Below are 65,236 nucleotides of genomic sequence, written 5' to 3'. Positions count from 1 at the left end.
CACCAAACATGTTAGGCCTCTCACAAACTAACTAAACATAGTATATACCTGAAACTGTAAATATATATTTGTGTCGAGTGAACGTACATAAAAAAATCGAGCATACCAAATGTACCTTGCCCGTGAAAATTGAAAAGTCATCTTACTTTTTGAACACACCTCGTTCATGATGTTTTAACAAATATCTGATAAGCGATTTTCGGAACATTTCTTAAATACTGTGAAATAGATCAATTAAGGTGACAAACGTATCACCTTTAATTATGATAGGTTTAAAAAAATTAAAGTGCTAAGTTAATCTTCAGTCTCGTGTTATTGTTAGGGATGTGATTTTTGTAGAGAAAAAAACATAGCTATTCATTTTCTAGTGCTCTACATAGGTCTCACCCCTTGTCTGTACTGATCTATTTTTTGATCGAGGTTGGAGAATTGGATAACTTAATTCGGGTAGATATTTTTTGTTTCACCATTATTTTAGATGTCTTGTCGCTTCTTTCCTTAGAATATATTTACTTTGATTATAAATAACTATGCAACCTACATGAAATCAATTTTTTAATTGAGATCTAACAAGTTAAATTACTGGGTGTTTGAAAAGTCTTGGAATGTTATTAAATTGATAATGTAAGAGGCCTTATAGGTATTATTTGAAAACATTAAATAAATAAAAATAAGTACATGAATAAACATAATTTATATCAATTAATGAAGCCATTATTAAAACATCTTACCTAAATAATAATAAAGAAATACATTATTAACTATATTGAAATCAAAATATTATTTTTCATTTATCATAAACTGAATTTAGGTAGGACAAATTCATAAATTGTTAGTAACTAAATAAAGGACGATCTGAACATTTCTTCATCAATAAAGTATTTTTGTCCCTAATATTTTCGATCCCTACATTTTTTGTGGCTGCATTTTTTCATCTGGTAATTTTTCCCCGAGGAGATTTTGTCGCATGACATGTTCGCCGCCTTTTTATATTTTTCTATTATCGGTTCGAGCTTTGCTGTTGTATCTCGGTCAGATTAATTATATAGTTAGTAGAAGAAGAAAAAAGGAATAATGATAAAGAAGTAATAATCTGGAATCTTGTGCTGTTTATATTATATGTAAGGAAAAGGGGTAAGGAATCACGGATCTGGGATGCTGATACTATTTCGGAAAGACTCATTGACTTATGGCACGTTAATGAATTATAGTTGTTCCTTAGTTGAGGCTTGAAGAAAAGGAACGAAATTCCATCAATAGAAAGAAAGTAATATTTATTCATGAGTCATAGCTCTTGTCCGAAGATGGGGGTTAGTCTCATATTTCTCTACCGTATCTACTTTTACTGTCAACGAGATTCAATAGCTCACGAAGGTGCATCTCTTTTCCTGAATTCATCTCACTTGGCCTTTGTCTGGAGCACTAATTACATGGAGAGTGCACGTCTTGTCAGAAAATTCATAGGTTGACATAAACAATCATCTTTAGTATATCTAGATTGCATTGAAAACTGTTTCATCTGTTAAATGATTATAAGAAATAGTCTAATTAATTATAAGGCTAAACGACTTTTTATTTGCCAATCTATCTCATTTTCATGAACAACATTCTTTTGCCAAGAAAAATCCATATATTCGTCTCCTTGCCTCTTCATTCGTTAAACGGAGTTTGACTGGCTCTCATCCTCATTTAATATTCTAGATGATGATCGTAAAGAAGGTCACCCTCGGAGTATAGTTTTTAGTGATCAAAGACTGACTCACGAATAAATGTAAGAGCTCATATCGTTTTGTATCTTAATCTTTTAAGTCTCACATGAATATAATATAGACTTTAAACATTTCATGAATTACTTCTTGACCTAAGAGTCATATTAAAGTTGATTAACTCAAGGAACGTTCGATAAAGTCTTAAATAAATAATATTTGTTTCCTCCATTTAAGGATTTGTGTAAGGATTATATAAATAAACAGTACAAGATTAGAGATTAATTCTTCATCCTTATTCCTTTTTTCTTCTTCTCCTAACTACATAATTAATCTGATCGAGATACAACATTAAAGTTCGAACCGATATTATAAAATATAAAAAGGCGGCGAAGATGTAATGCGACAATATTTCCCGGAGGAAAAATTACCAGCAGAAAAAATTTAGGCGCAAAAAATGTTGGATTGAAAATGTTAGGGAGTAAATTACCTAGAACCCAGAAAAATAAATCTATTATTTATTTAGGAGTCCAATCAGACATCGAGGGTAATTCCAAAAGTTCGTGCAAAGTCTGACAGATGATACTATTGGCACGTATAAAGGTTATGTTTAATTAGTAGCATCTCTTGGATAAAAACACAGAACTAAAATCCATTCAGAATTTATTCTCAATCAAATAACCTGTAAGGCTCCTAGTTACAGTTATATTTCTTCATTCCCCCCCTGATATTTTATGACATTAAAAGCCTTATTTTTTTGTTAATGTAAATATCCCCTGCTTTCACCCTTGCTTAGGTAAATTCCAGTGTCAGGTTCATGAAACTTTTTTTCTTCTTCTATACCTCCTAGGTATTCCTTGTGGTGTCGTCGATGTCATACTGTTTGTTCGATCACTTTTTGATTCAAAATTCATTCCCTTATTCTTATCCCCAGATTCCCTTAATGGGTCGTCAAGTTTCTTAAGAAAACGCAAGTTCCTTTCAGTCAAGCGTCGAGAACCATCGACCATTATTGTATATTGGTCATGCCTGCCAACTTTTACTACTTTACCCGACCTATCCCATCTAGTTGGCCGAGGTCCATACTGGTTATAGATCATCACACGATCATGTATTCTCAAGGGTTCCCTTCTCTTAGATCCAAATCGAAGGTGCAGAGTCCCTGTAATGTTTAATAAGCTTCTTTTTAATCTCCTGAGGTGTTTCATAAAGTAATGTTTAATCAACACATGAAATTCTTTTTCGTGTATTTTTTTTAAACCACTCAACTTCCTCGATTCAAACGAATGTCAAACAAAATTAAATTGACCAATCAGGCTGAAAGTTAATGTTTGTTCTTCTAAGTGATGATACTAACTCAACATAACCTTGATACGCACCAATAGTCTCATCTTTTCGACTTTGAACAGACTGTTCAAACGACCCTCTTATCGTTTCAAAACTAATTAATACACTTCTTAACATGTGTTAAAAAATTTGTATCCTATAAATTGTATCGTATTTGTGGTATGATAACAGAGAGATCCCATTAAATTTATATGGATGTAAATGACTTATTACCAGAGTTTGGCAAGTTAATGTAACTTAACTTAACTTAGATAAGTTATTAAGTTAATTTAAGTTCTAATTTCAATTTAACTAGTTAATTCGAAATTACCAAAATTAACTTTTTACTTAACTAGTTAATTCGAAATTACCAAAATTAACTTTTTACTTAACTTGTTCATTTTTTAAATTGCATTATCTTAATTTTAACTAAAGTTTACGTAAAGTTAAATTTATTTTGTTTTATTATGAGTTGAAATACTAAAAAAACTGTCTCAAAGTAACCGTTAGTTCTTCTATGATTTAGTTAAGCACTGTGTCGACACTGTCTGTTTTATTAAGCTTGTCAACATTCTACATCAAATCGATAATAAGGATTTTTTCTTAATATCTTATAAAATGTCGTTTTTATATCATCTGCGATATTTTTATAATTTTACAAATAGTTTAAAATTAGATAGAAAAACAAAAATCTAAAATTTAAGCTGTCTTTGACTTTAACTTAAATTTGTATTTATTTTTCTTGGTCGTTCAATTGGAAGTGGATAAAATTTCAGGCAGAAAACCCCACAAAATAATCTTTATTTTAAACCCTTGATAAATCTCTCAATGTAGTAACTTAAATAGTAATTTTTTCATTATCGAAATTAATTTAAACTTAACCAAGGTTGGGTGAGTTGACTTAACGTAATTTACCCTGAAGTAAATTTACATTATCTTAACTAGCTAAAAAAAAATAAACTCGAAATTAACTTATTATTTTTTTATCATCATACTTAATTAGTTAATTTTCAAAGAAATCGAAATTAGCTTTAATTCATCTCTTTATAAAATAATATTTAACTTCTTAACTATCTTAACTAGTTAAAAAGATAAGTTAAGTTGCCCATCCCTGCTTATTACTAAGGGTGATAATTTTGGTAAGAATAGAAAAGCGTGCGAGGAGAAGAGAAGAAATACTTATGGCATCATTGATTAAATAATATAAATCTTCTTCTATCAATCAAGAACGTTATCATTCCCGCCTTTATTATTCAATATTAATATAATATTAAAGGGTGATAGTCGATAGAGAACTGAATAAAATGCCTAAAATAACTTCGCTTTCTGCCTGGATTTCTGAAAATGGAGGCCCAGGAATTTGAAAACTACTTACAGGATGAGAAACAGATGGTTTGTCGGATTTGTCGATATAAATGTGCCTTTAATCTCCTGTCTAAATTATACGCCACTCATTATCCTCATCTCATATCAAGAGCATGGATATTCATCTAAAAAAAATCAAGTTAATGATGAATACATAAAATCAGACTTTAACTCTGATCTCACAAATGCTTATTGTATGTTATATAACCTTATCCATTGCTAATCATCTACGTTAAAAAAATTTATGAAGAAATACCTATCCCTTCCTGAGGAACCATCATTAAATTAATGGAGGATGTTGGTACTAATTTCATTTATAGAAATACATATAAAAATGTTTTGAGTCATCCACACCTAATAACGATCAAGTTATCAGTAAAAAGTATAAAATATTTACTAATTTCGAAATGGAACTCTGAATTTTGGACTATCTAACAGTAAGTATTCAATTTTTTTTAAATCTAACCCTAAAATATAATTCTATTTTTGCTAAACATATCCAGAATTATGATACACAACTAGTTTCTTCGCTTAAAGACTTGGGTATGATCATTAGGTTTTCCAATATTACATAGTCAATAAATATTACTTTTTTTTATCGCTTAAGGCTTAGCTATGGTTGATAGGCTCCAAGAAATGGTGTTCAGAAAACTCATAAAAGGTAAAAACAACTGCTTAAATGGTCACAACAACGGGGGTAGTTACATTGGGTGTAGCATTATAATTAGCAATTGTGTATATCCTTCATGATAATAGTATGTTGTTATATAAGCATAAATAACGAGGAAAATATCTTTTTTGATGCTCTTAATAAGGAGTAATATCGCCGGACATTACTACATAATTAGTTGCTCTAAATCTTTAAGATGGATTTATTTCTAACATTTTTTTTATTAGTACATATATTTATTGTCTAATTTTATGATTTTGACATTTACTTTACCGATGAGATCTAACTAATTATTATTAATAGAGATATATCTATCCTGTGCACAAGTGTATATAGCAACTTCCACATGAAGAACAAGGGTGATTATCTTTTTGATTAAACTCCACGTCTCGCTTGTGTTTTGCAACCTAAAGTTATGACATATTTAACTTGATTCCAATGTCAGAACAAGAAAATATTATTTGGATCAATCTATTATTTCAATATTCTCTATATATAATTTATTGTTATTAGTTATATGATTCCAATTGTTTAATTTTGTATATTTAACATAAATGTATGATGGTATATTTTTTATTATGTAGATTATATTTAATTAAAGCCTTCTTTTTTAAACTTTGAACTTCAAATATATTTCAAATACTCTACTTTGTCGTTTCATTAGCTATTATTCTGAGAAGAAGGTTAATAATGAATTACAATTTCATGGAGGGTGACGTTATAAATCTACTGTAACGGATAAAAAACGTCTAAGTCAATTATACGTAGTATATCTTCATTAAACATTTTGCTAATAAATACTTTCGTTATACCCTCAAAAATCATAATAAAGCAGGCAGATGATAATCACTTCAGTATTTTAAACAATGATACCATATGTAATTTTCCCCCCCCTTCTCCTTGCACGCTTTTTTCTCTACAATATTATCAACTTTGCTTATTACTTAGATGGATAAATCTTTCTTACTGCTTGCCGTACATACTTAAAATAAAATTTTACAAATATAAGGCAAAGAACACGGTCACACAACAGTGTATTTGTGCTACTACAGCAGATTTATAAAACCTAGTTTACATAAAATTTTTGTTCAATAATGTTTTCTTATTTTTTTACATTTCATAAATTTTAAAATACGAAGGTTCGTTTTCCTCATTAATTGCATTATGTCTCATATGATATAGCATCACACCAATAGATGAGATGGTGTGCACTTTGCAGTTCTTCCATACAGACATTATGTATTTCCACTTGCTCAGTTTGGCTAGAAAAGGGCCATGTCCAATGTAGGCTTGTATAATGAGTCTCAATTTTTCTCTTCCAAGCTTGATACACTCGACTTCGGCTAATTAAGCATAGTATGCGTATGCTTCATACTTTGATCCTTTTTATATCGATCACACCAATATTGATAGAAGAAGTCATGAATTACATTCTTTATGTGGCTTCGAGGCGTCCCAATAGTAAACTGGTTTTGGCTCTCAGTACCCCTCTTTTCCGATTAGTGTATGTATTCTATCACAATGGAACCGATGCCCACGACGTTTTGGAAGATTACCAAATCCATCCATGTATCATGTAAGAAATTTATCGTTCTCTACCTTGATTTCGTTGCCTGTTTCATAATTTATATGTCTGGAGGTGCAATATCCAAACTGCCTCCATTCCTGCGGTTCGTGTCGATCGAAATGTATGATTCATTGCCGAGAGTACTTTCCTTTGAATGGGGTTTAATATTTGCCTTGCACTTTTCTTTGTAGTGATTGTATGTCCCCATCCTAGACACCCATAGGAGATGGTAGGTCTGATCATTGCTTCATTCAACCAGTTAACCTTGTCTGAGGTCAGTCTCCATTTTTTTCATGTGATTACCTTTGCCATATTCCATATCTGAGAACACTTGGAGGCTTTTTTTTCAAATACTCTGTCTAGGTGAGTCCTTGATCAAAAGTCACACCTAGGTACATCATATGTGTGGCATATTCCATCACATTGCCAGCCATTTCTAATTGTGGAAAGTATTTTTATCTAAGTTTATAAGCTTTCGAAAAGAGTATAGAGCTTGATTCTGATAGGTTAAAGGTAAGCCCATTTCCCCCCCCCCCTTCAATAACAGTATTGATTGCCCTTTGCATTGCATTGACAAGGTTGTGGTGATGTTTTCCACTAATTAAAAGGAGGATGTCGTAAGCGAAGCCAACGACCTTGATTGCTCTTTTTTTACATTTATTAAGTAAACTATCCATAATCATACTTCAAATGACCGGAGTTAGAACACCCCCTTCTCGGCTCCCACGGGTTGGATTGACACAAATTTCTTCGTCATTAAGCTTGGCTGTAACTGTACGGGTACTTAGTAAATTTTTGTACCTGGATCTGATATACTCTGGAATACCGAGTTTTTCCATTGCTGCATCGGCTGTTATCGCTCTGAAGGATTTGGCCAGGCTGTAATCTTTTTTAAATAGTTTTTTGGCAGAAAACTTACTTTCATTTCTCTACAACATCTTGGTGTATAACCAGAGATAAAGTTCTCTGATATAGGCGACGATGCTCTCCCCAAGTTGTTGCAGTACAACTGGTTTCAGTTAATCAGGTCCTGAGCTTTTGTATGAGCCAAAGGAGTTCAAGGATTCCCTGACCTTGTTGCTATCCAAAAAGAATAGGTTAAAATCATTTACTTTTATGGATGTTCCAGAAGACGTACTGAGTCTACATTGTGAGAAATTAGTTTCCATGAGTATTTTTAGTGATTCGGCAGGTGATTGCACTTAACCCTAATCAGTTTTAAGTAGATTAATAGAGTTGTACTTCGCTATTTGAAATCTTATAAGTTGAGCAATATCTTTTGGACCTTCCGCTTTGTTGAAGAAATTCCTCTATGATTATCTCTGCTCTTTCTAAGTTGCATTGCTTTCGAGCTTTGTAAATCAAAAACACACACATAAACTGTTTCTGGTAAAAACTGAGGACTTTGAGTAACGATTAATAGATTAATTAGGCCTAGCATGCATTATATATCCTCACATCTACTCAAAATGTTCAGGGCTATATTTTTAATTTTTATATCAGGAAAAAAAAGTTCCCTGAAGAAGTCTGAGACAAACAGTATCTTTCAAGAATCTGCTGCTGAAGTATTGGAGGACGAAACAGCCACAGCAGAGGAAGTAAAGCAAAAAGGACTTTAATTGTTAATGCTTAGGTAAATGAAAATATTACTACATAAGTATATACGCTTATGAAAGTTTCCTACCTTAGAGAATCGTCAATAAAATTTGTGTTTAGATTTTATACAAATTATATCTTTTATAGCTACGGTGGAAAAGGAAACTGGATGATGGAAGATTTGCGTTATCATCAGTTCATGAAAGGCAGCAGCGACGTCTAATACGACAATCAAGCCATAGTCTCTTGCTCCAACCAAAAATACTGCAAAGTATCACTTCTTACGAATCCATCTGCAGGTCATTGAATAGTAAACATTGATGGGCATTGAACTAAGTCAGCTTGATTGGGGCTAGAAACTATCCAATAACAGATACGACCATATCATGAGGGATTTTCACGCGGCTCCAGATAATATTCTTCGCTTTTTTGTCTGAGAAAAAAAAACTCAATTCATCCTCCTTTAGGACCTCCTGGTGAATTTTAGAATTGAACTACTCCAAAACATGGAGACCACGTAGACTAATTTTCTAGTAGGTATCATCCGACAGTGGGAAGTAAATCCATACAGTACTTGTAGGGATCAATTGACTAGCAGAGTTTGAGTTATTCTCTAAAATTACTCTTGATATGGTCTAAAAGCTCATCCGGTCCCTTGAAGGAAAAGTTTCTGAGCTGTCAAAGCCGACCATTATCGGAAGAGTCCAATAAATTCATCTTATCACCTCATATAATTTATTACTAAAATAACTTAACTATAGTTAATAGTTATTTATTAATACTAGAATTAGAATATATTCGGTATTCTACTTTCTACACTCGTGACTCAAATCTAGCTATATTTATTAATACACGAATACATACTAGTTTATAGTTAGAGCTGTTATTACAGAAATAATGCCCCTGGTGGATAAAAAAAGTAAATTCCAACCAAGACATTTTCCACCTGTTTATTGTTTTCGTGCTCGTTTCTCAATTTGGTTAAAAGCTTTAATTAAATAATAATTAACAGTTGTCAACTACAAAATATAGAAGGCATGCTACCATATGTTGCTTTTTTCAAATTTTTCCTTTCCCTTTTGTCATTGTGGGTTGAGAGAAGATAAAATATGTAATATATTCTTATAGTTCTTTATTTTCGGACTTCTTCCCTTGTCCTTGTTCTATCCTTCACTCCCTCATCTATACATATATATCTATAATCCTAAAGTACTCCGCTAGGGGTAACCTACATATATGTACAACATCCCCCTTTTTTTAAATAAACATTTTTTTTTTTTTTTTTTTTTTTTTTAATACAAGTATAAACAATCTATCCTTTCTCCTTTCTTCCTTCAAAACTCCACCTTTCGTACGTACTTGTGCCGGAGTTCGGTCTGGTACTTATATGATGTCCCCTCTCTCCAAGTTTATTTTTCGAACCATTCGATGATGTTCATTATGATAATTTTCACTAGCCTTTCGTTGCTGTTCCTCAACTTTTCTCAGTTCCTCATCATCTGGCTTCCTTATAATCCTTGGTACCTTTGTTCTGACCTCCCTATTAAAGAGGAGCTGAGCAGATAATTTTCCATTTTGCAATGGAGCCGACCTGTACGCCAGTAACGCGTCTTCTACATCTCGACTTTTTTTCAAAAAGTTCTTTACGGTTTGCAAGCCTCTTTCAGCTAATCCATTCTGGTGTGGCTGTTTTGGACATGAGAAAATCTGATTGAATCCCCACTCCTTCACAAAATCCGAAAACTCCCGACTCGTAAAACATGGCCCATTGTCTGAAACCAACGTCTCAGGAATACCATGTCTAGCAAATACTGAATTCTTATGTGGGCTTTTGACTCTTAAGCTCTTCCATTTCGATGTATCTACTGTAATAGTCCACTACTATAAGATAGACTTTTCTTTTAAACATAAATAAATCAGAAGCAACAAGTTTCCATGGTCCTGATGGCAACTCATTAAAACTGTTTGATATCTATATCAACTGTTTTAAAGATATTAGATATTCTCACTATCTCAAGATCCTTCTCACTACCAGAGGAGCTAGAAACGGTATCATTGTGTTCATAGCCCCATTTGGAGTCAAGGTATTCAATATATATACAACAAAAAAGCTATTATGTGTACAAGTAAGACTGTTTCTGTTTGTCTTTGTTATTAATCCATTATTTATATCATTAATACTATTTACAGTACATGGTAAAATTTAAATATAATTTAAACGCTGCTCTATAAAAATGAATTAACCCTTTTATGAAGCATCGAGTATTTATGCAGCAAGTTCTATTTATTTTTATTTTTTGCTCTAGAGGCTAAAGTACTCATAACTAAGTAGAAATAGAATTTGTGTAAGAGCAAAATATATGATATTACTGAATTAAGACCATTGTTGATATCAACTGCATTTTATATGATTTGGGGGAGAAAATGAACTACTTCTATAGAGAAGAGCACTGCTACCCCATCTTTACTCATTGGTAAATTGGTAAAGAGGGAATATCTGTAAAGAAAAAACTAATAAGTATCCCAATTAGAAAAGGAAAAAAGGGATTGTCGTATCTGTTCTCTCTTCTTTATTGTTCATTATTTAATAAGTAATGGTGTGTTAATTTCTACCTCTAAAAGAAGAATTATCGCGTATCTTTGCTGTAAATTAATTAAAAAATACAAAATAAAATAAGTATATATATGAATTTAAATATAATTATAATATTTCCCTATACTAAAGCTATTTTAAATGTAGAAAAAAAACAACAACATATACCTGAATTAAATTCAACCATTACCTCAACCTCGATCAAAAAATAGAATAATAATAACTAGAGATGAGACCTATGTAGCGTAAGTTAAAGAAAGTAATGACGATTTTTTCTCGACGAAAATCCCATGCGTAGAAAGTTCTGCTCTTTATAGAGTAATTCATTTTGTCTATTCATTTTTTGACAAGGTAAATAAATCTATATACTATTCGAAACATTAACAACATTAATACACGTCTCTTATTCGTCATATTATTTAAACCATAACTCCAATTCTAAATCATACAAGTGGCAGCGGATTTTAACATATGTCTTAATTCAGTATTACCATAACTCACGCTCCTGCTTTCTCCCCCCACTCATAAAAAAAATCATCTGTAGTCATCACATCACATCATATTATTTTTTTTTCTCACACCCTAATTATTATTATATTCATTCTTGAGGAGAAAACAACTATTATAAGGGAGATTGCAGTTTGTGGAAACAAGAAAAGTCCGCGTTAAATGAAGTCCGCCTTGTACTAAAACCCGTAAATTGGAAGAAATTACTTTTGAATATATACTTCTTACTATTTTTCCTTTTTTACCTATTATTATTGTTAAGAAATAAAAACATTTTATTCGTCATAAATTATTTAAAATAATGTATACCAGACAAAATACTTCTAAAATAATTGTTAAATTTAATCTTAATGGGGTGTTTACTTTATTTTTAATCAGGTCATCTGTATATGATATCCCTTTCATATTGCGTTTTTTTTATATTATGATAATAAATAATAAAAAACAAAATATGGACAACAAGAATGATTGTAGCTGTTGATGAGTTTGTCCACATTATCCCTATATTTCATATAATTAAGGGTGATAATTTTAGTAAGAATAGAAAAGCGTGCGAGGAGAAGAGAAGAAATACTAATGGCATCATTGATTAAATAATATATATCTTCTTCTATCAATCAAGAACGTTATCACTCCCGCCTTTATTATTCAATATTAATATAATATTAGATGATGATAGTCGATAGAGAACTGAATGAAATGCCTAAAATAACGTCACCTTCTGTCTGGATTTATGAAAATGGAGGACCAGGAATTTGGAAACTACTTACAGGATGAGAAACAGATGGCTTGTCAGATTTGTCGATATAAATGTGTCTTTAGTGCCCTGTCAAGAATTATACGCCACTCATTATCAGTGCCGTATGTCAGGAAGATTTTTCGGTCCGCTTTACAAGGGTGAACGTGGGATATTTAAACAGGGCAAATGCTACAGCATAGATAAAATCTTGCAAGAATATCGTCCAATAGACTGTCTGACCATTATTTTCTTCAGACAAACATTGGGAAAAATAAAATGAAAAGGAAAAACTCTAGACAGAAAGTCAATGCCGACCTATTCATAAAGGAAGGAGTATAATGGAGTATAAAATGAACGGTGCAAGAATGAGAGAAAATTTTTGAACTATACAATTAAGTCAAACAATTTAAACCTCCTTAAATATTTTTAAAATAATAACGGATGAAGATAATGAACGAAATTATAATATACCATGAAACGGTTACATCGACAGAAAATAAATTATGTTCACAAGTCTTGATGTTCTTAACTCGCATGTATACGTGGTGATGTGTTTGAAAAAAATGAAGAAAAAAATGCATGTTTTCTTTATCATGATTAGAAGAAGAAGTTTTTCCTCTCTTTCCTTGACGCAAAGGTGTCAATCAAACTGCCCATGTCTTCATGGAACACCTTGTCCACCATCACCCTGTCCATGTTCAAGAGGGTGAGGGAGGAGAGCCTCTCCTGGTCCATGGTGGTCCTCATGTGGTTCTTGAGCCTTCTGAGACAGGAGAATGACCGCTCCGCCTCACAGCTGCTGATGGGCATTGAAGCCAGGATAACGATCACCTTGTATAGCTCCGGCATCAGGCGGAACACTCCCGAGCTTATTAACTCCGCAGCAATTTGTGACGAAACCATGTCTTCTATGTCAATATCTGCCTAGAGAAACATAAATTTTAAACATATAATGCAAAATGAAACATTATAATATTAACCTTGAATTGCTGGAAGATTGCATGGTCTGACTGGAGCTGCTCGAGTTCAAGTCTGTAGTGCTTGGCGACATGCTCAATGACACAAGTCTCCACTTCACTGTCATTGACGATTGCAATGAGATCCATTGTTATGTTTGTATCGTCAATGGCAAATCTGCTCTCAAGCTCTAATACAATCTTATTGATTGCAACATCGAAATGTGTTTCACCGAAGTAGGATTCAGTTGTTCCTTTCCACTTTATTCTCCTTGGAATCTTCGCCTCCTTGAATCCCAAATCAATTGAGTCCTCCTGGTCAAATACTGATTTCATCTCAGACGACTTCAACTCAGCAAGTTTCCAGATTGATTCAAAGATTTTCTCATTCTTAACATCTTCAAGAGTCCTAATCACTAGTTTGACGTGTTTCCGGGCCTTTGTTAGGTCAACCTTTCTGCCTTGAAGTTCATCTGACAAGCTAGATGTGTGTCTGAGGAGTGTCTTCAACAGTTCAATGCCGAAAACAAATTCGTGACTAAAGATGCTGTTGAGCAGAGAAGTGACAATGACCATCCCTAGAGATACAGCGTGTACAGCATCGTAGCAGAGACTCCAGCGGGTAGCAGACTGGTTCTTCAGGGTCATCACCTTGGCATGCTCCTCATCTTTACTTGTTATCTTCACCGACTTGTAGATTGCTGACCTCTTTGGTGACCCTTCAATGAAGTTGTATAAAATTTGTACTGTCCCCATTGTATTTCTCAACAGGGTTATATCTGAGAGAAGATCCTTGACTACAAGATTGAGGAGATGGGCGTAGCAGTGGATGTAGACACATAGTGGGGCTGCTTCCTTCCACCTGGTGGCAAGGCCCTTCTGAATGCCGGATATGTTGGAGGCACCGTCCGCGGCCAGGGAGACAGTGCGGGCGGGGTGAAGGCCGAGATCCTTGACAGCCTCGTGAAGCTTCTCAAACAAATATTTGCCGTCAGTCTGGGTAACTTTTACAAACTTGAGGAAGCTCTCTTTCTTGATGCCTTCACTCGTCAGATATCCCAGTGACAGACTGAACTGCTCCTTGTTTGACATATCTGATGTCTCATCAACAATCACAGAGAACCAGTAGTAATCATCGCCGGCACAAGTCTTGACATCTTCAATTATATTTTCAGTCACTTTGGATGCTATAATCTCTATCAGCTCATTTTGGATGTCAGGTGAAGTCCATTTGGCAAAACCTGCCCCAGCCGAACCAAATTTTTTGACTTCGGCCTCCATTTTATCTTTGAGAATATGATTGTCGTGTGAACGCAGGGACAAAAGCTCCAAGAAGTTTCCTCGATTGTTTTCATTAGATTCCGTCAACTTCGCCCCTAAAAGCCAATCCTTGCTTTGCGAGGAACCCAACAGTTAGGAAAAGATACCTCAAATAAGCTCGCCACTTCACCACTTCCTCAGCATGTTGAGACTGAACATGGCCGAGAACCGAGGTTTTCTTTCTCTTTGATGTGAGGAAATTGATCCACTTTTCCATCGACAGTTTGTGTTTTTTGTTGTTAGAATGAACTTTCAACGAGGAACTGTTTTTCCATGTTTTGAACTCAAATTTCCCAAGGTTGGAAATGGAAAATTTGGAACAGGCGAAACACTTGGCTAACTTTTCAACCTCGTCATATTCTAGCCACGGGAACTTACGGAACCAATCATATTGAAAGTCTCTGGAGTATTTGTCATCTATCTGAGGACTGTATGTTTGTAACTTGGGCTGTAGAGGATGATCTCTCTCGACTTTAGGCACAGTTTCCCGCTCAGTCTCCACTCTGGTTCTGGTCTGGATGTCCTTCCACTTTGGCTCCCGCCCGGTAAGTATCGGTTACCCAGCTGGCTCGTGAAAACGACAGGGTACTCTGGGCCTCCGTCCACAAACTCCATCTCCTCAGTCTTGCTCTTCTCACCTCCCTGGACATTGTTGCTAGTCTCAGAGTCCTCTGCAGAGGGAATATTGTTGTTGTTGACTACAAAGAGCTGCTCGGGAGAGAAGATTGGTCCGATATCGAGATTAGGAAGTCTTATTCCATGAGAAATCCGTCCGCTGGGGTAATTTGATGAGTCGCCATTATTTTCTGTGTCTGCAGTAACTTTCTCTTCAGCAGAAACGGACTTTTCAGATCTTGGTTCAGGCAGTAAGGCCTCAACTGGAGCAGGGTCATTGGGACAGGAGGAGGCAGTGACTGAGGATGAGGATGTAGCAGAGGAAGTTTTCTTAACAGCAAAGTTCAATGTTTTCTGCTTCTTATGATCAATTTTCACTTGACACTTGCAGCTGGGGTCATTCTTATGGAGTTTAACTTTGTGATCATTAAATTTGTCCTTCTGTATTTCCTTCTGACAGATAGAACAAATCACCAACTCTCTGTTAAAATACGTTTTCCGCTTCCCGTGATACATTTCTGATAATTAATAAATTACTGCAACAATCCACTCTAAAAAGTACATAACTATTATTTATGTCCCATTTAAGCAGTAATAATTTAATTTATCTTGTATTCAATGAAAGAAATTCTCACGCTCTTAAATATTTCAAGAGTACTCCATACGAAAAATGTTGTGTGCGTCTTCTTTTTTTTTTTTTGGCTGTAAAGTACTTCACATTTGCAACCAGTAACGTTAAACGTAATATCGAACTCAAATATCCACTCAATGTGAAGTACTTTAAATCTATACGAAAAATGTTGTGTGCGTGTTTGTTTTTTATTTTTGGCTGTAAAGTACTCTTGAAATAATTGCAGTAATTTATTAATTATCAGAAATGTATCACGGGAAGCGGAAAACGCGTTTTATATTCAAAGGTTCAATCATTTATATTTATAAAATGACAGGCAATATTTGAAAGAGATATTACGGTAAATTACAGGATTTGAATTCAAATTTATGCGATGAATTGAGATACCCGAGAGTATTAACTGTAGTTTAAAACCTCCGTTTTATCTATCTGACTTAATTTGGCCCCAATATTGTCTTAGAGATATAATTTATTAATTTACTAATTCTATAAATGTGCCGGTGAATTTTGGCTACTTTCAGTACAATTTGTGGAGCCTCCAAAGGATTAATCAGAATCATTTTTTCATTTAAATGAACTATAATTTGTTGGAAAATGTATTCCATGTTCAATTTTGAGAAAAATTATCTAGCTTCCTTTTGGGTGGACGTGCTACAAATATGTAATTTTATTATAATGACTCATTACTATTATGAGTTGGTCATAAGTTACATATATATAATAGATTTTAATAATTAATTATGACATAATTCATCTATATTTACATACCTATATGATTGGTGGACGGTTGAGTAAGGTGTTTTTTTTTTGGTCCGCTGAAGCGGACAAAGCGCAATACTGACGTACGGCCCTGCTCATTATCCTCATCTCATATCAAGAGCATGGATATTCATCTAAAAAAGCAAGTTAATGATGAATACATCAAGTCAAACTTTAACTCTGATCTCACAAAGATGCTTATTGCATGTAATATAACCTTATACATTGCTAATCATCTACGTTCAAAAAATTTATGGAGAAATACACGGGTAAACCTATCCCTTTCTGAGGAACCATCATTAAATTAATGGAGGATGTTGGTACTAATGTCATTTATAGAAATACATATAAAAATGTTTTGAGTCATCCACACCTAATAACGATCAAGTTATCAGTAAAAAGTATAAAATATTTACTAATTTCGAAATGGAACTCTGAATTTTGGACTATCTAACAGTAAGTATTCAATTTTTTTTTAAATCTAACCCTAAAATATAATTCTATTTTTGCTAAACATATCCAGAATTATGATACACAACTCATTAAATGGTCACAACAACGGGGGTCGTAGCTTTTGATGGTTTGCAACTAGTTTGTTTGAGACTAGTTTCCGCACTTAAAGACTTGGGTATGACCATTAGGTTTTACAATGCATCAGTTAAATATTACTTTTTTATCACTTAAGGCTTAGCTATGGTTGATGGGCTCCAAGAAATGGTGTTCAGAAAACTCATAAAAGGTAAAAACAACTGCTTAAATGGTCACAACAACGGGGGTAGTTACATTGGGTGTAGCATTATAATTAGCAATTGTGTATATCCTTCATGATAATAGTATGTTGTTATATAAGCATAAATAATGAGGAAAATATCTTTTTTGATGCTCTTAATAAGGAGTAATATCGCCGGACATTACTACATAATTAGTTGCTCTAAATCTTTAAGATGGATTTATTTCTAACATTTTTTTTTATTAGTACATATATTTATTGTCTAATTTTATGATTTTGACATTTACTTTATTATTAATAATTAGTTAGATCTCATCGGTAGAGATATATCTATCCTGTGCACAAGTGTATATAGCAACTTCCACATGAAGAAGAAGGGTGATTATCTTTTTGATTAAACTCCACGTCTCGCTTGTGTTTTGCAACCTAAAGTTATGACACATTTAACTGGATTCCGATGTCAGAACAAGAAAATATTATTTGGATCAATCTATTATTTCGATATTCTGTATATATAATTTATTGTTATTAGTTATATGATTCCAATTGTTTAATTTTGTATATTTAACATAAATGTATGATGGTATATTTTTATTATGTAGATTATATTTAATTAAAGCCTTCTTTTTTAAACTTTGAACTTCAAATATATTTCCAAATACTCTACTTTGTCGTTTCATTAGTTATTATTCTGAGAAGAAGGTTAATAATGAATTACAATTTCATGGAGGGTGACGTTATAAATCTACTGTAACGGATAAAAAACGTCTAAGTCAATTATACGTAGTATATCTTCATTAAACATTTTGCTAATAAATACTTACGTTATACCCTCAAAAATCATAATAAAGCAGGCAGATGATAATCACATCAGTATTTTAAACAATTATACCATACGTATTTTTTTCCCCCTTCTCCTTGCACGCGTTTTTCTCTACAATATTATCAACTTTACATATAATTAAGGGTGATAATTTTGGTAAGAATGGAAAAGCGTGCGAGGAGAAAAGAAGAATTACTTATGGCATGATTGATTAAATAATATACATCTTCTTCTATCAATCATGAACGTTATCATTCCCGCTTTTATAATTCAATATTAATATAATATGAGATGGTGATAGTCGATAGAGAACTGAATAAAATCCCCAAAATGACGTCGCCTTCTGTCTGGATTTATGAAAATGGAGGCCCAGGAATTTGGAAAATACTTACCGGATGAGAAACAGATGGTTTGTCGGATTTGTCGATATAAATGTGCCTTTAGTCCCCTGTCTAGAATTACACGCCACTCATTATCCTCATCTCATAACAAGAGTATGGATATTCATCTATAAAATCAATTTGACGATGAATACATCAAGTCAGACTTTAACTCCGATCTAACAACGATGCTTATTGCATGTAATATAACCTTATCCATTGCTAATCATCTACGTTCAAAAAATTTATGGAGAAATACAAGGGTAAACATATCCCTTCCCGAGGAACCATCATTAAATTAATGGAGGACGTTGGTACTGATGTCATATATAGAAATACATATAAAAATGTTTTGAGTCATCCACACCAAATGACGATCAAGTTATCAGTAAAAAGTATTTACGAATATCGAAATGAAACTCTGAATTTTGTACTATCTCACAGTAAGTATTCAATTTTTTTTTTTAAATCTAACCGTAAAATATGATTCTATTTAAGCTAAACATATCAAAAATTATGATACAAAACTCATTAAAGGGCAAAAACAACTGCTTAAATGGTCACAACAACGGGGGTAGTAGCTTTGGATGGTTTGCAACAAGTTTGTCTGAGACTACTTACTTCGTTTTAAGACTTGGGTATGATAATTAGGTTTTCCAATATTACATAGTCATTAAATATTACTTTTTTATCACTTAAGGCTTAGCTATGGTTGATGGGCTCCAAGAAATGGTGTTCAGAAAACTCATAAAAGGCAAAAACAACTGTTTAAATGGTCACAACAACGAGGGTAGTTACATTGGGTGTTGCATTATAATTAACAATTGTGTATATCCTTCATGATAATAGTATGTTATTATATAAGCATACCTAAATAACGGGGGGAAATCTTTTTTTGATGCTCTTAATAGGGAGTAATATCGCCGGACATTACTACATAATTAGCTTTTGCTCTAAATCTTTACGATGAATTTATTTCTAACATTTTTTTATTAATATATTTATTGTCTAATTTTATGATTTTGACATTTACTTTATTATTAATAATTAGTTAGATCTCATCGGTAGAGATATATCTATCCTGTGCACAATTGTATATGGCAACTTCCACATGAAGAAGAGGGGTAATTAACTTTTTGATTAAACTTCACGTCTCGCTTGTGTATTGCAACCTAAAGTTATGACATATTGAACTGAATTCCGATGTTAAAACAAGAAAAAATTATCTGGATCAATCTATTATTTCAATATTCTGTATTTATAATTTATTATTATTAATAGTTATATGATTTTAATTGTTTAATTTTGTATATTTAACTTAAATGTTTAATGGTTTATTTTTTAGTATGTAGATTATATTTAATTAAAGCCTTCTTTTATAAACTTTGAGCTTCAAATATATTTCAAATACTCTACTTTGTCGTTTCATTAGCTATTATTCTGAGAATAAGGTTCATAATAAATTACAATTTCATGGAGCGTGACGTTTTCAAATCTACTGTAACGGATAAAAAACGTCGAAGTCAATTATACGTAGTATATCTTCATTAAACATTTTGCTAATAAATACATTCGTTATACCCTCAAAAATCATAATAAAGTAGGCGGATGATAATCACATCAGTATTTTAAACAATGATACCATATGTCTTTTTCTCCCCCATTTGCACGCGTTTTCTCTACAATATTATCAACTATACATATAATATAATTATATAATTTGAATAGGTGGGAAAAAAATTTCAAAAATACATATTTATTCATAGAAAGTTATATTTTTTTTGAAAAAAATTATATTAATTTTGAAATTTTTTGAAAAAAATTAAATTAATTTTGAAATTTTTTGAAAAAAATTTCAAATATTTAATTTTCTAGTAAATGCATTTGTAGGGAGGGCTTCTTTTTTTTTCTTCATAACTTATAAAAGTAATAGTCAAATACCAGTAATAAATAATAATTCATAAAAATCAGAATGGCAAAATTAACATTAATTTCCCGATGTTGATCTCCATTCTAGGCAAAATTACTGGGCACCATCATATGCAATACTGCACTATACGGGGAGTCAGAAAAAATCACAAGACGGTGTTTGAAATCGGGTTATGCGGGGACCTCCTTTATTTGTATTGATTTACTACGGGTGAGTATGCTCATGAAAAACAGAGAGTAACACTGAGGATTTCTTTGGGAGTTATCTTGTATATTATTAAAGTAAAATTTGTCTTTGAGCCGACACCTATTTACTCCGTACAAGTGTTGTATCAGTCCTTATTTAGGGCTGAAGACTGCAGTCCTGTTAAGTTCAGTCCTGCACATCAGTCCAAAAACTCATTAAGTTCGCTCCTTGATGACGTCAATCAAATTTATTTCTTCTTTTTTAGATCAGTTCTAGTACTAACAATCAGAAGGACCGAGAGTCCTACGGACTGGTCCTTAGGAATGTCGATCATTGGGACCGGTCCTTGAAATTTTTTTATAAAGATATCGATGGTTAATTAATCCTAATAAGATATATAAAATAAGTATTAAGATTATTGCACATAACTTGCAATTTTTTATTTTTTTTTCATTATAATACAATAAAATACGAACATACTTAGTTATATTATTTATTCTAATATATAACAGAATAATTTAAAAATGAAAAACACGCTCATAGACGTCACGAGGGATAGATTTTACCTGCTTTAAGGACACACAAGTGGGACTGATTAGAACTAGACTGGACCGCGGTCTCCTAAATAAGGACCTACACCACCCCCGGCACTACCACTAGTATCAAATAAAATAAAATTGAATAAGAACATCAAGGGACACAAAAGAATGTATTTCTAATGATAAGTAAGTACAATTAATGTACAAGAATAATGTAGATCAAAGAAAATAATAAACGAACTTGACAGGGCTTCCGTTGTTATACTAAAAGAAAAACATGATATTATCACAGATTCTTCTCAAGCGAAATACAATTATTGATGATATTTTTTTACAATGAGAGAGATGACACTATTAAGTTTCTTTCTTCTTGCTTCTTTTAATGTAGGTTATTTATAACAAAAGTAGATCTGGCCTCGGAATTAAAGGGTAATAAAGGAAAATGCTCAATATTTCAAAAAGAAAAAACAAGCCATATCTAGTTTTTTTTTTTTTTTTTTTTTTGGGGGTTTAAAGTCCGATAAAATCCTTGTTAATATATTCATCGGTATGCTTCAATAGAAGCAATATTTTGTTATACTATTTAAAATATGAACTCTTTTTTATTTATATTACTTTTAACTTATTTTTTAAATAGAATATTCCAATAACCAACGACATCAATTTCAGGGTACAGAGACAATTGAAATTTTTATATTAAAAAAACCGCTAAAAATGGATACACAAAAATGTTTACCAATTCCTTGCAATATTGTCAAGTCATGAAGTTTAATTTGGTAAGAAATGTTAACACCATGCATGACATTGCACAAGGGGGGGGGGGGATACTTTTTAGGAAAATATAAAAATAGAGTTCAAGTATATTCTTTATCAAATCTTAGAAACTTTGGCAGGTCTTTCTTCATTAAATTTTATACTCCGCTTGAGGCTAAAACCCGCTGCGGCCGCACCTAGAAAATCATGTTAATCAGACAATGGAGAATGAAGATAAAGCTTAAAAATATGTAATACCGTGCCCTGTTTCACGGCGGCCAGGCCTTCAGCTCATATCCATAGCAAAACTAGTTCCACTTTCTCCAGAATTATCTTTTTGAATAGAGTCAAATAAGTTTGCTAAATCCGGGGTATTCCTAATTTGTGTGATGAATTCGTTGAGAATAGGATGTTTATCTTAAAATAATAAGAATTATGAGTTATTATATCATTAATTAATTATTGTGTATGTTGACAAACTTGCGCCAGGAATGCCCATCAAAGCTGCAACTGCTCTCATCGCTGATCGCTTAAGTTCATCTTGCTTTTCATACTCTTGTTTGACCGAATTTGCTTTCACTTTGGTCGTCACCGTGGTTTTAAGAGGATCAACTAGCTTGTCCAATTTTTGTAAAACGGCTGCAGGGCACAATTCAGCCACACGAGCTACCATCAAGTAGGTCAACATCTAGAAACGATTAAATATAGATTATAATTAGTAGCAAGCGAAAATTAGGTTATATTATTACTTTAATATCATAATGATCCTTTAATCCATCTTGAACGTGACTCAGAAATTCAAATATATCCAAACGATCTACACAATTGTCTAATAGTGTGTACATACACTCAAAAGCTGCCTTTCTAAGATCAAGTCCATCGTCAACTTCATGCTTGAATGGACCCATTTCCACTTCACGAATAAGTTCTTTGCGTTTCTGGGTTTCATTATAAAGTTGTGGGAGAAATGTTTTCAACAAGTCCCTAATAAGAGATGGCTTATTGTGAGCAGCAGAATTAAAGGCAACAAGTGCCACTCTACGGACATTCAAGTCACTATCTTCTAGACAACGAAGGAAATCACCGATGTTATTACGTAATAGGTTATCAATGGGCTGAGGCTGATCAGATATTGTGAATTTCATAGCTAAAATCAAAATAAATTAACAAAATATTATCTCCATCATGTCAAGTCACACTTACCCGTCACTACAGTTGTTCTCATCAATGGAGACGGGGAATCAAGAGCACTTTTAAGCCTTGGTAACAACTTTTCAGGATCAATAAGACAAAGTTTTCCTAAGCATTCTGCAACAACATTGCGAGTACCTTCTTCATTGCACTCACAGTGCTTAAATAATTGGTCCCAAATTGCTGGGACATATGGTGCTAAAATTTGAACACCATCACTTGATGTAGATTGAACTGATATAATCTATTTAAAAAATCATATTGAGTCAATAAGAATTAAAGTAAAAACAATGCAAACATTGGATACCTCTTTCAAAGAATGTAATAGAAGATACTGTCTCTTGGGTTGGCTCTCAATTTCTTGTAGAACAAATGGTAGATATTCCTTTAAATTCCCCAAACTTAATTTGCCCAAAGCATATGATGCTGCAGATTTAACCTCTTCACTGGAGTGATTAAAACTCTTCAGCACAATGTTTTTCAGCTCTGCATTCTTACTCAAATCTCTGAAACATAAAAATAAATTAACTCATCCAAAACTTTTAAGGATAAATATTACATATAATTCCCGATTTCACCAATAGCCAAAAGGGAAAATGTTTGTTTATGATAATTATCACTTTGTTCCTTAAGATTTTCTGAAAAATCTTTAACCACTGTTTGAGCTGTTTCAGGATTCGTGACAACTAATGCAGCTACGCATTTAGCGATGGATGCCCTTCCTTGCTTATGGATGGAGGAACCAGATGGTTTCATAACTGGTAAGATTAACTTCATGAGTAAATCCCTTTCCCCAAGCCCCGGTAAGTCTGCAGCCACAAGCGCTTTTAAGAAGTCCAACATTGCCACTAATGCAGCACCCTTAAAAATAAATATAGATGAATAACATACTTTCAAAAATTACGAGAAATATATGCAAACCTGAAGTAGAGGAGATTGAGCTAATTTGAATATTTCCATGAGGCTGGTATCATAAATAGATGGTAAGGAGTCTTTTTGGAGCTTTGCAACAGAAGTGAGGAAATGTAAGGTCAATTGAGCGATATGAAGATCAGATTCTGTTAGGAGAGGATGTAATTCTACCAAGACAGTACTCAAATTAGTTGCATTGATAGAAGTTGAATAGTTGCGAACAACTGTATCTAAAAGTGTCAAAGCAGATAACTTAAGAGCTCGTTGATTTTTTCGAAGGAAACTAGCTAATGTGGGCAAAGAATTGCTCAAAATTGGACTAATATCTATACGAAGTGGCGAATTTGCAATCTTGGTAAGAGCTTTGACTGCTGTTAATCTTGTTATTTCGTTATTTAATCTAAAAATAATTAAAAGCATAAATATTAATTGATAGAAGATAATATTGTACTATGTATAATTAAGTGCTTCATTACAATCAATGAGTGTTATTTATAATAATAAGAAATATGCATACCTTTCTGCAAATATGGGTAAACAGGATGGAAGTTCATTTCTCAGATGGTCTCCTAGATGAGCCAAGATTTGGCCCATACATGAAATGGCTCTTTCTTTAACTTCTTGGTCAATATCAGAGGCTTTAAGTTTTACAAAGCAACAATGATAAATTGGAGAAGTATAGCATTTGAAATCAAAGTTGGATTCTTCTTTAAGAGGGCGAATAACTTTAACAAGTGATTCTAAAACTAGTAGTGCCTCTGATGATATTTTATAAAACGGATCAGAGACAGATGCAATGATAGCAGGTACGAGAACCGCAACATGAGAATGAAACACAATAGGGGGATGATGGGTTAGTAGATGTTGAATAAAAGCCACTGTGTCGATCTTCATATTAGATGAAGACTGTTTGTCACCGAGAGAAAATTGAATTCCAGGTATTAAAGCAGGGATATGAGGAGTGAGTGCTCCTGGAAGAACTAAAATCAACTCGGTTAACAAGTTAAAGCATCCTTGCCTTGTTTTAATGCTTTTTTCTTTCATTTGTCGATGAATGACTTTGACTATGTTAGGTACTTGTGCTTGAAGCCTTGCTACAGGCCCCTCTTCTTGCTCCATGGAATTTGAATCATTGACAAGGGGAATGATGGAGGGTTTTGTTTGTTTCAAAAGAGCTATATATGCATGAAAAATATCCGCTTTCACATTTTCCTCTCGTTCTTTAAAACGTGAAACAAGAGCAGGAGAGACAGTTAAATAAAATGTCTCAAGTAATTCATGACGAGTAGATATAATAGCTTCCAAACATTTGGCAGCCGCTCTCCTCACTTTCCAAGACATATCATCGTCATCCGAATATTCATCTTCGGAATCATCCCCAACGTCATCATCATCTTCATCACACTCCATATTCTCATCATCGTCAGTTTCATCATAGTTGTAATTTGGATCATAGCAAATATACTCTAAACAGAGTTTCATAATTATTGGGATGTGCGGTGTTATTTCCTTGCCGCACTTGTAGATCATATTTTCACAGTCTTGAAGACAATGCTCACGGAGTTCATCATCGTCTTCCTTAGCATATTCTAAAACAAGCGGTACAACTCTTTCAACATGGTCTCCAAACCGGTGCCCAGCTTGTCGACATATGGCACCAACTGCTTGAATGTAAGTCCTCTTATTTAGAGTGGATGTAGAGCCCTCTAATTCAGTTAACAATAAATTGATGAGTTTTGTATAGAGAGCTTGATCACAGGACATGACCAAATGACCTAGAGCAATAACACTCCTTTTCCTTACAGCTAAGCGAGGTGACTTAAGCTGAGGAGTCAGGGCTTCTTGAAGACTAGGATGAAATTGTATAAGAAGTCCTCCAAATCTAGATAACAAATCGCCCAATATATCAAGGGCCTCAAGCTGTACACTCACATCCTGACACTCATCCTGTGCAATAGCTCGTGTTAGTCTACCTACCATCGTTTTACATACTAAAAAAAGAGTAATAAGATGATTAATTCAAGGATGGGCTGGAGTTGGTTAAAAGACAACAATACCTGATGCAGCCAGGGATTGCGTTGTAAGGGGTAGCTCATTTATCACGGTTTTAAGGCCAATGGAGGAAATGTCTCGTAATTGCTCATTTCTTCCAACCTAAAAGTAGAATGGATTACAACTGTGGGTGAAAGGCTAGAAATGGGCATTCCAGGGCTCACCATGTTGTTACAAAGCGTGTCCACAATGGACTCCACCTGATAGTCCTTCACTTTTCCAACAAGTGGCCCTAAACAGCGGACAGCTAGATTCTGCACTTCCCCGTTCTTATCCTCGAGGAGTTTGAGCAACATGCGAACCACTTTCTTCTCAGAGTCGTCGTCCAACTTGATCGAGTCCTTTTGGAGCTCCGTCATCAAGTCATTTGTGGCCATAAAACGAAAGTCCTTATCCGCTGAGGTCATCTGCCAAAGCAAATACAAACATCAAGGAATCCTCTTCCCAAAACTAATTACTAAATACCTTCTCCAGAAGATGCGCGATCTGGTAAGACACTCCACTCATTTTAGAGATCTTTTTATTACTTCCCGATACAATCACTCTAACTTTCCTTCCTTCCTTCCTTCCTCACCAAAGAGATCCGGATAGATGTACACAAAAATACTCTCTTCTAGTTCCTAGGCTACAGGCCGATAATCCTAGAATTTACGAATTCAGAAACTGCATTCATCAAAAGACAGAGGACGATTTCTATTCAAGAGAAAGAGAGAAAGAAATAAAGGAAGAGAGAAAGAAACAGAAGAGAGAGAGAGAGAAATCAAACACCCGGTTCGTTATGCAACGGTTTTATGAGTAAAGCTCGAGTTTTCAAATTTTTGTAGTAGTGCATGAGCTTATTATAATTAGTGATAGACAGTTCCCTTAAAGAGGGCGAATAACTTTAATGAGTCAATTTCTAAAACTAATAGTGTCTAATGATATTTAATAAAACGGATCAGTAACAAATCCAATGATCGGTCCACAAAACTAAACAGACTGTAGTCCTATCAGTCCAGTCCTAATAACATCCTCTAAGACCGGGGGTATCCTGTATAAGTTTACGCGTACGTCATACTTTCTTTATCTATCTCGAAATTGGAGACAGCGACAGAGGATAGTTGAAATTCAATTCTTACAAGCTTTTAATAATATGGAAATAACAGGTTCAAAAAGGGGATCAATACCCACCGTCACCGCTTCCCTACGCATTATGGAACCCTTTTCAATATCCTATAATACACCCCAGCTCATGTGTTGTGCAAGGGAACGCTGATCGAAAAAGTGGATCGTTATTCGCATTAATCTTTGCATAACACTTTGGTGTTGGTATATGACCGTCATGCTGCTCCTCTGCAGCCAGAGATTCAGCTGTTTTTTAATACTAAAATGTAAGCCAAAAAAGTGAGCAATTTGAATGAACATGATAAAAATTGGGCATATCAGGATGACTACAGCAACAAGTAAAGATATAATAAAAATTTACATTAAAATTGCTGATCCTATTTAATAATATTCAAACTACATGGTTATATATTTCATATAAATATTATCATTTTTGTTCGAAATAGACATAAACAAAAACATTATTTAAATATACTTCATAACATCAAATGTAATAATTTCAAAAAATCATCTTTTCGAACATATCAAATATTACCTAATTATTTTTTACTTCAAATATCCTAAACATAAACACATTCACCAAATGAACTATTTTTGAGCATTTTATATTATGGCATTTGCTATTAAAGAAGTATCCCTATTTTGAAGATGAACTTATTTGTTTGGAGTCTGTGCAATAGCATCACCTAAACCCTTGTTCATTTCCATCCGACAGGATTGATGTGGTCAGTCGCTTTATAACTTTCTTCTCACTGGAACTTCATCAACACTTAGGAATGACTCCTTGCAAGGCTCAGACTGTTTTCTTACATTGAGCTATTTTAATACATCATTTTTTGTCCCGTATACAATATAAATTTGTATAAAAATGTACTAGACATTTTAATTTTAATATAATGGACTCCATTGCAACTAAAAGCGTTTTAATGGGCCTTAGAACCTATCAAGTTAAATTTCTTGAAAAATGTCTAAAATATAGATATATATATAGATATATTCAATACAAATTTATTTCAATTTTAGACCAAATGTAAAAATAGGCCAAATCTAATTCTTCAAATATCTCAGAAGATATATGATATCGTCAAATATTTTTCAATGTTTGTACGTATTATGTGGGTTCTACGTGTTTTGATGACATTACGACAATTTTCCTAAAAAAATACTACTGCATTTTGCAAACTGCCCAATTTTCCACATTGCCCGTTTACAAGTTTTGTAATATATATTGAATTTGAAAAGTAAAATATTCAAAATCCGTTAAATTTTAGTTCCTTGTGAATCATTCATCAATCTGTGATATATTTTTTTTAAATACATTCTTATCCTTTGACCCCAGTATTCCTTTTTTTTTGTATTCGTAGTCGTAATAGGCGAATATTTACGTATTTGATTCATTAAAGGCCCAGGCTTTTTGCAATATTGTTATTATGGCCACATCAAATTTTCATCTACTTACTAGGGAATATTTGGTAATGAGTCATTTACGTAATTAAGCACCAAATACCTCTTCAACATTTTTCTTTTTTTGGAAGGGGAGGAAAATCTTAAGAAAAGTCACGAATATAACAATAATGAATTATAATGGAATTTTTATGTACGTATTTTTTTTCAAATTGTTTTTCCAATCACTTGCACCGATATATTTAACTTCAACAAATTTGGCTCTTAAACGTTTCTAGGCCTAAGCCCCCCTCCCCTATTCTTGATGCTTACCCAGGGACGTTCGTAGGATTATATTTTGGGGGGGGGGGGTAGGAATTTTAAACAGTACTGCCTTACAAGTTCCACATTTCATATTTTTTTGTAGGGTGAAGACACAATATCCTGCAACATATGAAATTCTGGTGACACAAAATCTACAGTCGGCGAATAAACATCCTTCAAGATGAAGGGACTTGCTAAGTGTATCTTCATTAGCAATCCCAAAATTTGTATCACTGACGTCTTTCTGTTCATAAGTAGCAACTATTTAGTGATGTTTGTTATTCATGTTAGAAATTGCCAAAATAAAGGTCTCCTCTTGACGTACACAGTTGTTGTTTATACAATGTGACATAACTCGTTGGAACTCCTTCTATGATGCCTACGCACGTATCATTAAAAAGCCCCCCGCCAACATCAATAAGCTTTGCATACCACTTAACATGAAATGCATGAATGACAAGGAATACCAGTTTCTCAAAGAATACTGTTTGGTCATGAAACCTTTCACCATAGCACTTGACATTTTTCAGGGGAGGACACTTGTTGCAGAAGTTTACCGTAAAAACAACAAATAAATCACATCGTCAAACATTCGAAAAAAATTGCTTTATATTTATCAAAATCAGTATTTGAAATGGTCAATTATATGTTGCATTTTCAAGAATGTAAGTTTTCATTTAAATCAAATGGACAGGAAACAACAAAAAATGTTGTTGACAATAAGTGACGTTCAGTAACAATTAATCAATAAAATTATAGTAAAGTAGTACAATATATTTGGTTGTATTACCACCATTAAAAAAAAATATTTTTACCATAATTATTTATAAATTCAATCGTCTATTCAATGAAAAAAAGCTGATGATTTTTCCAAATATCATGAAAATTTATATCGATACTATTTCGATATGATATTTTATTTTTTTGCAGATAAATAATAACAATCTTATTCATTGTCTCGAATTCAGGTCATATTCATTCGTGGATTGATAAATCCTTGGAAGCAGACAATTTTCTTCAACTATGATTGTCTGGTAACAAAGGAGCTACTTTTCAATGTTATTTTAGAATTGGAAAATAATAGGATTCGTATTATTTGAAAGGTTTCTGATATGGGACCCCAAAAATATCAGCATTTGGTCTGAATTATAAATATCTACTGATAAAACATACTTTTCCAAACCATTCAACAAAGATAAACGTATATATGGGTTTGCAGATCTCCTTTACTTAACTGAAGTTACTTAGAAATCATATCATTGATCAGGGCTTTCAATTAGAGGATGGAACTCTCATTTTAATCGAGACAATTAGATAAAGATAATGAGAAGGTTCGAATATGTCAAAAATTAAGTTCTAATCATTTAAATTTAGTTGGAACCGCCAGACAACAAGTTCTACCAGCCACTGAATTATTTAGTCATACAACAGCTATTGCCATTCGACTTTTAAATGAGGAAAAACAGAAATTTGCTTATTTCATCGAACTTGTAGATAAATGGTTTAATATCATGAACAGTTGCCAACCTAAAATAAATAAAACTTTTGGATGTGGTTATGGGGTTAATTTCGAGGAACAGAGGGGAATTCTTCTTTCAATGATAAATGTGGTAGGGAAAATAAAACAAATTAAAAGGAATCACAATAACAAAATTATCCTATAAAAGTTATCTATCTTAAAGCCTTACCAAAAAGGCATAATTATTTCAAAAAAGTCGATGATGGCGTTGTATGGAGAATTAAAAAATGAAATTCAGCTTCCTTATGTATTGACATCTTGCCTGAATCAGGATTGCCTTGAAAACTTTTTTCCCAGAATTAGATATAGGGGAGAGTAAGGATACAAGTTACAAAGAAAACTTTTTTTTTTAAACTGTCATAAGTATCACAATTTAAAAGATAATTCAATGCCCGGGCAACATGATATAGGTAGTTACCTAAGGAAAAAAAAATCCAAAGTATTTTTGATGTAGTTAAGTAATTAATAGGCATTTATTGGTGTTTTTGAAACTAACTAAAGGTAAGATACTTGAAACAAAAGAAGTATAAATGATATAGGGTTAGGAGGAGACATAGTGCAGGATAGGATTATAGGTGTTACAACAGGAGAAAAAATGTAAAAACTGATGCATTGTAAAACCTAATGGTCATACCCAAGTCTTTAAGTGCGGAAACTAGTCTCAAACAAACTAGTTGCAAACCATCAAAAGCTACGACCCCCGTTGTTGTGACCATTTAATGAGTTGTGTATCATAATTCTTGATATGTTTAGTAAAATAGAATCATATTTTAGGGTTAGATTAAAAAAAAAAAAATTGAATACTTACTGTTAGATAGTACAAAATTCAGAGTTCACTTTCGAAATTAGTAAATATTTTATACTTTTTACTGATAACTTGATCGTCATTTGGTATGGACGACTCAAAACATTTTTATATGTATTTCTATAAATGACATCAGTACCAACATCCTCCATTAATTCAATGATGGTTCCTTGGGAAGGGATAGGCTTACCTGTGTATTTCTCCATACATTTTTTGAACGTAGATGATTAGCAATGGATAAGGGTATATACATGCAATAAGCATCTTTGTGAGATCAGAGTTAAAGTCTGACTTGATGTATTCATCATTAACTTGATTTTTTAGGTGAATATCCATGCTCTTGATATGAGATGAGAATAATGAGTGGCGTGTAATTATAGACAGGGGACTAAAGGCACATTTATATTGACAAATCCGACAAGCCATCTGTTTCTCATCTGGTAAGTATTTTCCAAATTCCTGTGCCTCCATTTTCATAAATCCAGACAGAAAACGACGTTATTTTAGGCATTTTATTCAGTTCTCTATCGACTATCATCATCTAATATTATATTAATATTGAATAATAACGTTCTTGATTGATAGAAGAAGATGTATATTATTTAATCAATGATGCCATGCGTATTTATATATTTCTCCTCGTACGCTTTTCTATTTTTACCAAAATTATCACCCTTACTCATATCTTAATGTTCGGCCTTGTCCATGGCTACAAAACTCTATCAAGAAGGGGATTAATTCAACCATATACCGAATTAATAAACTTTTCAAAGATAATGGAAGACGAATTTAATCAATTCTACTGCAACTATGTAGATACTAAACCATTTGTTATGGACAGACTAATAAAAATTATTCATAGTAAGTACCCTAATGAATCTCATGAAATTATCAAAAATTTATACGTACTCGAACATTTATTCGACTAAAATATATTAATAAATTAAATAAGACCCGTATAAAAAATAAATAACTAGGAAAGTAAGAAAGATGAATCATTATGTGTAACTTTTAAAGTAATTAAATATCAAATTTTTATTCTACTCTAATTTATTTTTATGGTATGCTTTGAAGTAATTTATGTATTTTTTTATGTTTTTGAAATATAGATAGTTTCCCTTAGTTAAATTTTACTTTTAAGGTATATTTATTTTTTTAAATTGAAAAGCATATTAATCTTAATTATTAAGATCAATCACTTCATAATTATTCGGAAATTCAATCAATGCAATGTTAATAGAAATACAAGATTATATCATAACCCATGTAGGACCGATGTTTGACTTCCACCACGCTTTTTAATATTGACGTCATAGTGGATGTGTGGTTGCGTGTTTTGTCAAAATATGTGTGTCTTGCCCAGCAGTCGGTAGAATACATCAAATTGAAAATGCTAGCAAGCCAATTACATGATAGTCTAACCTTGTATTTCCATTAGCCTTAAATCAATAAATTTAATAGGCTGTGATGTCCCGCTCCATCGAATAAGGGGGGGACGTGGTGTAAGACACATATTAGTCCTAATATGCGTATTAGACATACCTTGTATTTCTAGTTGCCTGGATTAATGTTACTTATTTTTATAGCTCCGACAATGTAAGCTCCCATGGGAATGGTGCTGGGAGATAAGTGAATGGAGGGGGCGCAGTGCACCCAAGAAAATATGGTTTCACATATAATTAAGGTGGATAATTTTTGTAAGAATACAAAAGCGTGCGAGGAGAAGGCAAAAAATACTTATGGCATCATTGATTAAATAATATACATCTTAATCAATGAAGAACGTTATCATTTCCGCCATTATTATTCAATATATTCATAATATTTATTATAATTTCAGATGCTTATAGTCGATAGAGAACTGAATAAAATGCCTAAAATAACGTCGCCTTCTGTCTGGATTTCTGAAAAAGAATTTTGAAAATACTTACCGGATGAGAAACAGATGGCTTGTAGGATTTGTCGATATAAATTTGCCTTTAGGACCCTGTCCAGAATTGCACGTTACACATTATCCCTATCTCTTATCAAAAGTATGGATATTCATCTATAAAATCAAGTTAACAATGAATGCATCAAGTGAGACTTTAACTTTGATCTCACAAAGATGATTATTGCATGTAATATAACCTTATCCATTACTAATCATCCTACGTTTAAAAAATTCCACACGTGTAAATTCTTCCCTTCTCGAGGAACCACCATTAATTAATGGAGGATGTTGGTAATGATGTCATTTATAGAAATATCCCATTGTAAATAGTGAAGTCATCCACACCAAATTACAAAATGGAACTCTGAATTTTGTACCATCTAACAGAAAGTATTCATTTTTTGTAAAATTTACGACGGTAGTTACATTGATTACAATGCAACTACCCCTGTTGTTGTGACCATTTAAGCAGTTGTTTTTGCCTTTTATTAGTTTTCTGTACACCATTTCTTGGAACTTATGAACCATAGCTAATCCTTAAGTGATAAAAAAGTAATATTTATTGACTATGTAATATTGGAAAACCTAATGATCATACCCAAGTCTTTAAGTGAAGAAACTAGTGTCAGATAAACTAGTTGCGAACCATCGAAAGCTACTACTCTCGTTGTTGTGACAATTTAAGCAGTTTTTTTGCCATTTATTGAGTTGTGTATCATAATTCTTGATATTTTTAGCAAAAATAGAATGATATTTTATGGTTAGATTTAAAAAAACATAAATACTTACTGTTAGATGGTACAAAATTCAGAGTTCAATTTCGAAATTAGTAAATATTTCATACTTTTTACTGATAACTTTAATCGTAATTTGGTCTGGATGGTTCAAAATTTGCTCAAAATTATCTCAACTTCACAATTTACAATGGGGGTATTTCTATAAATGACATCATTACCAACCTCCTCCATTAATTTAATGAAGATTCCTCGGGAAGAGACTGGGTTACCAGTGTATCTCTCCATAAATTTTTTGAACATAGGATGATTAGCAATGGATAAGGGTATATTACATGCAATAAGCATCTTCATGAGATCAGAGTTAAAGTCTGACTTGATGTATTCATCATTAACTTCATTTTATAGTTGAATATCCATGCTCTTGATATGAGATGAGGATAATGAGTGGTGTTTAATTCTAGACAGGGGACTATAGGTACATTTATATCGACAAATCCGAAGGACAAGCCATATGTTTCTCGTCCGGTAAGTATTTCAAAATTCCTGGACCTTGATTCCCAGAAATCCAGACAGAAAGAGACGTTATTTTAGGCATTTTATTCAGTTCTCTATCGACTATCAGTATCTAATATTTAAGGGTGATAATTTTGGTAAGAATACAAAAGCGTGCGAGGAGAAAAGAAGAATTACTTATGGCATCATTGATTAAATAATATACATCTTCTTCTATCAATCATGAACGTTATAATTCCCGCTTTTAATATTCAATATTAATATAATATGAGATGGTGATAGTCAATAGAGAACTGAATAAAATCCCCAAAATGACGTCGCCTTCTGTCTGGATTTATGAAAATGGAGGCCCAGGAATTTGGAAAATACTTACCGGATGAGAAACAGATGGTTTGTCGGATTTGTCGATATAAATGTGCCTTTAGTCCCCTGTCTAGAATTACACGCCACTCATTATCCTCATCTCATAACTAGAGTATGGATATTTATCTATAAAATCAATTTAACGATGAATACATCAAGTCAGACTTTAACTTTGATCTCACAACGATGCTTATTGCATGTACCTTATCCATTGATAATTATCTACGTTCAAAAAATTTATGGAGAAATACACGGGTAAACCTATCCCTTCCCGAGGAACCATCATTAAATTAATGGAGGATGTTGGTACTGATGTCATATATAGAAATACATATAAAAATGTTTTGAGTCATCCACACCAAATGATGATCAAGTTATCAGTAAAAAGTATTTACGAATATCGAAATGGAACTCTGAATTTTGTACTATCTCACAGTAAGTATTCAATTTTTTTTTTAATCTAACCATAAAATATGATTCTATTTTAGCTAAACATATCAAGAATTATGATACACAACTCAGTAAAGGGCAAAAACAACTGCTTAAATGGTCACAACAACGGGGGTAGTAGCTTTGGATGGTTCGCAACTAGTTTGTCTGAGACTACTTACTTTGCTTTAAGACTTGGGTATGATAATTATGTTTTCCAATATTACATAGTCAATAAATATTACTTTTTTATCACTAAAGGCTTAGCTATGGTTGATGGGCTCCAATAAATGGTGTTCAGAAAACTCATAAAAGGCAAAAACAACTGTTTAAATGGTCACAACAACGGAGTAGTTACATCGGGTGTTGCATTATAATTAACAATTGTGTATATCCATCATGATACTAGTATGTTGTTATATAAGCATACCTAAATAACGGGGGAAAATCTTTTTTGATGCTCTTGATAGGTAGTAATATCGCCGGACATTACTACATAATTAGCTTTTGCTCTAAATCTTTACGATGAATTTATTTATAACATTTTTTTATTAGTATATTTATTGTCTAATTTTATGATTTTTACATTTACTTTATTATTAATAATTAGTTAGATCCCATCGGTAGAGATATATCTATCATGTGCACAAGTGCATATAGCAACTTCCACATGTAGAAGAGGGGTGATTATCTTTTTGATTAAACTCCACGTCTCGCTTGTGTATTGCAACCTAAAGTTATGACATATTTAACTGAATTCCGATGTCAGAACAAGAAAATATTATTTGGATCAATCTATTATTTCAATATTCTGTATTTATAATTTATTATTATTAATAGTTATATGATTTGAATTGTTTAATTTTGTATATTTAACTTAAATGTTTAATGGTTTATTTTTTAGTATGTAGATTATATTTAATTAAAGCCTTCTTTTTTAAACTTTGAGCTTCAAATATATTTCAAATACTCTACTTTGTCGTTTCATTAGCTATTATTCTGAGAATAAGGTTCATAATGAATTACAATTTCATGGAGTGTGACGTTTTCAAATCTACTGTAACGGATAAAAAACGTCGAATTCAATTATACGTAGTATATCTTCATTAAACATTTTGCCAATAAATACATTAGTTATACCCTCAAAAATCATAATAAAGCAGGCAGATGATAATCACATCAGTATTTTAAACAATGATACCATATGTCTTTTTCTCCCCCTCCTCGCACGCGTTTTTCTCTACAATATTATCAACTATACTAATATTATATTAATATTGAATAATAAGAAGGGAATCGATAACGTTCTTGATAGAGGAAGATATTTATTATTTAGTCAATCATGCCATAAGTATTTATTCCCTTCTCCTCGCACGCTTTTGTATCCTTACCAAAATTATCAAACTTACAGTCATCACATACAATTGTTAGTAGGGAACTAAACTCTGTTTTTTCTTGGATTCAAATGAGATATGCTTTTGAAAAGTCATTTGATTCACTGAAAGAAAAAAACAACGCCCTTGTTTCATCATCATACATAATTTCCTTATAAAGTTTAACAGCGAAGACGCAAGATAAACATAATATATGAGAAGGTGAAACTTGAAACTAATCCGCCTATATTATTCATGTTCAACAAATTTTCTTTTAAATTGTTGAATCCAATGGAACCTACCATTTTTAGAACAAAAAGAAATGACGAATGTATTAAAACAGAAGTTAGAGTTGAAACACGAATAATTACAGGAGTATCCTTTTATGTGCCAGAAATACTATTAATGAAAAAACGCAACAATGTTTTTGTAGGCTCCATGTTTTCTAGCCCTGTATTTTCCACTTTCAATATTCAATTTTTTTCATGACATACCCTTCATCAATGAGGATATATACTTCATAATCTTTATACTGTATTGACTTGAATCTGGTTTATAGATATTTATATGATTCTAATCATGTCACTGGCTTAATGTTCAAATTAGACTATAAATCCTTCAAATAACGTACCGTTGGTAATTTAAGAAGGCCTTCTTTAAAAATATATTTATATAAAGTGGGTGAAATATTTTCCTATACAGAAGCACCAGTCAAAAGAGTAGGAGAATAGCGCTTTCCTCTGTTAGGTTTTAATACCAAAAGAGACTGTTCCATAAGAAAACTGATTGACTTAGCAATATCATCCTCAACCTCTGAAAGAATATTCAAAATAGCTTCAACTTGCTTTTTAATGTATTTAATTGGATCATGGTTGGAATTTGTTTCAAGACCCTTCAGAGTTGCTAAAATATTCAATACTTCGGAACAGGTATGTATTTTTTTAAAGGCCCTATGTGGCTCACTACGGATAAAGGTTGTAGTTTCTTTTCCTGATACATTTCAAATGTTAGGTTTGAGTCTATGACCAAACTAAAGACAACAGTTGGAGCTCCTAAAAAAAATCTATTTATGCTTCTATTAGATTTAAAAAAATAATTTAATTACCTAAACTTGCTTTCTCAATAAGGAAGTACGTTAATGAGGTATCTTCGGTAATAAAAAGAGCAATTAATGGGATATTGTAGTATGTTTGATTGTCTGTCCGTCATGTTGATTAGCAAGTTTATTTTAGTATAAAATCTATTAAACGTGTGCATCCTATTTACTATTAGTCTATTATATATTATTATAGTAGGTGTGTGCATGTTTGTCCGCAGATTAACAATTTTCAAATTCTTAGTATTTGCATAATAAAAATTTATAATATTGGTACATTCTAGTGTATTGTAATATTATAGTTGTATGTTCGTATATCTCGCGAATTAGCCAGTTTGTCTTAGTATAAAATATACAAAACGGGTTCATTCTATCTACTGTAATATGTAAATGTATGTGTGTATATTAAATACGAATTAAAAAAGGGAATTAGTAAAAGGATAAGCAAGTTTGTCTTGCTATGTATTTACAAAATCATTCAAAATAAAATCCATTATACGAGGACATCATACTAGCACGATACCCACTCAGGAACTTGTTATCGCCTGCAAGTCCCTTCGACATCGTCTGGCGCTTGTAATTAAGATCAAAGGTTATCACATTAAATAAGTACTAAATGTAATATGCATATTTTAAATTTAATTAAAAAGTTTATATATTCCTTAGCATTTTTGTTGTTCTTGATGACGTTAAATTATACCTATTTATTTGTGTAAATTTATTGTAGAAATCTTGTAAACCATATGTTAATACCTATATATATATAAATATTTATGTTATTTTTTATTGCAGTTTTAATAAATTTATATTAACTTTGTTTTAAATTATTTATACTTTTGATAGGTTTTTGTACAGAAAACATTAAAAATACTAAATTAAGACTGATTTTGCAGAGAGACAATACTCCTCCAAGTCCTGAAAGTTTAATCTATGAACTTAAAATTTATATATTTATACATATGTACTATGTTAATAATTTTTTGTATTTCATACAAGCCCCATATGCCTTCACTATTACAATATGTTCAATTTGTATAAAAACAAAAAGGATTAAAGATTTCAATAGATTAAAAATAATTAGTAAAAGGAGCTTTAACATTTTCATCCTTATAAAAAGTTATTTAAAAAAATAATTATGTTACTTTAATCTATTGTTAATTATACCACAAGAGCTTCTCAGCTAGTATCTGTATTTGTCTTATGTACAATTTCATTAACAGATTTTTTATTTTTCGGGAGCTATATAACATTGATGTCTTACAAAAATATTTAAGTAATGAAAAAATCATAAATATAAAATCATCATACTTGAGAATCCCTGGATGCAGTGTATCTAATGGTAAGAGAAGAAATTATTTAAAAAAACCTCTTCTATTAGGTAATAATAAAATTCCCATTAAATACATTAAAGAATTTTAGAGGCATGGAATAATCTTGTAGACTATATTTTCTACCTATGAGGGGAATGTAAAAGAAATGATTGTTTGAAAAAATGGTAAAAAAAAAAATCTCAGCTGATTGCGTAATTATTCAATGTGTCTAGAAGTCCATGGATGCATCAACATTCTTAACCTAATGGGATTAACCTGATTTCTTTATCGTGCGGACGCAAAGCTTTTATAATCCAAATAAATGAAATACTGCAACGTTTTTAAAAGGTTGCCGTGGGAACGGAGCCTAAGTGAGCACATTGCTAGAGTTAAGCCATTTGTTTATTGTAAAAACTAAGCTCAGCAATTAAAAAAGGAAAAACGGTTGCTGCGTGTGCTCTTTCTTCTTTTTGTTTACTATGTAATCGGTCGTCGTGGTGTTCACTTCTTCCTCTGAAGTATGTATTATTGATAGGCTTGTGGGAATCGTGTTTTGCGCAAGCGCGCCCGCAAATACAAATTCAAGTGTCTGGTTCCTCTGTTTTCTTTCGGACATAAACAAACCTTTATTCATAAATCATAATTGATGGTAGATGGGTAATTTCGAACATACTTATAAGATATCTCAATTATTATTTTTTTTAACATTACAACTTATCTGAAAATTTAACCAAAATATAGCTTAACTTGGTACTATTTAATCAAAATAATATTATCGAGAAAATGTCTTAATGTTAGTTATAATTTATTGTATGATACAAAATAGTATTCAATATTAATTGTCATAATATAAAACTTTGGTTACGAATATCGATATACAATGTGGATATAACAAATCGTAAATAGCATGAGTGTAAATTAAATGCAAAAACTATAATAATTTTTGCATGAGGCTGTAGATGTTCATTTCTTACATGGGGACGTAAAACCATTTAGATAAAGAAAAATCTGTAACGACAATCTAAGTCTAAGGGAGAAATCATCTTAAGTTTGGTCGAAATACTCATACTTCGCGAGGAAGAAGTTGAGTATCATATTATGCAATGTCACAATGGTAATGTGTGAGTCCCTAGAATAGTATTGTATATTATTAATATATAATTTCCGTATAAATAACTATATATAAATCCGTATCATATTCTGTAAAATTATTTAAGACAAAATATATTGTACGAAAAATATATTATCCACTCAAAAGCGTTCATTGAAACTCTTCGTGTTCAATCTTCCTAAAGTCAACTCCTACTTTAAGTAAATCCTTTCCTTCTTAAGAGTCCTTTAGTGCCCTTAATGCCTATAACGCACGAATCACTACTATGAATAGTTACTATAACAAATATCAATTACATTAATAAGTTTGAATTCGTGATGTACTGCAAATATGGACAATGATACATCTTGAATACTTCAAGCCTCACTCCCAATTTCCTTATTACTCGTAAGACCAAATATAATTAGAGAACATCAAACCCGTCATTACATCGTGCATTCGGTAGGTAGTGCCTAATATATATATATAATTATCTTTAGACCCGATATACAAGTATATAACTTCTTTTTGAAAGAACATTCAAGGATGACACCTAACAAATTGACCGAAGTCCGTAAGTATAGAGAAGCACAATTAAGATGTTTTGATGGTGCAAATAAGATATGTGAAGTATATATTAATGGAGAATAGTAGAAATGGCAAAGAATAATCAAAAAAGTCTAAATGATTTAGTATCAAAGGGTGTTATCGCAAATACAAAGTTATGTGGATTCAATACATATCGAAGAGTCAAAGCTGTAGGAGATCGTGGAACAAGAGCTAAGAAAGATTGTGTAGACAGTGTGCTTTCCAATTTCCTCGCAAGAATGGGAAAGTTTGCCATGCAAAAAGTGTCGAATGCACAAGATGTGGTAAGAGAGGTCACTACGCTAGAGCATGCAGGTGTCTAAAAGAAAACTCTATTTCGATCATCAACTCTATTCAAAAATTTGAACTGAATAAATTACCCATCGATATATTGAATGCCCATGGAAATTACTTTAAAAATATAATAGCTACATATGACAGTGGTGCAATTGTATCTGTCCCTGGATAAAGAGTTCTGAGTAAATATCGATTCCAACCTAATTAAAAGAGTATCGTTTAGAATATCTATTTAACTTAAATTATTTATTTATTTACAGATGAGGAAAGAGGGATTGTTGTATAGTATGAATATATAACTTCCCTATAAATAACTTCATAAATATATATTATATTCTGTAAATCTATGCAAGACAAAATATATTGTTAGTTAGAGAAAATCAAAACAATCATTACAGGAAGTGTACTCATAAATTATTAGTGACCACTGACCATAAAGGGTGAATAGATAACTTTGGCACGAAATCTAAAGAATAGAAATGAGGCAATAAAGTAACAAATTATTTAAAAAATATTTACGAGTTAACAATTAAATGATAACAAAACATTCATTCTACTTTGTGATCAACAATAACTTATAAACTGATCTTATGACGATATACTTTACATTGTTTGCGTTTGCAATCTGAATATCAATCAAGTCAATAAGGTAAGGTCTCCCACAGAAATGTCCGTCCAAAGGGCCAATCAAAATTGCCGTTATTGATCTCCCTTGATGATCTCTTGTCTCATCTAGTACAATGAAAATTTCCTCTTCTTCCACATTTTTTTTTTATTCTATTCAAAACTCATTGACATACTTCCACAACCAAGTTGTTAACGACCCATCGGCATGGATAAGTTTTTCCAGCATATTTTTCAATAAATTTGGAGAAATTGGGATGATCCAGAATATTTAAAGGGATGTTACACGACACAAATAACTTTGCTACGTCCAAATTGAATGATGAACCGTTTAATTATCCTTCGTCTCCTTGAATCTAGTGTTTCTTGAAGACTTTTTAGTTTGTTGATGTAATGGGAGGTTGTGGAGTTGTGGATTAATTGCCATAAAGAACGAGATGGGCACGAGAAACTGGCAAAAACGGTAATATATACTTTTCTTTTACAAATCATAATTCCACACATCAGTACCTCCGTTGTTAGAAACCCATGAAAAAGGCAACCTTTCTTCGGTGTAATGATAATGCATGTGAGAAAGCAGTAAGGGGAAGTTGCTTGGATAATGATTAGTACAATACTGAGGAAAAGTTGTTTAGAAGATGCAAGGGTACCAACGTGTTTCATTCCTTTTTTTATATAATCTCTTTCAACCAATCATATTCGTTCTTTTTCAACGATTCCAACAACCCTAATTATTGCCTATCTTTTTTGTAAACTGATTTAAAAATGTATAACAAAATAAATATACATGAGTTTAAATACAATTATAATATTTTTCCAGCACTAATGCTATTTTAAATGTAGAAGGTTATCTTCTTTATAGGAGTATATAATTTTCTTCGCCCCAAGTTATGTAACAGGCAGCTCATAAAAACAATTGTCTTAATTCAGTAATATCCCGCTCCCGCCTTCTTCTTGCTCTCTTACGAAAGTCAAATCTCATCTCTAATTATGGCATTGAACTTGACCATTGGAAATTATGTAAATCGTGTTATTTTTTTTTTTTTTTTTTTTTTTTTTTGAATTGTTCAAATGAAGAATGAATTTTCTTTTCTTTAGTAGTTGTCATTACTATTTAACTCTTGAGTAGTGAACTTCCTTTCTTTCTACATTCAATTATATTAATATCCTCTTTATTTCCTCTCCCCCCCCCATCTTGAAGTTTGAAATCATTTTGAGCCTTTATATATTATAACATGACTTCGTAATTAACCCTATTCTTTTTCCCTCCTATCCCACAAGTCCTATAAACCTTGACCAAAATCAATACTATACGCGGAACTTCACAAACAAATTGATTACTACGGAAATAAATCTTTATTATACGTTTTTTGTATAAAGACTTGAAGGGATGTTTGCAAGGTGAAAGAGTTATCTACTACAAGAAACAAGTTTATGTATTATGTATATATAAAATATGTATACTACATTCAAACGTACTGTATGTATGGCCTATTAAAAGCCATAATTGTTGCAAAGACTGCATTTTGATAAGAATAAGTTCCCTGGCTGTAAGAATACGTAAACAATATTATGAAATATATTATATGTATATAGGTCTGCATCTCAGTCATCCAATGTATTGTAATAGTCCTTCACTTCACTTGGAACTAAATGTTTTAAAGCAAGGATGTCAGACATACGGCTCGAGCATCAGATCCGGTCCAACTAGAGGCTTAAATCTGTATTATTAAAATATATGAATAAATTCACTATCATTTTCTTTAAAATCTGTTATTCCTATATTGTCCGCTAGGGACGCAGTATTTTAGTAAATGAAAACAACGGTATTCGGTACTTTTCCCTTAAACTATTTTGACATGGGAGAATTTGCCTTAAAGCCATTTTGCCTCAAGGATATTTTGCCCTAAGATATGCATAAATGAATATTATCATGTTTTTTTCTTCATTTTTCATTGAAATTGATGTTCCCTTTGAATTCTTACATTTCAAAATATATAATGTGTACTATTATAGAATTATTAAATATTTATTTTCTGATGGAATAATGATTTTGCATCATATTATGCTTGTTGGCAAATCACCTGGGTGTAGGATTTTTGAAGAAAAATTAACATTTTCCTATATGTTCACAGAGGTTAATCGAATACCAATGTTCTTGGTATGCCAGCAGCAAGTTTCGGTGTTTAAATAATACTATATTTGGCACCATTATGAAAATCTGCATAGTAAAAATATAAAGGCTTGCAGGAAGAATAAAAAAAAAACGATAAATAAAATGATGATGGGTCTGTCTGGAAACAGCAATCTGTTTTTATCCGGAGATCAAAAGCCTGTGATACTCCAGTTAAAGCCAGTTACCAAATAGGTAGCCTTATATCAAAGCCTTATAGTAATGAGGAATTCGTTAAAAACTGTATGTTGACGACTGTCGAAATCGTAGGTTAACATTAGGTTGACTAGAAATACCGCAGGAGACAGAATAACGGAATTATAGGCAGATTTGGATCATCAACTCAAACGTGAAGTGAAGTCAATATTGGCATTTTCTGTTGCGATTGAGTTAAAGTGTTTTCATTTCTTAGATCACTGGTTCTTAATCTTGTTGGAGGTACTGAACCCCACCAGTTTCGTATGAACCTTCACCGAACCATTCTTAATTGGAGCAGCAGATAGTGTCATCATAAATCATGTTTGTTTTGATCTCCGCTGAATCCTATAGACTGACTCACCGAACCACTGGCTTAGATTGTTCATAATGTATTAAATTAAAAGAAAATTCATATAATAAAGATTTTTATAATTCATTTATTCTTCTTTGCACTAATCATAATTAGACTAATACAAAGGAAAAAAGTAGACCTATCGTTAGTTTTATGTAATCTTTGTAATGATTTTAATGCCCGTCCCGGTGGAGATTGGATTAAACTGCATTTGGCTCTCAAACCAAAATGTTTTTGATATTCCTGATTTAACGTAGAGTGGAAATAAATCGTTTTTCAATCTGATTCCATAGTTTTACGAATATTTTTTTAACACAATAATGACATCATAGCCTCTTTAATTATGAAAATATAAACTTGTGATCATGTTTGACAAATATTTTCTCTTTTTAAGCCATAAACTACTTTTAGTATTTGTATTAAATCAGTTAAGTCATATTAGAATAAAAAAACACATCCCTAATTAAAGATTAGTATAAGAAAGCTCTAGCAAATTACTTCATGTTAGTTATTGACATATGCTATGTACCTAGATATGATGAACTAATCAAATACTTGTACCCATCTATGACGTCATATTTAAATTTGTGAAAGCTATCCATGCACTATTCGAATACGATTATCCCATGCCTCAAATTAAAATTTAAATAAACGATGTTTTTTTAAGGTTTAATAAAAACTAGTTAGTGATGACAGTGGCAACAAAAATATTTTTATCCAATATGGCTCCTTCAGCCTCAATGACGGCCTCCACCCTCTTCCCGAAGGCTGCATAAACCTTACAGATGTAGTCTTCTTATAAGGCAGCCATGTGTCCTTGATGGTGGACTACAAAGACCTCACAGACCCGCGAGGATTGGGGATGCTGGCAGCTCCCTTGACCTTTGTCCAGATGGAATCATCCAAAGGATTAAGATTGGGGGAACTGAGAGGCCACATGTTCTTAAACACATTCAAGAAAAGCTTGGCTCTAGAAAACCTTATCTCATCTTCCTGGCGACTGTTGCCTTGAGTAGCAATCCTTTCATCATATTTCTTTTGGCTTCTTTGAAAATAAAGTAAGTATTAATAATCAATGATCCTTTCAAATGAGTATTAGAATATAACACAATCTCTTTGTAAAAATTGAGCTGTGAGCATGTCTTTAAGTGTAAACTTAGATACATTGCGTAATCGAATATGGCATGGATGACTTTTACAAAATTAAAACCAGTATATGACGTCATTTTTTCGGAATTTGTAATCTGAAGAATTAATTTTCTTTTCCTAAGCAGTTGTCCATATTGCTTAGTTCCTGAGTAGTGAAGTTCCTTTCATAAATGGATTCAATAAATGATAGGTATTCAAAATCTGATTGAATATTTATGTGTGTCTATAAAAGATGGAGAGTAACCTTGAGGTTTTGTCGGGGAGTTATAATTGTAAGTCGTTATTGGACTACGAGTAGAATTGAGAGTCGACATCGGAGTAATCCTTTGTAATGTTCTTGTTTATTTCTTTCTCTCCCACCTCCCTTGTCACAAAGCTGATTGTAGATGATCTCCTCCAAACATTTGTTCGAATTGTAGGTTAGCATGTTGATTTTCGTTTTTTTTTACATGCCCATATTACATATGATTGATCAATTATTATGCTTATCATAGATATACGCCAATTAGTACAACTCCTTACATTTATAACTAATTACTAATTAATTATCTAATAGTCTTTAAATTGAGTCTAATTAACTTTATGAGAGATTTGTTCATATTTCTGATGATTCATTATAAGCATAAAAAATTGGCTGTTTTAAATTGAAAAATAGAATAATCTACATCCTTATCAATGTATTTATTTGGGAATAAATAATCATCCTTATTAGTTATTGAATATCTGGGGTTTTTTTTGTGTTTTTTTTTTCAAGTTTTATCTTTAAAAAAAAAGATCCTAATGAAGGAAGGTTTTTGTAGGTGGATTTTGTCTCGAAATATATCATCAAATAATCATCAAAAGCTCTTGTGTAATCTAACTACAATCTAAATTTTTGTCTATTTATTTCATACCTGTTAAGAAAAATGAGCAATTTTTATACGAAACAAGGCAAAATGGGCAATTTTTCCCAAAAAGGTCCAAGCCATTTGTTGAGCTTATCAACCATAGCTAATCCTTAAGTCATAAAAAAAGTAATATTTATTGACTTTGCAATATTGGAAAACTTAATGATCATACCCAAGTCTTTAAGTGAAGAAACTAATGTCAGAAAAACTAGTTGCGAACCATCCAAAGCTACTACTCCCGTTGTTGTGACCATTTAAGCAATTGTTTTTGCCATTTAATGAGTTGTGTATCATAATTCTTGATATTTTTGACTAAAATATAATCATATTTTAATTCTAGACAGGGGACTATAGGTACATTTATATCGACAAATCCGACCGACAAGCCATCTGTTTCTCGTCCGGTAAGTATTTCAAAATTCCTGGGCCTCGATTTCCAGAAATCCAGACAGAAAGAGACGTTATTTTAGGCATTTTATTCAGTTCTCTATCGACTATCAGCATCTAATATTATATTAATATTGAATAATAGAGGCGGGAATTGATAACGTTCTTGATAGAAGAAGATGTTTATTATTTAATCAATGATGCCATAGGTATTTCTTCCCTTCTCCTCGCACGTTTTTGTATCCTTAGCAAAATTATCAGCCTTAAATATAGACAAGGATGGGTGTGTTTGGTCAAATAAATTGTTTTTTTGAGATTAGAAAAGGAAAACGGTTGTTGCATTTCCTTTTTTTCTTAATAATTATTTATTATTCCTTCACAACGTCTCCCTCCAATAAAGAATATATATGTACAGTTTGCCACTTACCTTAGTGCAATATCGAATATAATTAATTTTATTTGTCAAATGCCTTAAAAAAGTTCCCCCTCCGCCTGGATTGCATTTAATTGGATCTCCATCTATCCGTTTTCCCTCTAAGTCATATTTTTCCATTTAGATATCCTAGCAACACATCTTCTTATTATCTCTTTTCATGTTCTATTTAAGGGATCTCGTTTCTATGTGCCTCACTCGATAGATCTCATCTTCTTTAATTGAAGGATCGTTCACTGTGCAGATGCCCCTTCCCTTTCAAGGTCTGTGATAGTAACTTCTGACCTCGTTAATCATTGTCTCTATGTTCAAAAATACATAAATTCCTCCAAATATTCTACGGAATAATTGTATACTGCTATAAGAACTATTGAGTTCCATAAAAAGACAGATTAATCGACTGAAAGCCCAAGTGAGGAACAGAAAGAGTTCTCATCCTCAATCCACTACTCCTTTCTGAAATTCTGAAGTCCTTTTCTTCTTTCCCTTACTCTAAGAAAAATATTTCACTGATAAGAGTCCTTTATTTTCCTTGATGTATATAACGCAGATATAACTTATCTCAATCACAATTCCATTTATAAGGTGGGGTGTGTGATGTATAATCTATATGGATAGTTACCTATATAACCTAGACCCTTGATTTCTTTATTACATGTGTGCCTCTTTTGTCATTGAAAAACGAGTAAAGATAATGTGCCTCTCTTTTCTCAATAGTTTTATCTGCATCACTAATGTATATTATATTCTTCTAATAACTATAGTTATTTTTGTATAAAAGTTGTCTTATTTTATTTTGAAATAATCTAATGTCACTAATAGTTTGTTGAATCTATTTTTTTTATTCGATTGCCCCTAATTATAGGTAAAGATGGAATGTTTGGTAAAATAAATTACTGTTCTAAGATTAGAAAAGGAAAACAGTTGGTAGAATTTCCTATTTTTCCTTATTTATTCATTCTTTCTCGAATTATTGTTGTGCTAACATCTCCTCAAATCTATTGTTCGCCGAGAACCTTTGAGTTTGTACAATAAAATTAGTGAAATGCCGCAAAAAGATTCTCCAAAAGCCTGAATTGAAATTAATGGAGGCCATGAAATTTGGAACTACCTACACGGCGACAACAAAATATACTGTCGAATATGCCGATGTAAGTACTCTTACAGCCCCCATCCAGAGTCAAACAACACTTTATGTCATCGTCCCATATCAAAAATATGAATGTATATGAACAACATTTGACTCATGATGATTCTGACAACTTTAACACCGACATTTTAAAGATGTTAGTTTCCTGTAATACAGGGTGTCCACGATAAATTGGAACTACTTTAAACTTCATCCAGATCCATAATGTGGATGTTCGGGGTTAAATCATACTAATATAAAAGATTGCGTGAACAATATACTATAAGTTCCACCACAATTATTTTGACAACAAACAATAGTCATCATGGAATAAGCAAGGAAGAACGCCATCCTCGAATTGGGTCGTCCGGGACACAAGCCCTCTGCTATCTACAAGCTTTTTAACTACCCCAAGACCACGGTGTACCAGGTCTTCAATGCCTGGGAGGTTGATGGAAAGGTCTGCTGCAAGGCCCACAAGATGAGAAGTGACCGAATCCGCACTCCCCGCTTCCTTGAAGGACTCCGGAAGTTTATCAAGGCTTTGCCAGGGACTTCCTTGTCCAGGTTGGCCAAGAACCATGGAGTGAGCAAGCAGCTGGTCTCCAAGGCTGTGAATGAGGACCTCGGGTACAGGTCATACCGAATGGTCAAACAACACATCCTCACGGTATTCATGAAGGCCACCAGGCTCACCAACAGTAAGCATCTCCTTAATGACATGAAGAGCTATGGAGGAGGAATCATCTTCTTCTCCGACGAGAAGAACAGGCTGTCGACAGAAGAGGTCCCTGCGGTCTTCACCACAAAGTTCCTGGCCGCCGAGATGACCCTGTGTGTCATCTGCAGCACCGGTGAGGTGATGCCTCCTTTCTTCTTCAATCCCAAGGTAAGGGTTAATGCAATAAGGTACTGCGAAGTCATGGAGGAGTTCGTCATCCCCTGGATGAAGGATACGGCCGCTGGGAGGGAGTTCATATTCCAAATAGACTCAGCGCCCGCACACATCGCCATGAGAACCACTAACCTCTTCAACTCCCACGACATCACTTTCTGGTATCGCAACACCTGGCCCTCCAACTCACCCGACCTCAATCATACATAGAAGATTGATTACTACTGATAGGGGGAAGTTGGAGAGGGAGGTGTGCAAGGTCAGCCACAAGAGCATTGCGGCCCTGAAGGGCTCCATTACGAGGGAGTGGAATGCTATCGATTCCGCGGAAGTCATCAGGGCATGCAAATCCTTTAGGGGCAGGATGGAGAAGATGGTGGCTGTTGAGGGAGGACATATTGAATAAATTTATTGTTTAATATCATGTCCAACTTTTTCATATTAACAAATACACTCCAAATTCCATTTTTATCAAGCAGGTTGAATTTTACGATAGTTCCAATTTATCGTATACCTTTTTTTCACTGTGGAGAACCCCATTGCTGTTGATGAGACTAAAGACAACGGGGAAATATCAATGACAGCTATATTGATGGGTCTTATGGATTGCCATAACTTGGGTCGTCCTTATCTAATCAACATGATAGACATAACTTTAACTTTTGGTACCCTTGCAATACTTTGCCCGATTAGGTATCTGTTGTGTCTTGACGAGGTTGAGGAGACACAAACTATTTAACCCAAGGAATCCAGGATGACCGAAAGAAATTAGGAGAGGAAAGAGGTGGTGGAATAAAGCAAAGCTTGTTTATAGGAACATCTATATTATTATTAATACAATAACCTACTCTGATACATACATAAAATACACGACTATTTATACTTAAAATGGTGTAAAAGACTGTACTTTACACATACAAAAAAATAAGAGAAGTAAGATAACAAGGGGGAAGGAAACACGAATACATTACAGTATCTTACTGCAGTCTGTCCTAAAGATGTTCTAGACATGGTGCTAGCCCCGATATCAGAATTCATTAAAAAACTGGAGAGGCTGGAGACGGAATGTCTAAATTTACTAGTAATCTACTACTACGGTTTAAGTGATGATCATAGTTTTTGAATACTCATTGTATGACATATCATATTAGCGACTTTTATTTGTATTTGTTAATAAATCTATAATATAGAAATTTGGAAGTTTTTTCACGATTTTCACGAAGTAAATCAGGTATTCCTGAATTTGAAAATTTCAACTACTTTTTATATCCACTCTTCTAATGTAATATGAAACATAGAAGATTCTCATTTTTTACCAACATCACGTGATATTCTATCCTTCAAAATCGTAAATTTAAATCAAAAGTACCATATGTCTCGCTCCTGCTTTTTACACACACTTGCTCGATAACGATCTATAACGATCCAATAACATATTTTTAATAGATATTAGTGTGCGATATATAATGAAACTAAGTAATATATGGATATATTTTGATAGATAGTATGGGTTTAAGTCCTTTTATTTTTAAGACCAATTGACATACAATAGTTAACTTATTTTCTTTAATATTAATGAAAAAAAGAGTTTTCATTGTTATAGAGCTAGTTGGCCAATGTCAACGATGTGACGACGTCACGTGAAAACCATAGGAGAAAAGGGCTCTATTCTACATACAAATGAAAGAGTAATTAATAATTTGTGGTATCCTAATTCAGATGAGTCAAAATAAAATAATTTTAGGATATGATGGAGTCTAAAATAGGTACTGCAAAAAAATCAAATGAACGGATTCACTTATTGTTTCTGCATCTTGCCTTACTAATAAACTATTTATTTATATATAAATAACATACACTTATACATCTGCCTCTACATCCTCTCAGATATGTAAGTATGTTTTTTGAACATTTATTATTAGATTTGTAGATCTAAAGGTGAATAAATGCACTTAGATCTAACTTGTATTCCAATTATGGAATGAATGAATTATTTATTGATAAAAAAAAGGCATCTTCTTTAAATAAAAAGACATTAGTTTTGCCATCAAATTTATTATAAAACATCTAAGCTTCACACTTTTTCTTAAAATAAAAAGAGGTTCTAAAATGTACTAAGAGGTTAAAAATACAAATATACTAATTGTTTTATAATAAAATGTAATTAATTGAGATAAGTGTAAAATGTGAGAATGTTGCGCCGCCGCCTTTCAAAGGGGGATCTTTTTTCTTTTCTCTCCTTATTCTCCCCTTCATATGTAGGTAAGAAGGAGAAGAAGAAGGGAATCATAATATTCTTGTCATTACAAATTTACATCTACGTACAAACTATATTAGTCAAAGGGATTTCCGTATTGCTCAATATTACCATTTTATCCATCAACATGAATAAATGAGGACAAGTTACCATTTTTAAAAATAGGAATGAACTAGAGGGAGAATCCAGGATTGCCCGGAATAATTAGGCGTCAGCTGAAAGACATATTATGATGTTGCCTCGTTAACACAAAAATGTACTGTGTATTTTGTTTTCGATGCTTTTCTAATCAGTGTTCTGAACATTGATTGGTTGAATTCAAATTATTTATTGTTAATCTCCCAACAATTCTCAACAATCATTGAAGAAACAGTTCAATTAAGAAGAATTCCCTAATTACCAAACGATTTTTCCCCTTTTCTCTCTCTCTCTTTTTGCATGAAATGTTGTGTGATACAATAAAGATAACGACATGATTGAAGATATCTCCCTAGGCCTAAGAAATCCCAGTTTTACTCTCTCTTTTTCATGAGCATATTCACACGTAACTACTCAGTACTTATTCAATTTATATAACGGGTTCTCACCGCAAGAATGAAAAAATAATCATAACAGTTTGAGAAGAAAAAATAATTATGTTATGACTGATGAGTACTTTACTCTCTAGAGCACTCACTAACAAAAACCCTATGCTATATACAAAATGCATACGAAAGTTAATTCATTTTAACATGTACCTGCGTTTATATACTTAGAGTTGACATGTTTGTCATGAAAAAGCTACCTTTAAAAATTAGAAAAGGAAAAACGGTTGTTGCGCTTCTTTTTTGTTTTAATTGGTCGTCGTGGTGTTAACTTCTCCTTCTTATTCTAAAGTAAACATTCTCGCCCATCTTTAGTGTAAATTGTTTAAAAAATGCATTATAAAATAGATATATAACATCTACAGTAATTTATTTTCTCCCTCCAAAATCCTAAAACAGGCGGTGATATTATCAAATGTTTTAATTTTGGAGTACCATATGTAGACCGGATAGATATTTATACGTCCTCAAAAGCATAAGCGGCTTTTTGCAGTTGATAATCCTCATAATACTAGAAGCTGTCCTCATTATTTGTTCATTCTTGAGGAGAAAATATATCAAAATTCATAATAATTATTCATATATAATTAGTAACCTGTAACTACGAACTAGGTATTGATTATTCTAATAAAACTTAGAAAACGTGTAAAGTTGCTTCATGATGAAGTTTAAGATTAAGTATTGGCTTTAGATTTGGCTTTGTAAATACAATAATTCATTACATTTCTTGTCTTTGATAAATAAAGTTGTGTAGAATCATTAAAAAATAAAATGTCTTATATAAATAATTTACAATCATAGATTGCTGATAATGGTGGTAAAAATATTTTTATTATAATTATTTATTGTTAAAAACACTAATGCAAGACTTTAAAAGTGGAGGAGAGGGGGTGCTTGCCGTATGAGAGGATAAAATTAGTCCCGAATCACTTGTCTATATTTTCGGCTTCAACCAAACCTGAATGCACTGCTCTGATCAGTTATTAACTTCATTTCTTAGTATGAAAATAATAAATGGTAATTAACGGTATACACTATACATATATTCGTGCAGTTGTAACATTTGTATTTTCTAACACTTGTTTACTGTTTTCTTTTTTTACATTTTTCAATTTCATATTTTGCGTTGGCATAAATGTCCAAGGCAATTAATATATTCAGCTTTGTGTAACAGTATATTATTAAATATATATATTATTGGCCAATATTTTCCATAGGGCACCAAATTGATTCGGATTGCCCCTATTCAATTGCATGGTTGATCACAATACCATATGAATGAAATTTAAATTCAAAAAACAAAAGTAGGGAGAAGCGTCAAACGTCATCCATTCGTTTTCTTTTTTTTCCAATTTTTTTTCAACTGGCTTTGCCTGAGGCCCACAAATGTGTAATTGAATCTAACTAACTCGAAGATGAAGTTATAAAATCGACTAAAATAATGAAGGTACTCAAAGACTCCCAAATTCGAATATTAGTTTAAGACAAATGATTTGAATTTAATATTGAAATAATAAATCATCCACGGCTTACTAGGCCCATTCATCAAGCTGTGTATGCTACTGGGCCTTAAAAACATGCCTTTCTCTCTAAGTTTATTAAAAAATTATTGGTGGGCAACTTCCCAAATATATGGCGGTTTGATTTAATAGTGTTTTGGAGTATATTCGAATTTCCTTCACCAAAATCTATGACCTAAAAAAATATTATATTTCAATAATACAACTCAACTTTCTTAAACATCAAGAGAATTAAATTAAATTTTCAGAAATTACAGAGTACAGTATTTTGTAAAAGTTGATATTTTTAAATATCTGCAATTGAATTGTATAATATGAAATTCGAGCATATGAATATCTTCCCACGCTCTCCAGACAATTAATGATAGATACTGAAAAAAAAAAAAGATGTTAAAAATTAAGATAAAGTACTTTCGTATTGTGCAATAATAAAGATTGATGGTGTTAATGTCGGGTTAAAATTTATGTACTTTTGATAATCAGATTGGATTTAAACTTACCAAGATACAAGATAAATAAATGCATTAACGTTCATTATACCTTTTATTTCATCCATTAGAAAATATTTAGGATTTTGAAGGCTATCGTGAGATGACTTATTTTCCAGTAAATGGTGCAATTAAACGAAGCAATGAATTGAAAAAATAGACTAAATTAACTTTATTTTAGCCACAATCAAAGATAATAATTATAATTAAACCTATAATTAAGAAAGAAAGATGTAGTAATCTTCGGAAAAAATAGTCAAAAGCTACCTCTCATGGACAATTAGAAAATGAACGTCTATATAAACGCCGTTCATATTTTTTTCCCGTTCATTGATCTTTTTTTTTTTTTTTTCATTCATTCGTTCAAAAAAAGTCCTTTTCTAAACTCGTCGCCAGGGCAGGGCCAGGAAGATAAGAACGTGGGGAAGAAAGAATGAGGCTGGATTGAGATTTCACAAATCGGGTAATATATTCTATATAAAGACACAATAGACACGAGGACTGGAAACATCCTCCTGGAGATTCACACACTGAAATTGCATATTTAAAATAAGATAAAAGTAAGATAAGTCAAGTAATCAAGTAAATAAAAGAGTAGATTTATATTAAGAGGTCAAGCGGGTTGAGTGCGTAGACTCTAAAGTAAGAGTAAACACCCTTCGTTTTTCCGTTCAATGTCCGAGTCTGCTAATTTGTTATATTTTAAAGAAGTTAAATTTCATATTGGAACGGTTATAAAATGATGCATGAAGCTATAATAGGTATGTATTATTTAAAATTAAAGTAACAATTTCCTATTATTTATTATTAAAATTATATTTAGAACTTACGGAGTCATTCAACTATCTTCATAGTCAATGCTAATGTTCCATTTGATTATCATATTCTTGACGTGAGCCTTCGACAGACGGGTGTTTTTTTTTGCTACATTTATGTACGACATCATGCTGAAAACCCTCTCGGAATCAAATTTAACGATAGAAGTTTCTTTGTATTTTAAAAACTTGATATCTTAATTGATGATTTCTGGTGCAAATTCTCTAAATTTGATGTATCCCTATCGCCTACAGACATTATTTTTGAAAGGTTCCAGTGTTCATATCTTGGCATAGATTTTCTAAGATAGTTACACTTGGGAGTAGTTATAATTTATCTTTCAAAGCTTTATTGGTTACCTGGATTGGATTTAAATTGTGTTGATTAAACATTATTTCTGACAAAAGTGGATCATTCTTCAAAACATCCTTCCTTTTTTTTAGATTACATCATTGTTTCCATGCATAACATTAATATATTCTTTAACTGAAACTTAGATCACCTTAATTTAAAAAAAATATATTCACTTCAGAGATGATAGTATTTAAAAAAAAAAAAGAAATCAGGACTGTTTAGACTATAAGCAAGACTAGTGATGTGCAACATAATTAGAAAATTTAGTATAGTTTTTTCGGCTGCTTCTATTTAATTGGTAATGAAAACCTTCAGTCTTTCGTCTCTGTAATCGGAGACAAGAACGTTGCTGATACTTTTTTACAGCAACACTTGTAATCATGAGATACCTTCAAAACTAATGAGTTAAGAACGACCCAAAAATAACTATATAAAAGAATAACCAACAATTTAGTCATCTACCGCTGTTGAGTGTCTGTAGTTCCGTCCAATGCAAGAAATATAACCTTCCCCTCAAGTTTTTGGTTTTTTTTTAAAATCTTGGTCAACACTTACTTTGAGAATCCATTGACTTGATAATGGAGAAGCGAGAGGGAATTACTTTTCCATTCTAAACTTCCATGAACTTAACAAAATTTGGATGATTAACAATGTGAAGTCTAATATTGCAAGAGATAACAATTTTGGTTATATCTGTAGTAAAATTGGAATGTTCAGAATTGGAATCAATTTTCTACTAATGAAAGTTTTGGCTCCACTAACTTAAAAAAAAGGTAATTAGAATTTGAAAAAGTAATCTCAAGCTAGGCAACCGCCATAAAAAATCCGAATCACCAGGGCCGGTGATAGGATTTTTTCTTTTTTTAATTCTTTCAATTTTTGCAACTAACATCTTTTTTTTTCCGACTTTTATATGACACCCCCTCACCTGGCTTCCAAATACGCACACATTGCCGTGGTAACGGCTTCGTTATGGATGGTGCCGGTCCTCTTAGAATTTTGGGTACACGTCCTTGGGTACATGCCTGATTACAGGACTGTTTTTGCATACAGTATGCATACAGGGGCCGGTACTTTTGCCTTAAACTATTTTGTGTTAGGAGATTTTTTCTTAAATCATTTTTTAGGACATTTCGCCTTAAAGCCATTTTTCCTCTGGGATATTTTGGCTTAATATACAGGGTGATGACTCAAAAATTCGAGGCTGTCTAGCGTCAGTTCTAAAAGTCTGATAATTTTTTACTTGCCGCAATTCGAAAGAACGGACAAAAAACTACAATTTGATATTTGTTTTGTTTTCATACGATCGGAAATGTTCGACCAACAAGCAAAACGACAGAGGATGTGTGATCTCTTCGGCGCACATATCGATCTCCAACCAAAAGATATTCGCAGTGGACGCTATTCTGAACAGGAGAAATGACTGTTTCTTGGCTGAGTTATGAGCTAAGGGAACTTTCTGGACCAAACATCCAGCTCAGGTCATAGTCCTCGGTGTCGTGGTATCCGACAGCAGCATGATGTCTCCCAACTTTCAAGGCCAACGAGAAAGTCAAAACAGACGATTACTAATAGGTCCTCAGGTACCATATGCCATAGTTGAACAGAACGTTCCCCAGGGACAACTATGTGTGTACCGAAGACGGCGCTCCGGTACACACGTCCAAGAAGGTACTGCAGGAAGAACATGGGCGCCTTATCCCAAGTATACTTCTGGATTTCGTCTTCATCCGACGTGAACACCCTGGACTTCACTGTTTAGTGCTTCCTGGAGGGAAAGATAAACTAGACTTCTCAACCGAATGACGATGCCCTGAAGGCCGTGATCACGGAGGAGTTGAACGACTTGTCCTCGGACTTAATCATGGCCAGCTGTGCTTCTGTTCGTCCCCGTATTGAAGCCATCATTCAGAATGGAGGGGACATATTGAATAAAAAGTGTAGAAAATTGTTGTATTTATAACTTCTCTTCAAAAGTTTGCCATAAAAATGGCATAAAATAAAAAGTGAAAATTGCTTTTTAAATTTTCTAATTTTTGAGTCCTCACCTGGTATAAATAAATAAGGTTAATGCGTCGATATTGTTATTTTTAGTTAAAGTTGATGTTCCATTTGAATTTTTTAAATAAAAATATGTAACGTTTGTAACTATAAAACGTATTCAATAGTTGTTTATTATTGGAATAATAATGGAAACATGTCATACGACGAAATGGTATAAGCCAAAATGTCTTGAAGCAAAATAGTCTAAAATGAAAGTACCTAGCACCCTCACACACAATTGAATAGATTATCACTTTATTGAGAAACAGGGGCCAAAAGATTCCCCCTCATATATATATTATAGCGTAAATGTATATTCATGCTTATTTTTTAGTCCTTAAATTGGCCTTCCTTCACTTGAAGTCCTTTGCAATTCATTTTTTTTTAAATAGGAATAACTTGAAATGATGGCATTTTAATTCAATATATGTTGATGTATAGCATTTTATTAAAGGAATATTGTTTCTTATTATGATGAATTCGAAACGGGAGCTATACTAGTGTAGTATAGCTGAGAGTAGTGCTTTAGAAAGTCTGGTCATCATGCAAGCCATTTAAAGAGAAAAATATGAACTAATAACGTAAACACTAGGGTTATATAAATGAATAATGTAAAACTAAATCAAATACTTAATTAGTTATAAAATTTAATATATTCATAGAAAACAAACAATGAAATTGAAGAATTGTTACAATAAATTAAAGAGTTCTCTGAAAAATAATTTTCTTTAGAAAGTAATTTTAAAGTACAGCAATCATTATAGTCCTAAGTATTATACTTAAAACATTGGAGACATGACGACTTGATAGTTCAGAGAATGCAATAACCTTCCAAGTGAGCTAAAGACAATTTTTCGAGGTATATAATTTCTTTGGATATAGTTATCTTACACTTTTCTAGGATGCTGTGAGGAACTTTCACCTTAAAATATAAAAAGTCTATAAAATGAATATATTATACATTTAATTTTAAACTACTTTCAATAAAGTAATTACGTCCTCTAAAGTACCAGGATTTAAGTCCAAAACTTCAAACCGTGTGCTTGTGTTTGCAGGGGGTTAGGTTAGTTTGTCGTACGATCGTGCCCTCACGAAAAAAATCCATCGGATTCAGATCCGGCGAGTTTGGAGTGCAAAAGTCCAGCAAGATGAAGTCGTCAAAATTATCGGACACAGTCACTTTGAATTCGGCCCACATTGCTGTTGCCTCATAATTACCTTTAGAGGCCTCAAATGTCCTCCTAACCTTACCAACGAACGTCTCACTAAGTCGCAAAGTTCGAACAAATGTTATGTTGTTGCTCCTGGTGTGGATTCCAGCGAGAGCTTCATGCCTTTTCCAAATATTTGAGACAACAAATTCGTCAATTTATTCCATTTTTTCCCCAACTGATACAAATTTGAGCTAACTATCTAACAAAAAAAAATTACTGCCTAAGTGCAAGCGTTTATCCAAGACAGAACACCAAAGTGGTGGTATATATAGATTGCACAACCTGTATAAATTACCTGCCTTAATATTCTTTTAACAAGTAAAGTTAATGTTACAGTCATATTCATCGGAGTTTGTTTTAAAGTTATTTGTCTAATATTACTCGTCACCCTTTTCATTTAGTCAATGAGTCTCCTTGACCTTTAATAAAGTCTTTTGCAGTCTTACTTTAGGCCTATTAAATTTATTCATAAATAGAAGAAGTGTATTGATTTTCATTTTTTTATTCTCCACGTGATTAATTAAGACTGTCATTTTAAGCCTAATATTATATGTAAAATATATATTTTTGTCATAATACAGGGTTTACCTTATCTTGTGGAAGACTTATTTAAAATTTTAATAAATCGGAAATTTATTAGTGGTTTGTTTTCAAATTCAGATAAACATAGGTTTGTTACTCAAGACACTTTATGTAAAGTTTTGACTCAATTAAAAACAAACCAAACCAGAACGAGTAAAATGGAGCAACAAAGGAATGAAATTTTGAAGCTTCTTACACGCGGGATTGTCATATCTAAGGAGTCGGGTGCATCCATACCACTGTTTATCGTGCCAGGGACTTATCCACTGCCACCATGATCTTGACTGTTGTTACGAGCACAGAAGAAAGTAATACCTCGGGGCAGAGAAACGTTCGGAACACTTTGTCGCCCTCCATTCCAGACACAAACCCCTTGGTCTACTTTATCTAGGCGTATCTGGATGAGAGGTGTGTACTACTCCTCTCATGAATGTCTAGTCTGTATACGCTTCCATCGAGAAAGAGTTGACCAAGCTCGAGTCTGACTACAAGGTCAATGCCTGAAAGAGATTTAGGCCTCATATTGAGGCAATTATTAGAACTAAGAGCTCACATATTCAATAAAAGTTGTTTATAAATATTTTTATAATCTTTTAGAATGTAATTGTAAAATGTTGGAAAGGTTAGAGCATCTTTAGAAATAAAAAATGTTGGAAATAATTTATCTAAGCCTGTGAGTAAATGGTAAATAAAATAAAATTTTAATAATGATAATTGTGTCTCAACAAATATCTATATTTTATAAATTTCTACATAAAATAATACAATAAGTTTCTTGCAATAATTTTTAAATACCTAAAATAGATGCAAATTATATGTATGATGAATCTTTTAATTAAAAAGTTTTATACGGGCAATTTTCTTAACAGGCAATTTTACTCCATGGCAATTTTCTACACGACAGTTTTTTTTAGGGCAGTTTTCTGAGGACGGGGGATAATATGAAATATGTGCCTAAACCTTGAACTTAGAACAGTAAATGCAATCATAATGATACTTGGAAACTGAGGCTAGATTATACTTAAATCTCATTAAAACGCTTTGAAATTCATAATAATTAGTTATTTCTATTGATGTTTAAATATATGTTTATTACAAATCGTACTTACATTATAACAAAAAGTTTAGTATCGTCAATGTGTGTCAGAAATATAAATCAAGGGGAAAAAATAAGCATCACATTACATATTAATCTAAACAATTACATACAATGACTTGATTTTACCCTTGACAGAATACAAAGTTCAAGGCTGGAAAATATGAGTCAAAGTTAATTAAAATATGTATGTGGATTGTCAACACTAAGCAAGCTATAAATATTTTTCACAAAAACTATATTTGTATATTCTTTGATGAATTATTGTCAATTTCTATCAATAAGTAATTCTTATTAACTCTTTGAAGACACCTTAAATTGCACTTAAAATAGCAAATAAAAATTATGTATCACGAGGGTGATCAGAAAAGTTTCTGACCTCAGCGTGAAGATGACAGGACTCGTGAATAAAAGCTAGTCACATCCATCTAGTTTCTGTTGACAGTTACTCACCAAAATGTCACTTCTTATGTAAGAGTCGTTTGAGTGTGTTGATGTGAGGGTTTTTTGTGAGAATGGACAAATTCAAGGTTTGAGCTGTCAATAAATATTTGTTGTCTAAAATGGCGGAAACTTTCGGGAGTAACTGTCGACAAATGACAGATAGATTTGACCAACTGTTCATTTGTAATCTAATTACTTTTTTAATTTGGAAGTTGATATATCTAGCAATGCATAAAATATTATTTTTTTAGAAAAAAGTGTATGGCAATTTATGACAAATATCTAAACATATTTGTTTGTTCCATCCCCCAAGGGAGTACCTTCAAGTATGAGTAATATTATTGCTATACAATTCCCTTTTTAAATTCAATACAATCTTCTAAGAAATGGATCGAGAGGAATGGTAAGGAGAGGGGGGAATAAATAGGTTGAACTAAGATACCCTATAATATTTTATTTAAATTTTGCTAATGTGAGACATGTACCTTTTTGATTCGGCCAGGACACTTGTTTTTTAACACTGCCAAGACTTCTACGCCCATACCGAGGACTAGAAACTATTTTTTTTTGTATGAGAGGGGTTCCTTGGACGTATCACGTATGTAATGCTTTGGGAGTGGTTTTTAGCTATCCCATACTACCCCCCGCGACCCCGACCAACCCAGGGGCTTTGAACTAGTTTGTGGTGTTAGAGGGGTATCTTGGATGTATTGGCTTTGGTTTTTAACAATCCGAAGACAATTTAAAAAATATTTTAAAGGCCCTAAGCTATTTATTCCCCCCTCCTCCTTCTATATTGCAATAATATTACTCATACTTGAAGGTACTCCCATGGGGGATGGATCAAACATATATATTCTTAGATATTTGTCATAAATAATATTTAATCGAATTTAAATGTTTCATCATTCATCATGAAGTTTGAACAAAATACGGACAATTTTATCTAGGGCAGTTAGTATGAACGAACTCATCAACAACTACAAAAATTCTTGTTTACCTTCATATATAGTTCTTTATAGTATATTATCATAATATTAAAAAAAAAAAGTTGATATGAATATAACTCCACTATACCAGGAGTCAGAAGAATTCCAAAACACTGTGTTATATGAAATCCATGGTGTTTAAAACCGTGTTATGCGCGGTATTTTACTTTTGGTGATGCTGATTGAATTGTTGTTTGTAATGTATTTGCCCCTACATGCTACTCTCATTTCCAACGAATGTTATGTAATTTTCTTATTAAGTAAGCCCTTCATGCAAAATTATTTTTCCACCCCTTTGGAGTCTTAATAATGATAATTTTAAGTCAGAATACAATACAAATGAAAAACTGTAAGTATAACTACAACTGAATCTACATATTAACAAACTAAAAATGCGGCTAAAATTTACTATAAATATATAGTTACACGAATGAAGAAAGTTTTTGCAACCAAACCATACATTAATTGGTTGCCATTTCATCATGTCTTTAGATCTTTTTGTTTCTTCTTTGTTACATATTTTATTATTATTAAAAATTTAACATGTACAAAAGATGGTAACAAATGAAAAATATTAAATATGCAAAAAAATTATAAGTAATGAACAAATTACAACTCTCTATGACTAATTAAAGGTATCTTTTACGCATAAAAAACACGAAGTAAAAAGTATTGAATTTCACTTTAATAAAAAAATTATTTTACAAATAATTACACAACAATCAAACTTTGAATTTATAGCCTTGGTTAAAAGAAGAACTGATTGTTCATTCTCACTATGTATGTAGACTGATTAAATTATGTTTCTATTTCAGTTGGATGTCATAATCATAGTTTTGAACAGACACATCTCCGAATACTATCCAATACGACACTACCAGTCATTGATAAAAATCGGGTGCATTTTTTGGAGTTGGCAAACTAAAGGGATTTTTTTTCCAAACTGTTGTCATTATTATTTAATTCTTGAGGACTTAAATTTATTTTATATCACATACCACATTTCATTGGTATATAAGAAACTTGATTGAACATTATCATGTGTTCATAAAAGACGGAAAGTAACCTTGAGGATTTGTTGTAGAATTATAATTATAAGTCCTTCTTGGACTCAAATTAGAATTGAGGATTAACATGAGAGTAATTTTTGCCTATGTCATTGTTTATTTTCTATTTTCCCACTCCCTTGTCACAGCTGATTGGTTGATTTAATGAGACATCTTGACAGCTAAGCTGCTCTCCACCAGAACATTTTTTTAAATTTTCAGAGTGGCCATATTGATTTTCAATTTCAATAAAAGGAAAAGGTGAGAAGACTCTTTTGAACTCTTTTTTTACACTTTTGCCCCCCCCATACAGCCCTGATGCCAACCCACTCGAGTATACTTTTTGGGTGTATGTCGAGGAAACGGTCTGCAGCTTACCTTATCCAAACACCAAGACCCTCAAACCCAATGTCAACTAGTACTGGGACGCAATGACAGAGGACAACATCCACAGCGGGTGCCAGGATTTCAACCGCCACCTAGAACCCATCATTGCCACTAAGCACAGTTACATTAATGATGAAAATAGCTCAGACACACATCTATTTATAATATTAATTTTGAGGAAATTATATTTTTAATAAATAAATTATATCTTGGAGAGGTTTAAAATTCAAAATGTTCAGATTAAAGTGAACCACTCAGTAAAACGTTTTGTAAACGAACAAAATCTTCCCCACAAAAAACTTTAAAAAGACGTCCTTAAGAACCTAGTAATAAATGTCTAAAAATATATAATGCTAATTTAGAAAGTTTTCCTCTTTATAGCAGTAATTCCCCCCTCCCCTCATATAATAGGCAGCTACAATTAAAAAGAGTCATAATTCATAATTAAGGGTGATAATTTTGGTAAGAATAGAAAAGCGTGCGAAGAGAAGAGAAGAAATACTTATGGCATCATTGATTAGATAATATACATCTTCTTCTATCAATCAAGAACTTTATCATTCCCGCCTTTATTATTCAATATTAATATAATATTAGATGGTGATATTAGATAGAGAACTGAATGAAATGCCTAAAATAACGTCGCCTTCTTTCTGGATTTCTGAAAATGGAGGCCCAGGAATTTGGAAAATACTTACCGTATGAGAAACAGATGGTTTGTCGGATTTGTCGATATAAATGTGCCTTTAGTCCCCTGTCTAGAATTACACGCCACTCATTATCCTCATCTCATATCAAGAGCATGGATATTCATATAAAAATCAAGTTAATGATGAATACATCAAGTCAGACTTTAACTCTGATCCCACAAAGATGCTTATTGCATGTAATATAACCTTATCCATTGCTAATCATCTACGTTCAAAAAATTTGTGGAGAAATACATGGGTAGACCTATCCCTTCCCGAGGAACCATCATTAAATTAATGGAGGATGTTGTTACTGATGTCATTTATAGAAATACATATAAAAATGTTTTGAGTCATCCACACCAAATGACGATCAAGTTATCAGTAAAAAGTATTTACGAATTTCGAAATGGAACTCTGAATTTTGTACTATCTCACAGTAAGTATTCAATTTTTTTTTTAAATCTAACCATAAAATATGATTCTATTTTAGCTAAACATATCAAGAATTATGATACACAACTCAGTAAAGGGCAAAAACAACTGCTTAAATGGTCACAACAACGGGGGTAGTAGCTTTGGATGGTTTGCAACTAGTTGGTCTGAGACTACTTACTTCGCTTTAAGACTTGGGTATGATCATTAGGTTTTCCAATATTACATAGTCAATAAATGTTACTTTTTTATCACTTAAGGCTTAGCTATGGTTGATGGGCTCCAAGAAATGGTGTTCAGAAAACTCATAAAAGGCAAAAACAACTGTTTAAATGGGCACAACAACGAGGATAGCTACATTGGGTGTTGCATTATAATTAACAATTGTGTATATCCTTCATGATAATAGTATGTTGTTATATAAGCATACCTAAATAACGGGGAAAAATCTTTTTTTGATGCTCTTAATAGGGAGTAATATCGCCGGACATTACTACATAATTAGCTTTTGCTCTAAATCTTTACAAGGAATTTATTTATAACATTTTTTTATTAATATATTTATTGTCTAATTTTATGATTTTGACATTTACTTTATTATTAATAATTAGTTAGATCTCATCGGTAGAGATATATCTATCCTGTGCGCAATTCTATATAGCAACTTCCACATGAAGAAGAGGGGTGATTATCTTTTTGATTAAACTCCACGTCTCGCTTGTGTATTGCAACCTAAAGTTATGACATATTTAACTGAATTCCGATGTTAGAACAAGAAAATATTATCTGGATCAATCTATTATTTCAATATTCTGTATTTATAATTTATTATTATTAATAGTTATATGATTTTAATTGTTTAATTTGGTATATTTAACTTAAATGTTTAATGGTTTATTTTTTAGTATGTAGATTATATTTAATTAAAACCTTCTTTTTTAAACTTTGAGCTTCAAATATATTTCAAATACTCTACTTTGTCGTTTCATTAGCTATTATTCTGAGAATAAGGTTCAGTATGAATTACAATTTCATGGAGTGTGACGTTTTCAAATCTACTGTAACGGATAAAAAACGTCGAAGTCAATTATACGTAGTATATCTTCATTAAACATTTTGCTAATAGATACATTCTTTATACACTCAAAATCATAATAAAGCAGGCAGATGATAACCACATCAGTATTTTAAACAATGATACCATATGACTTTCCCCCCCCCCTTCTCCTTGTACGCGTTTTTCTCTACAATATTATCAACTATATTCATAATATGTCTCGCTCTAACCTTCTCTTCTTCCTCTTTTTTTTTTTTTTTTTTTTAATTTTAAGCTACTCAACTCTAACTTTGACCAA

The 65,236-nt window shown here is 32.4% G+C and overlaps 3 protein-coding genes and 6 long non-coding RNA genes across 10 annotated transcripts in view; 5 read left to right on the top strand and 4 right to left on the bottom strand.

Moving 5' to 3' along the window:
• Nucleotides 1–772, top strand: part of LOC121118922 (uncharacterized) — a 10,488-nt gene extending 9,716 nt beyond the window's left edge. Inside the window, exon 5 of the mRNA XM_040713522.2 lies at nucleotides 1–772. This exon is cut by the window's left edge and continues 1,179 nt beyond it. The gene's annotated coding sequence lies outside the window, so the exon portion shown is untranslated.
• An 11,522-nt stretch (nucleotides 773–12,294) lies between these two features.
• On the bottom strand, nucleotides 12,295–13,865 carry LOC139905437 (zinc finger MYM-type protein 1-like). Its single transcript, XM_071888579.1, has 2 exons — nucleotides 13,050–13,865; nucleotides 12,295–12,993 (listed from the first exon to the last, which is right to left on the bottom strand). Exons 1-2 carry the CDS (start codon nucleotides 13,779–13,781, stop codon nucleotides 12,667–12,669), a joined length of 1,059 nt encoding a protein of 352 aa, XP_071744680.1. The 5' UTR covers nucleotides 13,782–13,865; the 3' UTR covers nucleotides 12,295–12,666.
• Nucleotides 13,866–18,036: 4,171 nt separating this feature from the next.
• On the top strand, nucleotides 18,037–19,698 carry LOC139905436 (uncharacterized). The gene is made up of 3 exons (XR_011780165.1): nucleotides 18,037–18,726; nucleotides 18,782–18,921; nucleotides 18,984–19,698. It is a non-coding gene; the product is annotated as an uncharacterized lncRNA (long non-coding RNA).
• A 1,383-nt stretch (nucleotides 19,699–21,081) lies between these two features.
• On the bottom strand, nucleotides 21,082–26,638 carry Cand1 (Cullin-associated and neddylation-dissociated 1). Of its 2 annotated transcripts, XR_011780166.1 has the most exons (13): nucleotides 26,312–26,638; nucleotides 26,011–26,253; nucleotides 25,852–25,948; nucleotides 24,312–25,785; nucleotides 23,804–24,194; nucleotides 23,442–23,743; nucleotides 23,190–23,388; nucleotides 22,895–23,126; nucleotides 22,441–22,838; nucleotides 22,172–22,379; nucleotides 21,950–22,108; nucleotides 21,274–21,888; nucleotides 21,082–21,202 (listed from the first exon to the last, which is right to left on the bottom strand). XR_011780166.1 is itself a non-coding variant. In XM_040713605.2 (12 exons), the coding sequence occupies exons 1-11, from the start codon at nucleotides 26,351–26,353 to the stop codon at nucleotides 21,978–21,980; spliced, it is 3,717 nt and encodes a 1,238-aa protein (XP_040569539.1). In that variant the 5' UTR covers nucleotides 26,354–26,638; the 3' UTR covers nucleotides 21,082–21,888; nucleotides 21,950–21,977. The 2 variants fall into 2 exon arrangements, 1 of the variants encoding a protein (XP_040569539.1); XM_040713605.2 differs by having other exon boundaries at nucleotides 21,082–21,888.
• A 46-nt stretch (nucleotides 26,639–26,684) lies between these two features.
• LOC121118997 (uncharacterized) lies at nucleotides 26,685–28,281 on the top strand. Its single transcript, XR_005864642.1, has 2 exons — nucleotides 26,685–27,288; nucleotides 27,550–28,281. It is a non-coding gene; the product is annotated as an uncharacterized lncRNA (long non-coding RNA).
• Nucleotides 28,282–34,286: 6,005 nt separating this feature from the next.
• On the top strand, nucleotides 34,287–35,614 carry LOC139905435 (uncharacterized). Its single transcript, XR_011780164.1, has 3 exons — nucleotides 34,287–34,962; nucleotides 35,016–35,155; nucleotides 35,218–35,614. It is a non-coding gene; the product is annotated as an uncharacterized lncRNA (long non-coding RNA).
• A 5,323-nt stretch (nucleotides 35,615–40,937) lies between these two features.
• Nucleotides 40,938–43,379, bottom strand: LOC121118842 (uncharacterized). The gene is made up of 2 exons (XR_005864586.2): nucleotides 41,318–43,379; nucleotides 40,938–41,176 (listed from the first exon to the last, which is right to left on the bottom strand). It is a non-coding gene; the product is annotated as an uncharacterized lncRNA (long non-coding RNA).
• A 14,254-nt stretch (nucleotides 43,380–57,633) lies between these two features.
• Nucleotides 57,634–58,455, bottom strand: LOC121117896 (uncharacterized). The gene is made up of 2 exons (XR_005864268.2): nucleotides 57,978–58,455; nucleotides 57,634–57,921 (listed from the first exon to the last, which is right to left on the bottom strand). It is a non-coding gene; the product is annotated as an uncharacterized lncRNA (long non-coding RNA).
• Nucleotides 58,456–63,203: 4,748 nt separating this feature from the next.
• On the top strand, nucleotides 63,204–64,400 carry LOC139905434 (uncharacterized). Its single transcript, XR_011780163.1, has 3 exons — nucleotides 63,204–63,885; nucleotides 63,940–64,079; nucleotides 64,142–64,400. It is a non-coding gene; the product is annotated as an uncharacterized lncRNA (long non-coding RNA).
• Nucleotides 64,401–65,236: the final 836 nt, after the last annotated feature.

The sequence above is a fragment of the Lepeophtheirus salmonis genome, chromosome 5 (genome assembly GCF_016086655.4).
Source record: "Lepeophtheirus salmonis chromosome 5, UVic_Lsal_1.4, whole genome shotgun sequence".
Taxonomy (NCBI): domain Eukaryota; kingdom Metazoa; phylum Arthropoda; class Copepoda; order Siphonostomatoida; family Caligidae; genus Lepeophtheirus; species Lepeophtheirus salmonis.
The sequence above is the reverse complement of the archived record's forward strand: the minus strand, read 5'-3'. Positions and strand labels throughout refer to the sequence as shown.

Excerpts from the sequence above, each read along its gene's own strand:
- LOC139905437 (XM_071888579.1), bottom strand. The coding sequence starts at position 13,781 with ATGGGGACAGTACAAATTTTATACAACTTCATTGAAGGGTCACCAAAG. Across the intron at positions 12,994-13,049 it reads CAATCTTCCAGCAATTCAAG|GCAGATATTGACATAGAAGA; the intron begins GTTAATATTATA and ends ATGTTTCTCTAG.
- Cand1 (XM_040713605.2), bottom strand. The coding sequence starts at position 26,353 with ATGAGTGGAGTGTCTTACCAGATCGCGCATCTTCTGGAGAAG. Across the intron at positions 25,786-25,851 it reads GCAATCCCTGGCTGCATCAG|TATGTAAAACGATGGTAGGT; the intron begins GTATTGTTGTCT and ends CTCTTTTTTTAG. Across the intron at positions 22,839-22,894 it reads GAGAACAACTGTAGTGACGG|CTATGAAATTCACAATATCT; the intron begins GTAAGTGTGACT and ends TTTTGATTTTAG.